At 34.7% G+C, this 72,089-nt stretch overlaps 4 protein-coding genes across 7 annotated transcripts; 2 read left to right on the forward strand and 2 right to left on the reverse strand.

The window, feature by feature from the left end:
• Nucleotides 1-31,214: 31,214 nt before the first annotated feature.
• LOC139853527 (uncharacterized) lies at nucleotides 31,215-31,985 on the forward strand. The gene has a single exon (XM_071842918.1). It carries the CDS (start codon nucleotides 31,215-31,217, stop codon nucleotides 31,983-31,985), a length of 771 nt encoding a protein of 256 aa, XP_071699019.1.
• A 5,340-nt stretch (nucleotides 31,986-37,325) lies between these two features.
• Nucleotides 37,326-41,091, forward strand: LOC139852252 (putative 4-hydroxy-4-methyl-2-oxoglutarate aldolase 3). 3 transcript variants are annotated; one of them, XM_071841492.1, is made up of 3 exons: nucleotides 37,345-37,481; nucleotides 38,956-39,012; nucleotides 40,465-41,091. In XM_071841492.1, exon 3 carries the CDS (start codon nucleotides 40,473-40,475, stop codon nucleotides 40,971-40,973), a length of 501 nt encoding a protein of 166 aa, XP_071697593.1. In that variant the 5' UTR covers nucleotides 37,345-37,481; nucleotides 38,956-39,012; nucleotides 40,465-40,472; the 3' UTR covers nucleotides 40,974-41,091. The 3 variants fall into 3 exon arrangements, with proteins under 3 accessions (XP_071697592.1, XP_071697593.1, XP_071697591.1); XM_071841491.1 differs by lacking the exon at nucleotides 38,956-39,012 and having other exon boundaries at nucleotides 37,326-37,481; XM_071841490.1 differs by lacking the exon at nucleotides 37,345-37,481 and having other exon boundaries at nucleotides 38,760-39,012.
• A 181-nt stretch (nucleotides 41,092-41,272) lies between these two features.
• LOC139851887 (glycerol-3-phosphate acyltransferase 9-like) lies at nucleotides 41,273-46,529 on the reverse strand. 2 transcript variants are annotated; one of them, XM_071841076.1, is made up of 13 exons: nucleotides 46,395-46,529; nucleotides 46,237-46,294; nucleotides 45,438-45,556; nucleotides 44,829-44,928; nucleotides 44,557-44,652; nucleotides 44,332-44,428; nucleotides 44,034-44,121; nucleotides 43,860-43,956; nucleotides 43,141-43,226; nucleotides 42,936-43,055; nucleotides 42,740-42,838; nucleotides 42,333-42,383; nucleotides 41,273-41,650 (listed from the first exon to the last, which is right to left on the reverse strand). In XM_071841076.1, the coding sequence occupies exons 1-12, from the start codon at nucleotides 46,499-46,501 to the stop codon at nucleotides 42,335-42,337; spliced, it is 1,116 nt and encodes a 371-aa protein (XP_071697177.1). In that variant the 5' UTR covers nucleotides 46,502-46,529; the 3' UTR covers nucleotides 41,273-41,650; nucleotides 42,333-42,334. The 2 variants fall into 2 exon arrangements, with proteins under 2 accessions (XP_071697177.1, XP_071697178.1); XM_071841077.1 differs by lacking the exons at nucleotides 41,273-41,650; nucleotides 42,333-42,383 and adding an exon at nucleotides 42,399-42,590.
• Nucleotides 46,530-69,132: 22,603 nt separating this feature from the next.
• LOC139852467 (cold-responsive protein kinase 1-like) lies at nucleotides 69,133-72,026 on the reverse strand. Its single transcript, XM_071841764.1, has 7 exons — nucleotides 71,896-72,026; nucleotides 71,248-71,391; nucleotides 71,040-71,155; nucleotides 70,699-70,909; nucleotides 70,369-70,606; nucleotides 70,123-70,273; nucleotides 69,133-69,838 (listed from the first exon to the last, which is right to left on the reverse strand). The coding sequence occupies exons 2-7, from the start codon at nucleotides 71,315-71,317 to the stop codon at nucleotides 69,428-69,430; spliced, it is 1,197 nt and encodes a 398-aa protein (XP_071697865.1). The 5' UTR covers nucleotides 71,318-71,391; nucleotides 71,896-72,026; the 3' UTR covers nucleotides 69,133-69,427.
• Between the last annotated feature and the right edge of the window lie 63 nt (nucleotides 72,027-72,089).

The raw sequence follows: 72,089 nt of genomic DNA on the forward strand, positions 1-72,089 counted from the left end.
TTATCCCACTTTAATCAATCAAATATTATTAAAAATATACGCCCCTCTTTTCGGTAAAGTAATTTCGGCTATATTACCTAGTTTTACTCCTGACGAATTTTTGAAATATTTTGAGTTGATTGATTAAAGATATTTATACCTTAAGAATAAACGGTAAATTTCGCAGTGATGTAATAAATTTTTGTATGATATCAATAATTTCGGTCGCAAAACCTAATTTTATTGAATACCAATTTAATACTTTATAGCGAACAATTTAGCGTTTAATATCAAAAGGTTAAAAGCAATAAAATAAAAATAAAACCTGTACATACTTACCTGTGAGATAGAATTCTCAGTGACCTGCTTTAGCCCACTCATAAGATAGTCGGACTAATTTGTTTTCCATAGCTACATAAGCGTAACCTCGAGCATTCAACGATTTTTCTTCAAAACATATGAACGGTCCTTCTCTACATAAAGTAACGAACTCGGTATTGGAATATGTCTGATTCGTCGAGCATTTTCCTTCGTGTGACCATTTTCCGCATTTGTGACATCTTTCAAGGTGTCGTGCTCTTCTTTTCGCTGCGGATTTTGATTTTTCTTTACCAAAATGTAACTTATTATGATCGTTTCTGAGTTCTTTTCTTACTCCGTCCAATTTGGCTCTTATTACTGATACCAGGTCACTCGGGAGTGTGTCATTATTACGTTTAGTGATCAAAGCGTGTAGCATTAGACCATGGTTTAGTTCACAGGAATTCTTCATCTCGTAAAACCTAAAAAGATAAAAATTCAGAATGGGGGAAGAAGACTAGTTCTTTAGGGTCTGCTAGGGAAAGACCATTCAGATTCCATTCTCGAGAACTACACGAAAACAGAAAATCTAACTCTAACAGAAATACATATTACCCTAAAAAGATTCGAACCTCCCCACACTTAGTTAGATGTGGTGTTGAAATTGTGATTGACTTCATTGTCAACTTCCATCGGATCATGTACGTAATGTTTAACTCTGTGACCATTAACTTTAAATTCAAACCCATTTGAATTTATTAACTCTATTGTTCCATATGGGAAAACTCTTTTGACTATAAATGGTCCAGACCATCTTGATTTCAATTTTCCAGGAAATAGCTTGAATCGTGAATTAAAAAGAAGAACTCTATCTCCTTCTTTAAATTCTTTTGAACTTCTGATTCTTTTATAGTGCCATTTCTTCGTTCTTTCTTTATAGATTAACGAATTTTCGTATGCTTAATGTCTCAATTCTTCTAATTCGTTTAATTGACTTAATCGTAGACGTCCGGCTTCAAGTAAATCAAGATTACATGTCTTCAAAGCCCAAAATGCTTTGTGTTCAATTTCTACCGGAAGATGACATGCTTTTCCGTAAACGAGTCTAAAAGGTGTGATTCCAATTGGAGTTTTGTAGGCTGTTCTAAAAGCCCAGAGTGCATCCTCCAATTTCATGGACCATTCCTTCGGATTTGATCCTACAGTTTTCTCTAGAATACGTTTTAAAGCTCGGTTGGTATTTTCAACTTGTCCATTTGTCTGTGGATGATAAGCAGTGGAGATTTTATGAGTTACTCCATATCTTTTGAGAACTTTCTCAAGTTGATTGTTACAAAAATGAGTACCCCGATCACTTATTAAAGCTTTCGGTGTTCCGAACCTTGCAAAAAGACGTTTTAAAAAGTTGACTACAACTCGTGCATTGTTAGTTGGGAGAGCTTGTGCTTCCGCCCATTTAGATACATAATCAATAGCAACGAGAATGTAGAGATTATTATGAGATTTTGGAAATGGACCCATAACGTCAATACCCCAAATGTCAAATACTTCACATACTTGAATGACATTCTGTGGAATTTCATCACGTTGACTTATTTTTCCGGCCCTTTGACAAGCATCACAGGATTTGCAAAGAAGATGTGCGTCTTTGAAAATTGTAGGCCAATAGAATCCAGCATCGTAAACTTTTCTTGCTGTGAGCTGAGGCCCATAATGCCCTCCTGTTGGTCATGTGTGACAATGGTTTAAGATTTGACTGGCTTCATCCCCGAATATGCATCGGCGTATTATTCCATCGGGATAACTTTTAAACAAATGTGGATCTTCCCAGAAATAGTGTTTTATATCGCTAAAGAATTTCTTTCGTTTTTGGTACGATAATCCTTTTTCAAGGAATCCACATACTAAGTAGTTTGCATAGTCTGCAAACCATGGAATTTCATTATAATCTATCTTCAATAGATATTCATCAGGAAAGTTGTCTTGTATTGCCGATTCATTCAGAACTTCTAATTCAGGATTTTCAAGAAGAGAAAAATGATCAGCGGCGAGATTTTCTGCTCCCTTTTTATCTCGAATTTCAATATCGAACTCTTGTAAGAGTAAGATCCAACGGATTAATCGTGGCTTGGCATCTTGTTTCGAAAATAGGTATCTAAGAGCAGAATGGTCAGTATAGACCACCGTTTTAGCTAGAATGAAATATGAACGAAATTTATCAAAAGCAAAGACAATAGCAAGGAGTTCTTTTTCAGTAGTTGTGTAATTTGTTTGTGCTCCTTGTAACGTCTTACTAGCATAATTGTAACAACCCAACCCGTAATCCATACGATAATTTTTTTTTTTATACAACACAATTACACCCAAACAAATATGTAACCCATGTCACGAGTTCCATTTAAAACGCACAACAATTAATTGTTTACAAAAGGCACGAGGGCCACGAATAAAGTTTAGTACAAGTTTGACCCATTACGAATGATAGTTTACAATCCAAACGACACTTCAAGCATGGTTTGGGACTAAACTACCCAAAACGTTAGGCCAACAACAAAACTCCAACAAAGCATCATCACGGAACACCTAATGTCCGATAACCCCCTTGCTCTTAACTGCGCCTGCATCTAAAAAGATAAACAACGAGAGGGTAAGCTAACGCTTAGTGAATGCAATAATTATACACATACATATATAACCTACTTACATGCAATCACATACACAATTACCTCATACACGCTAGCAATTTAAAAGACATACCAACGCAAGGCATAACGCTAAATCTCCAAGACCACAAGCTAGCACAACGATAACATATATAACTCGAATATTGTGAAAACACCACACAATAAACACATAACCATGGTTAACCAATAGTACAAGGAATGGTACTTCGAATTTCCCATTGGTGTTCCCAACAACCTTTAGTGCACAACAAATTATAACACTAACCCTGGAGTGGTATCGATCGCCCAAACTTTAAACCCACCTGTCACGTGTAATGTGGTATCGAACGCCCGAACTTTAAACCCACACTACATGCCCACACACATATATGACATGGCATCGAATGCCCGAACTTAAACCCATATCATATATTGACCCGATGTGGTATCGACCGCCCGAACTTAAACCCACATCGAATCTCGTACAAGTAAATACATTATATACACATATGCATAATCATTCCACTCACCTCAAGATTCTTGTGGAAGCTAACCGAGCTTGCAACCCTTCAATGTAACGTACCTATTACATTATGCATTTATTAACATACAATCTAGTTGAATTAAATGCCAACTTCTAACCCTTGAGCATTTAATGACCCGATTGCATTAAATGACTCAACTACCCCAAAACCGCCCATTAATGGCCACGCCTCATCATAGATCACTTAAGGCTAGTGATTAGGGTCTATTAACATCAACTAACATAAACTTGGTGTATTTCATAACCATTTCGCCCGATTAGGTCAACTAGTGCTCTTTTGACTCTTTGACTCACAAATCAAGTCAAACTTACACAATAACAACACTTTCATCATTTTAAAAGTGCATTAATGACTAACAACATCATTTAGCACTTACAACCTCAAATCACAAGACCAAACCCTAGATAATAGCTATTTAGGGTTTCCTTTCAACAATTCAACCCAAAACCCACCCATTTAACCCTCAAATGGGTCACACTAGTTCCATAAGAACCAAACCCTAGCTTAAAATAGTTAAACTCAAGACTTAGAGTTAGAACTTACCAAGACTATGAACGTGTAGCTAGAGATACGATGAACAACTTTAATTCTTGCTCCTAGGGTTGATTCACAACTCTTCACCTTCAAATCTTGAGTTTAATCTAAGTGGGTTTTAGGATTTGAGAGGAAGATGTGAAAGAAAATGGAAAAGAAATGAGAAATAAAGAATAAGTGGTTGATATTAAAAGCTCCAACCAGATCTATACGCAAAAAGACTAAATTGCCCCTAAACCCTATTTAATTTGAGTGGAATTCGGAGTCAGAACTGCAGAATTGCTGCGGCGCGGCACCTTTGTCGCGGCGCGACATAAAGAAGGAAAAACGACCCTTCTTAACTCAAGTTCTGATCTGGATTTGCTTTGTTTGCCGCGTCGCGGCCACATTCCTCGCGGCGCGGCATTGGCCTGTTCCTGGTCACTTCGACAACAAATCATAAAACGAAGGATCATACAACTAGCATACCTCGTTCACTATTCCTATGCACGTCTAAGCTTCGCCCTTAAGTCTCACACGACTCTACACCATCGCGACACATACACAAACACGTATACGCACGCATTCGCATATACCCATATATATATACACACATATACATATATGCACTTACACATAACTAACACTTTAGTTCATTTAATCACATAACGAGTAAGTTATAAGCGTACTATTGATTAAGTACGTACCTTTAGACGCGCACGGGAAAACGGGGTGTTACAACTCTCCCCCACTTAAATCAGAGCGCGTCCTCGCGATCCAAGCCGCATGACACGTGGGAAGATAAACCAACACAAATTCTTCGGGCTCCCAAGTAAACTCGGAACCTTTACTACGACGCCATTGGACCTTAAAGGTCCTCGCCTCCTTGTTACGCAACATTTTAACCTTCTCATCGAGTATAGCAATTGGCTCTTCAACGTATTATAACTTGTTGTTTAGCTCAATTTCGTCTAAAGTCATCCATGAAGAATCATCCGCAAGACACTTACGGAGGTGGGAAACATGATATGTGTTATGGATCCCCGCAAGTTCTTCGATTAATTCCAAACAATACGCAACTTCACCAACACGAGCTAAAACCTTAAACGGCCCAATAAACCGAGGAGCTAACTTTCCTCGTTTCCGAAACCGAATAATACCCTTCAATGGCGAAACCTTGAGCATCACCATATCACCTTCTTGTAATTCGATCAAACGTCTATGCTTATCGGCATAACACTTTTGCCTATCTTGCGCCTTTTTCAAATGTTCCCGAATCATAACGATTTTATCATTTGTCTCCAATACCAAGTCGGAGCTCCCGACTTCCCTTTGTCAAACTTCTCCCCAACAAATCGGGGTTCGACACCTTCTACCATATAACATCTCATACGGTGGCATTCCAATACTAGAGTGAAAACTATTATTGTACGAGAATTCTACAAAGGTAAATGTTCATCCCAACTACCACCGAAGTCAATGATACACGCACGTAACATATCCTCCAACGTTTGATTCGTATGTTCGATTTGACCGTCCGTTTGAGGATGGTACGCCATACTCATATTTACCCTCGTACCCATGTCTTCATGAAACTTCTTCCAAAATCGAGAAGTAAAACGCGTGTCCCGATCCGAAACAATAGACGCGGGAACACCATGTCTCGATATCACCTCTTTAATGAACATCTTCACGAGTGCCTCCGACGAAATTGCTTCTTTAATAGGAAGAAACAACGCACTCTTCATCAATCTATCGACAATCACCCAAATAGTGTCAAATTGGGTTCTTGCCGTTTTCGGCAACTTGGTAATAAAATCCATGGTAAAATGCTCCCACTTCCACATCAGAATTTCTAGCGGTTGCAACTTACCATACGGCTTTTGGTGTTCGGCTTTAACTTACAAACACGTGACGCATTGCTCAACATACTTAACAACGTCGCGTTTCATGCCCGGCCACCAATAATCTTTCTTCAAATCATGGTACATCTTTGTCGCACCCGGATGTATGGAATACTTAGACTTGTGCGCCTCATCAAGAAGCACCTTTCAGAATTCACCCATCCTAGGCACCCACACTCTTTCTTGAAAAGACAATAAACCACGCGAACCCATCGTAATGAATTCCGATTGCCCCACAATTCGTTCCGCATGTTTGTTGTGAACATAAGCCTCTATTTGAATCACACCAAGTTTTTCAAGAAAATCGTTAGTAATAATCATACGTAACAATCCCAATCGTAACGCCGGGTGGTGACTCTTTTGGCTTAACGCATCCGCGACCACATTCGCTTTGACCAGATGATAAAGTATCTTTCAATCATAATCCTTCACCACATCCATCCATCTACGTTGACGATAATTCAAATCCCGTTGATCAAAAAGATGTTTCAAACTCTTGTGATCCGAATAAATCGTATACTTGACACCATACAAGTAATGGCGCCAAATTTTCAAAGCATGGACCACCGCTGCTAATTCGATATCATGAGTCGGGTATCTCTTTTCATGTTCCTTTAATTGGCGAGAGGCGTAAGCGATGACTTTACCTCGTTGCATTAGAACACACCCGAGCCCATTCAAAGAGGCATCACAATAGACCATCATATCATCTACACCTTCCGGCAATACTAAGACCGGTGCTTTACACAATTTCTCTTTCAACAATTGAAAAGCGATTTCTTGCTCATTCTCCCAATTGAATCTCGTATTCTTCCTTGTCAACTTAGTTAATGGCAAAGCAATCTTGGAAAAGTCTTGGATAAATCGACGATAATAACCGGCCAATCCGAGAAAACTTCGGATTTCCGTAGGCGTAGTCGGTCGTCCCCAATCCTTCACCGTCTCTATCTTCCCCGGATCTACTTGAATACCATCCTTGTTCACAATATGGCCAAGGAATTGAACCTCCCTTAGCCAAAATTCACATTTTGAGAATTTAGCATACAACTTCTCTTTTCTCAACGTCTTCAATACTTTGCGCAAATGGTGTTCATGTTCCGTCATGCTCTTAGAATAGACAAGAATATCGTCGATGAACACAATTACCGACTTGTCCAACATAGGTTGGCACACTCGGTTCATAAGATCCACGAATGCCGTCGGTGCATTCGTAAGACTAAAAGGCATAACCACAAATTCAAAATGCCCGCAATGCGTTCGAAAGGCCGTTTTCTCAATATCTTCCTCACGGACCCGCATTTGGTGATAGCCGGACCGTAGGTCAATTTTTGAGAAATACGTCGCACCTTGGAGTTGTTCAAACAAATCGTCAATCCTAGGTAATGGATAACGATTCTTGATCGTCACTTTATTCAACTCCCGATAATCAATGCACATACGCATACTTCCATCCTTCTTTTTCACGAATAAAACCGGAGCACCCCATGGCGAAGCACTCGGTCGAATGAAACCCTTCTCAAGTAACTCTTGAATTTGACTCAACAATTCTTGCATTTCCGTCGGTGCTAAACGATAAGGAGTTTTAGCAATGGGAGTAGCTCCCAGAACCAACTCAATGCGAAATTCGACTTGTCTTTCCGCCAGAACACCCGGTAACTCATCCGGAAAAACATCTTCAAACTCACTTACCACCGGAATTTCACGAATGGGTGGTGGCTCATCACGAGTATCAACAACATGGGCAAGAAAAGCCATGCCACCACTAACAAGGAAACGACGTGCCCGTGCAAAAGTGCATATCGGCACAAGTCTTCTACGCTTATCGCCATGAATAATTAACTCTCACCCACTTGGGGCTTTTACAAGAATGAATTTATCATGGCATGCAATATCGACTCTATAACGATCGAGCCAATCCATACCAACAACAATATCGAAATCACCCAACGTCATCGGATTGAGATCAATATTAAAGTTCTCGGAACCAAACACAACATTACAATTCTTACACACATCAACCACTAGCACCGTCTTGCCATCCGCTATTTCGACTTCTACCAGACGACTTAACTTAGCTAACGGTTTATTAAGTTTAGGCACAAATTTTGGAGACACAAACGATAAATTTGCACCGCTATCAAATAGAATCCTTGCTGGATTAGAGTTAACCATGAAAGTACCTGAAACGACTTCATTGGATTGCTTGGCTTCGTCATTGGTCATCAAATAATTACGTTCCCTAACTGACCCCGCCGCCTTCTCCATTCTCTTAACTTGATCATTTCGGAGTTCAGGGCACTCCGCCTTTCGGTGCCCTTCTTGTTGACAATTAAAACATGTGATCACATTAGTACGCGGTTTTGGGCAATCACGAGAGTAGTGACCTTTTTGCCCACAATTGAAACAAGTGACCATGTGACCACTAGAAGCAGCCTTCTTCACGCTACCGACACTTTCGGATGCTCCCTTACCCTTCTTGTTCGAGAAATTAGAAGCTTCAAACTTTCGTTTACTTGACGCATAACTAACCGGACTCGGGGCTTGCACTTCAAACCCCTTCGCCACCGCCAAAAGCTTAGCAAAGGTCTCAACATGACCGATACTAATTTTACCCTTCAAATCATCCCTAAGGGTCGCATGAAAGTCTTCCATTAACAATTGATCATTCCCCACATACTCGGGCAAAAACGCGCCTTAGCGAGAAAGTTGGTTTTAAGAGTGTTTAGGTCCAAAGACCCTTGACGCATGTTCCTTAACTCGTTGCACAATTTGGAAAGATCCGCTTGCGTACGATAGTCAAGGAAAAACTCCTTCTTGAAATCCGCCCAAGATAACCCCACAAAAGCCGCATCACCCACCATATCAATCTTTCCATCGAGCCAATCTTTAGCATGGCCCCTTAACAAACTAGTAGCAAGCCTTGTTTTCTTTTCGGGAGGGCACTCAGTCGTGCGAAAACAACCTTCAACATCAGAAATCCAAGCCGCACTCTTCATGGGGTCGGGATCCCCGTGAAAGTGAGGAGGCTTAGTCTCCAAGAAGTTCTTGTAGCTAAACTCCAACTCGCCCACATTTTGAGGTCTAGGAAACCTCCTTTCAACTTCTTTTTTAACGGCATTAGTCATCCGTTCTTGAATCATGTCGACAATTTGTTCCGAAACCGACTCTTCGAATATTTGTTTAACCCTCCTTGAGAAAACCGAAACATAGTTTTATAAAGCGGTCTCAATCTTGGTAGTCATCTCATCTTCCTCCACATGAGAGGGACCACCATTGCCATTCGTATTCATTCCGTTTCTCGTCTTCATTCCAAAGATTAAAAATGGATTAGACATCACCAACAATTTAATACACATATATACCTATGCATATGACCGCACACACACCACATCTAGCTCGATACTTGTCGCACATCCTTGCTTGACTTGACTTGCAACCGTAATAGTGGTCGTGACTCACTATTACGCTCACATGCCGTGCCATGCTCAAACGTATCACAACCATCTTGTTCGATGTTCAAAACAATAACACACGATTAGTAACATTATAACATAGCATAGTTATCCACTTATGCATCAAAGAACTAATCAAACCCCGCACTGACCCGTAATCCTACAAGTCCCGCATATAATTCCACAACACAACAGTCTAAGTCTAGGCGCCTATCTCAAGTCACCTAAATCCCTTAGACCATACTCTGATACCACTTGTAACAACCCAACCCGTAATCCATACGATAATTTTTTTTTTATACAACACAATTACACCCAAACAAATATGTAACCCATGTCACGAGTTCCATTTAAAACGCACAACAATTAATTGTTTACAAAAGGCACGAGGGCCACGAATAAATTTTAGCACAAGTTTGACCCATTACGAATGATAGTTTACAATCCAAACGACACTTCGAGCATGGTTTGGGACTAAACTACCCAAAACGTTAGGCCAACAACAAAACTCCAACAAAGCATCATCACGGAACACCTAATGTCCGATAACCCCCTTGCCCTTAACTGCGCCTGCATCTAAAAAGATAAACAACGAGAGGGTAAGCTAACGCTTGGTGAATGCAATAATTATACACATACATATATAACCTACTTACATGCAATCACATACACAATTACCTCATACACGCTAGCAATTTAAATGACATACCAACGCAAGGCATAGCGCTAAATCTCCAAGACCACAAGCTAGCACAACGATAACATATATAACTCGAATATTGTGAAAACACCACACAACAAACACATAACCATGGTTAACCATGTAGTGACCCGAACTTTTCCATGTTTATATATATTAATTGAGATTGATATTTACATGATTAAATGTTTCCAACATGTTAAGCAATCAAACTTGTTAAGACTTGATTAATTGAAATATGTTTCATATAGACAATTGACCACCCAAGTTGACCGGTGATTCACGAACGTTAAAACTTGTAAAAACTATATGATGACATATATATGGATATATATATATAGTTAACATGATACTATGATAAGTAAACATATCATTAAGTATATTAACAATGAACTACATATGTAAAAACAAGACTACTAACTTAATGATTTTTAAACGAGACATATATGTAACGATTATCGTTGTAAAGACATTTAATGTATATATATCATATTAAGATATATTCATACATGATAATATCATGATAATATAATAATTTAAAATCTCATTTGATATTATAAACATTGGGTTAACAACATTTAACAAGATCGTTAACCTAAAGGTTTCAAAACAACACTTACATGTAACGACTAACGATGACTTAACGACTCAGTTAAAATGTATATACATGTAGTGTTTTAATATGTATTTATACACTTTTGAAAGACTTCAATACACTTATCAAAATACTTCTACTTAACAAAAATTCTTACAATTACATCCTCGTTCAGTTTCATCAAAATTCTACTCGTATGCACCCGTATTCGTACTCGTACAATACACAGCTTTTAGATGTATGTACTATTGGTATATACACTCTAATGATCAGCTCTTAGCAGCCCATGTGAGTCACCTAACACATGTGGGAACCATCATTTGGCATCTAGCATGAAATATCTCATAAAATTACAAAAATATGAGTAATCATTCATGACTTATTTACATGAAAACAAAATTACATATCCTTTATATCTAATCCATACACCAACGATCAAAAACACCTACAAAAACTTTCATTCTTCAATTTTCTTCATCTAATTGATCTCTCTCAAGTTCTATCTTCAAGTTCTAAGTGTTCTTCATATATTCTACAAGTTCTAGTTATATAAAATCAAGAATACTTTCAAGTTTGCTAGCTCACTTCCAATCTTGTAAGTTGATCATCCAACCTCAAGAAATCTTTGTTTCTTACATTAGGTTATCATTATAATACAAGGTAATAATCATATTCAAACTTTGGTTCAATTTCTATAACTATAACAATCTTATTTCAAGTGATGATCTTACTTGAACTTGTTTTCGTGTCATGATTCTGCTTCAAGAACTTCGAGCCATCCAAGGATCCGCTGAAGCTAGATCCATTTTTCTCTTTTCCAGTAAGTTTATCCAAGGAACTTAAGGTAGTAATGATGTTCATAACATCATTTGATTCATACATATAAAGCTATCTTATTCGAAGGTTTAAACTTGTAATCACTAGAACATAGTTTAGTTAATTCTAAACTTGTTCGCAAACAAAAGTTAATCCTTCTAACTTGACTTTTAAAATCAACTAAACACATGTTCTATATCTATATGATATGCTAACTTAATGATTTAAAACCTGAAAACACGAAAAACACCGTAAAACCGGATTTACGCCGTCGTAGTAACACCGCGGGCTGTTTTGGGTTAGTTAATTAAAAACTATGATAAACTTTGATTTAAAAGTTGTTATTCTGAGAAAATGATTTTTATTATGAACATGAAACTATATCCAAAAATTATGGTTAAACTCAAAGTGGAAGTATGTTTTCTAAAATGGTTATCTAGACGTCGTTCTTTCGACTGAAATGACTACCTTTACAAAAATGACTTGTAACTTATTTTTCTGACTATAAACCTATATATTTTCTTTTTAGATTCATAAAATAGAGTTCAATATGAAACCATAGCAATTTGATTCACTCAAAACGGATTTAAAATGAAGAAGTTATGGGTAAAACAAGATTGGATAATTTTTCTCATTTTAGCTACGTGAAAATTGGTAACAAATCTATTCCAACCATAACTTAATCAACTTGTATTATATATTATGTAATCTTGAGATACCATAGACACGTATACAATGTTTCGACCTATCATGTCGACACATCTATATATATTTCGGAACAACCATAGACACTCTATATGTGAATGTTGGAGTTAGCTATACAGGGTTGAGGTTGATTCCAAAATATATATAGTTTGAGTTGTGATCAATACTGAGATACGTATACACTGGGTCATGGATTGATTCAAGATAATATTTATCGATTTATTTCTGTACATCTAACTGTGGACAACTAGTTGTAGGTTACTAACGAGGACAGCTGACTTAATAAACTTAAAACATCAAAATATATTAAAAGTGTTGTAAATATATTTTGAACATACTTTGATATATATGTATATATTGTTATAGGTTCGTGAATCAACCAGTGGCCAAGTCTTACTTCCCGACGAAGTAAAAATCTGTGAAAGTGAGTTATAGTCCCACTTTTAAAATCTAATATTTTTGGGATGAGAATACATGCAGGTTTTATAAATGATTTACAAAATAGACACAAGTACGTGAAACTACATTCTATGGTTGAATTATCGAAATCGAATATGCCCCTTTTTATTAAGTCTGGTAATCTAAGAATTAGGGAACAGACACCCTAATTGACGCGAATCCTAAAGATAGATCTATTGGGCCTAACAAACCCCATCCAAAGTACTGGATGCTTTAGTACTTCGAAATTTATATCATATCCGAAGGGTGTCCCGGAATGATGGGGATATTCTTATATATGCATCTTGTTAATGTCGGTTACCAGGTGTTCACCATATGAATGATTTTTATCTCTATGTATGGGATGTGTATTGAAATATGAAATCTTGTGGTCTATTATTATGATTTGATATATATAGGTTAAACCTATAACTCACCAACATTTTTGTTGACGTTTTAAGCATGTTTATTCTCAGGTGATTATTAAGAGCTTCCGCTGTCGCATACTTAAATAAGGACGAGATTTGGAGTCCATGCTTGTATGATATTGTGTAAAAACTGCATTCAAGAAACTTATTTTGTTGTAACATATTTGTATTGTAAACCATTATGTAATGGTCGTGTGTAAACAGGATATTTTAGATTATCATTATTTGATAATCTACGTAAAGCTTTTTAAACCTTTATTGATGAAATAAAGGTTATGGTTTGTTTTAAAATGAATGCAGTCTTTGAAAAACGTCTCATATAGAGGTCAAAACCTCGCAACGAAATCAATTAATATGGAACGTGTTTAATCAATAAGAACGGGACATTTCAGTTGGTATCCGAGCGTTGGTCTTAGAGAACCAGAATTTTGCATTAGTGTGTCTTATCGAGTTTGTTAGGATGCATTAGTGAGTCTGGACTTCGACCGTGTTTACTTGAAAAATGATTGCTTAACAAATTTTGTTGGAAACTATATATTTTTAACATGTGAATATTATGTGATATATTAATCTCTTAACGCGTTTGATATTATGTGATAGATGTCTACCTCTAGAACAAGTCCCATTGACTCACCTAATAATAATGAAGAGTCAAATGTAAATTGGAATGATTCGTGGACTGATTCACAAGTTCCCGAAGAGGAACCGGAAGAAGAGTCGGAACCAGAAGAAGAATCGGAACCGGAAGAAGAATCGGAACCGGATGAAGAAATAGAACCGGTGGGGGAAATAATAAAAAGGTTAAGTAAAAGAAAATCCTCAACCAATCGACCAAGGTTAATTATGGTCAATGGTGTTTCCGCCAAGGAAGCAAAATATTGGGAGGATTACCAATTCTCCGATGAATCGGATTCCGACGAGAATTCCGATGATGTTATAGAAATTACCCCAACTGAATTTAAAAAGGCAAAAGAAAATAATAAGGGAAAGGGCATAAAAATAGAGAAATCTAATTCCAACCCCGATGAACTTTATATGTATCGTCAACCCCCGAAGTCCTTAAGTTGTAACAATGACCCGGGAACCTCTAAACCACCAGGTTTTTCTAAACCAATGTGGAAAACGACGGCTCGTATTAGGGGAACATCATATATCCCTAGAAACTTGGCAAAACGAACCAAAACCGAAGAAGAAGAAACAAGCGAGTCGAAATAAGATAGTTGTATTCGTGTGGTATAATATATGTAATATAGTGTGCTTATGCTTTATGATATATGTAAAAATTACTTGTATTAATAAGTATTTTTTTTTATGAATCTAACTCTTGTCTATTTTACAGTATAAAAACACAAAATGGATAGACAACCCAATATTTTAAGAGACCAACCCGGAGACATGATTGATGAAATCTTGTCTAGAGTCGGTCAGAATTCTTCGGCACAACTATTTAAGGCGAGATCAGTTTGTAAGACATTCGAAGAACGTTCCAAGAATGCCTTGGTTTATAAAAGGCTTTCGTTCGAAAGATGGGGGATATCACATTGGGAAATCCATAAGTTACGATGTGTTTACTTTGACGCATATATTGCGGGGAACCCAAATGCTATTTTACGCAATGGGTTAAGAAATTATTTTGACTCAATATATCCGAATATTGGACTTCGTGATTTAGAAAAAGCGGCTAACATGCAACATAAAGAAGCATGTTATGCTTACGGATTAATAATGTTCGCTTCTCACCAAAGTGAGAACAAGAACATCGGGCTACAACTATTAAACAAAACGTTTCCACAAGTGACGGAGTCGGTAATTGGGGTAAGAAATGAGGTTTTTAGATTGTTACGGGACTGTTGGACATTACGTAACCCTCGTCCCTTTGACGACGTTACAACACGATGTCTTATCAACGGCCATAACGGTTATATTCCACAAGACCAAGGATGGGAAGTAATCCTAGTAAAACTAGAATGCATGACTTGTTTCTGGACGTATGAATTACGTGTCTTTATTGCCTTTGCTGAACGACTTGTGTACTAGCTAGAATTATCTTCACAACCATCTTGTATCAAATTTATTGTGTGCTATATTTCATGCTATATGTAAAATAAGCGGTATTGTAAGTTTGTAAAATATTGTGTAAAAGTTTGAACGCGAAATATTATTATAATCAGTTTTTCATATAGAATTATAGTAGTTGAATTGTATATTAGCTACTAAGTATGAACTTAACGGGTAGCTACTAAGTTTAAACTTATAAAACGCTAATATGAAGAAAAAGCTTTTATAAATGATTTCATATTATGCTACGAAATACTATTAATTACTCTTAATATTCTGTATGATTAACTTGTTCCATTTGACTATTTTGAAGGAAATGGCACCGACTACTCGACACACCATGAATATGAATGAAGAGGAATTCCGTACTTTTCTAGCTTCAAACATAGCCGCAGTACAGGCTGCGCTACATACCAACAATAACCTTGGATCTAGCAGTACAGGAAATCGTGTAGGATGCACCTACAAAGAATTCACTGCCTGCAAACCTTTGGAATTTGATGGAACCGAAGGACCGATCGGATTGAAACGGTGGACCGAGAAGGTCGAATCGGTGTTTGCCATAAGTAAGTGTACTGAAGAGGACAAAGTGAAGTACGCTACGCATACCTTCACAGGTTCTGCGTTAACATGGTGGAATACCTATCTAGAGCAAGTGGGACAAGACGATGCGTATGCACTACCGTGGTCAGCATTCAAGCACTTGATGAACGAGAAGTACCGTCCCAGAACCGAGGTCAATAAGCTCAAGACAGAACTTAGAGGGTTACGAACCCAAGGATTTGATATTACCACGTACGAAAGACGATTCACAGAATTGTGCCTATTGTGTCCGGGAGCATTCGAAGATGAGGAAGAGAAGATCGACGCGTTTGTGAAAGGATTACCGGAAAGAATCCAAGAAGATATAAGTTCACACGAGCCCGCCTCCATACAGGAGGCATGTAAAATGGCTCACAAACTAGTGAACCAGATTGAAGAAAGAATTAAAGAACAGGCTGCTGAAGAGGCCAATGTGAAGTAAGTCAAAAGAAAGTAGGAGGAAAACGGTGATAAGAATCACCAATACAACAGCAACAGCAATTACAACAATAATCGCAACAATTATCCCAACAATCGCAACATCAATCGCAACTACAACAAACGGCCCAACAACAACAACAACAACAACAACAACAACAACAACAGCAACTACAACAATTATCCCAACAACAATAATAACTGCAACAACAACAACAATCAGAAGCAGCTATGCCAAAGGTGTGAAAAGTATCACTCGGGGTTCTGCACCAAATTTTGCAACAAGTGTAAAAGAAATGGTCATAGCGCAGCGAAGTGTGAGGTCTACGGACCAGGGGTTAATAGAACGAAAGGAACAAATGGTGTCGGAACGAGTAATGGCGGAGCAAGTAGTGTCGAAGCAAGTTATGCCAATGTAGTTTGTTATAAATGTGGAAAACCGGGCCACATTATTAGAAATTGCCCGAACCAGGAGAACACGAATGGACAAGGCCGCGGAAGAGTTTTCAATATTAATGCGGCAGAGGCACAGGAAGACCCGGAGCTTGTTACGGGTACGTTTCTTATTGACAATAAATCTGCTTACGTTTTATTTGATTCGGGTGCGGATAGAAGCTATATGAGTAGAGATTTTTGTGCTAAATTAAGTTGTCCATTGACGCCTTTGGATAGTAAATTTTTACTCGAATTAGCAAATGGTAAATTAATTTCAGCAGATAATATATGTCGGAATCGAGAAATTAAACTGGTTAGCGAAACACATACGCCAGTTTTTAGGACTAGCTGGTTACTACAGAAGGTTCATCCAAGACTTTTCCAAAATAGCAAAACCCTTGACTGCATTAACGCATAAAGGGAAGAAATTTGAATGGAATGATGAACAAGAGAAAGCGTTTCAGTTATTGAAGAAAAAGCTAACTACGGCACCTATATTGTCATTGCCTGAAGGGAATGATGATTTTGTGATTTATTGTGACGCATCAAAGCAAGGTCTCGGTTGTGTATTAATGCAACGAACGAAGGTGATTGCTTATGCGTCTAGACAATTGAAGATTCACGAACAAAATTATACGACGCATGATTTGGAATTAGGCGCGGTTGTTTTTGCATTAAAGACTTGGAGGCACTACTTATATGGGGTCAAAAGTATTATATATACCGACCACAAAAGCCTTCAACATATATTTAATCAGAAACAACTGAATATGAGGCAGCGTAGGTGGATTGAATTATTGAATGATTACGACTTTGAGATTCGTTACCACCCGGGGAAGGCAAATGTGGTAGCCGATGCCTTGAGCAGGAAGGACAGAGAACCCATTCGAGTAAAATCTATGAATATAATGATTCATAATAACCTTACTACTCAAATAAAGGAGGCGCAACAAGGAGTTTTAAAAGAGGGAAATTTAAAGGATGAAATACCCAAAGGATCGGAGAAGCATCTTAATATTCGGGAAGACGGAACCCGGTATAGGACTGAAAGGATTTGGGTACCAAAATTTGGAGATATGAGAGAAATGGTACTTAGAGAAGCTCATAAAACCAGATACTCAATACATCCTGGAACGGGGAAGATTTACAAGGATCTCAAGAAACATTTTTGGTGGCCGGGTATGAAAGCCGATGTTGCTAAATACGTAGGAGAATGTTTGACGTGTTCTAAGGTCAAAGCTGAGCATCAGAAACCATCATGTCTACTTCAACAACCTGAAATCCCGGAATGGAAATGGGAAAACATTACCATGGATTTCATCACTAAATTGCCAAGGACTGCAAGTGGTTTTGATACTATTTGGGTAATAGTTGATCGTCTCACCAAATCAGCACACTTCCTGCCAATAAGAGAAGATGACAAGATGGAGAAGTTAGCACGACTGTATTTGAGGGAAGTCGTCTCCAGACATGGAATACCAATCTCTATTATCTCTGATAGGGATGGCAGATTTATTTCAAGATTCTGGCAGACATTACAGCAAGCATTAGGAACTCGTCTAGACATGAGTACTGCCTATCATCCACAAACTGATGGGCAGAGCGAAAGGACGATACAAACGCTTGAAGACATGCTACGAGCATGTGTTATTGATTTCGGAAACAGTTGGGATCGACATCTACCGTTAGCAGAATTTTCCTACAACAACGGCTACCATTCAAGCATTGAGATGGCGCCGTTTGAAGCACTTTATGGTAGAAAGTGCAGGTCTCCGATTTGTTGGAGTGAAGTGGGGGATAGACAGATTACGGGTCCATAGATTATACAAGAAACTACCGAGAAGATCATCCAAATTCAACAAAGGTTGAAAACCGCCCAAAGTCGACAAAAGAGCTACGCTGACATTAAAAGAAAAGATATAGAATTTGAAATTGGAGAGATGGTCATGCTTAAAGTTGCACCTTGGAAAGGCGTTGTTCGATTTGGTAAACGAGGGAAATTAAATCCAAGGTATATTGGACCATTCAAGATTATTGATCGTGTCGGACCAGTAGCTTATCGACTTGAGTTACCTCAACAACTCGCGGCTGTACATAACACTTTCCATGTCTCGAATTTGAAGAAATGTTTTGCTAAAGAAGATCTCACTATTCCGTTAGATGAAATCCAAATCAATGAAAAACTTCAATTCATCGAAGAACCAGTCGAAATAATGGATCGTGAGGTTAAAAGACTTAAGCAAAACAAGATACCAATTGTTAAGGTTCGATGGAATGCTCGTAGAGGAGCCGAGTTCACCTGGGAGTGTGAAGACCAGATGAAGAAGAAATACCCGCATCTATTTCCAGAAGATTCGTCAACACCTTCAACAGCTTAAAATTTCGGGACGAAATTTATTTAACGGGTATGTACTGTAGTGACCCGAACTTTTCCATGTTTATATATATTAATTGAGATTGATATTTATATGATTAAATGTTTCTAACATGTTAAACAATCAAACTTGTTAAGACTTGATTAATTGAAATATGTTTCATATAGACAATTGACCACCCAAGTTGACCGGTGATTCACGAACGTTAAAACTTGTAAAAACTATATGATGACATATATATGGATATATATATATATAGTTAACATGATACTATGATAAGTAAATATATCATTAAGTATATTAACAATGAACTACATATGTAAAAACAAAACTACTAACTTAATGATTTTTAAACGAGACATATATGTAACGATTATCGTTGTAAAGACATTTAATGTATATATATATCATATTAAGAGATATTCATACATGATAATATAATAATTTAAAATCTCATTTGATATTATAAACATTGGGTTAACAACATTTAACAAGATCGTTAACCTAAAGGTTTCAAAACAACACTTACATGTAACGACTAACGATGACTTAACGACTCAGTTAAAATGTATATACATGTAGTGTTTTAATATGTATTTATACACTTTTGAAAGACTTCAATACACTTATCAAAATACTTCTACTTAACAAAAATGCTTACAATTACATCCTCGTTCAGTTTCATCAACAATTCTACTCGTATGCACCCGTATTCGTACTCGTACAATACACAGCTTTTAGATGTATGTACTATTGGTATATACACTCCAATGATCAGCTCTTAGCAGCCCATGTGAGTCACCTAACACATGTGGGAACCATCATTTGGAAACTAGCATGAAATATCTCATAAAATTACAAAAATATGAGTAATCATTCATGACTTATTTACATGAAAACAAAATTACATATCCTTTATATCTAATCCATACACCAATGACCAAAAACACCTACAAACACTTTCATTCTTCAATTTTCTTCATCTAATTGATCTCTCTCAAGTTCTATCTTCAAGTTCTAAGTGTTCTTCATATATTCTACAAGTTCTAGTTACATAAAATCAAGAATACTTTCAAGTTTGCTAGCTCACTTCCAATCTTGTAAGTTGATCATCCAACCTCAAGAAATCTTTATTTCTTACAGTAGGTTATCATTCTAATACAAGGTAATAATCATATTCAAACTTTGGTTCAATTTCTATAACTATAACAATCTTATTTCAAGTGATGATCTTACTTGAACTTGTTTTCGTGTCATGATTCTGCTTCAAGAACTTCGAGCCATCCAAGGATCCGTTGAAGCTAGATCCATTTTTCTCTTTTCCAGTAGGTTTATCCAAGGAACTTAAGGTAGTAATGATATTCATAACATCATTCGATTCATACATATAAAGCTATCTTATTCGAAGGTTTAAACTTGTAATCACTAGAACATAGTTTAGTTAATTCTAAACTTGTTCGCAAACAAAAGTTAATCCTTCTAACTTGACTTTTAAAATCAACTAAACACATGTTCTATATCTATATGATATGCTAACTTAATGATTTAAAACCTGGAAACACGAAAAAACACCGTAAAACCGGATTTACGCCGTCGTAGTAACACCGCGGGCTGTTTTGGGTTAGTTAATTAAAAACTATGATAAACTTTGATTTAAAAGTTGTTATTCTGAGAAAATGATTTTTATTATGAACATGAAAATATATCCAAAAATTATGGTTAAACTCAAAGTGGAAGTATGTTTTCTAAAATGGTCATCTAGACGTCGTTCTTTCGACTGAAATGACTACCTTTACAAAAATGACTTGTAACTTATTTTTCCGACTATAAACCTATAAATTTTCTGTTTAGATTCATAAAATAGAGTTCAATATGAAACCATAGCAATTTGATTCACTCAAAACGGATTTAAAATGAAGAAGTTATGGGTAAAACAAGATTGGATAATTTTTCTCATTTTAGCTACGTGAAAATTGGTAACAAATCTATTCCAACCATAACTTAATCAACTTGTATTGTATATTATGTAATCTTGAGATACCATAGACACGTATACAATGTTTCGACCTATCATGTCGACACATCTATATATATTTCGGAACAACCATAGACACTCTATATGTGAATGTTGGAGTTAGCTATACAGGGTTGAGGTTGATTCCAAAATATATATAGTTTGAGTTGTGATCAATACTGAGATACGTATACACTGGGTCGTGGATTGATTCAAGATAATATTTATCGATTTATTTCTGTACATCTAACTGTGGACAACTAGTTGTAGGTTACTAACGAGGACAGCTGGCTTAATAAACTTAAAACATCAAAATATATTAAAAGTGTTGTAAATATATTTTGAACATACTTTGATATATATGTATATATTGTTATAGGTTCGTGAATCAACCAGTGGCCAAGTCTTACTTCCCGACGAAGTAAAAAATCTGTGAAAGTGAGTTATAGTCCCACTTTTAAAATCTAATATTTTTGGGATGAGAATACATGCAGGTTTTATAAATGATTTACAAAATAGACACAAGTACGTGAAACTACATTCTATGGTTGAATTATCGAAATCGAATATGCCCCTTTTTATTAAGTCTGGTAATCTAAGAATTAGGGAACAGACACCCTAATTGACGCGAATCCTAAAGATAGATCTATTGGGCCTAACAAACCCCATCCAAAGTACCGGATGCTTTAGTACTTCGAAATTTATATCATATCCGAAGGGTGTCCCGGAATGATGGGGATATTCTTATATATGCATCTTGTTAATGTCGGTTACCAGGTGTTCACCATATGAATGATTTTTATCTCTATGTATGGGATGTGTATTGAAATATGAAATCTTGTGGTCTATTATTATGATTTGATATATATAGGTTAAACCTATAACTCACCAACATTTTTGTTGACGTTTTAAGCATGTTTATTCTCAGGTGATTATTAAGAGCTTCCGCTGTCGCATACTTAAATAAGGACGAGATTTGGAGTCCATGCTTGTATGATATTTTGTAAAAACTGCATTCAAGAAACTTATTTTGTTGTAACATATTTGTATTGTAAACCATTATGTAATGGTCGTGTGTAAACAGGATATTTTAGATTATCATTATTTGATAATCTACGTAAAGCTTTTTAAACCTTTATTGATGAAATAAAGGTTATGGTTTGTTTTAAAATGAATGCAGTCTTTGAAAAACGTCTCATATAGAGGTCAAAACCTCGCAACGAAATCAATTAATATGGAACGTTTTTAATCAATAAGAACGGGACATTTCAAACCAATAGTACAAGGAATGGTACTTCGAATTTCCCATTGGTGTTCCCAACAACCGTTAGTGCACAACAAATTATAACACTAACCCTGGAGTGGTATCGATCGCCTGAACTTTAAACCCACCCGTCACGTGTAATGTGGTATCGAACGCCCGAACTTTAAACCCACACTACATGCCCACACACATATATGACATAGCATCTAACGCTCGAACTTAAACCCATATCATATATTGACCCGATGTGGTATCGACCGCCCGAACTTAAACCCACATCGAATCTCGTACAAGTAAATACATTATATACACATATGCATAATCATTCCACTCACCTCAAGATTCTTGTGGAAGCTAACCGAGATTGCAACCCTTCAATGTAACGTACCTATTACATTATGCATTTATTAACATACAATCTAGTTGAATTAAATGCCAACTTCTAACCCTTGAGCATTTAATGACCCGATTGCATTAAATGACTCAACTACCCTAAAACCGCCCATTAATGGCCACGCCTCGTCATAGATCACTTAAGGCTAGTGATTAGGGTCTATTAACATCAACTAACATAAACTTGGTGTATTTCATAACCATTTCGCCCGATTAGGTCAACTAGTGCTCTTTTGACTCTTTGACTCACAAATCAAGTCAAACTTACACAATAACAACTCTTTCATCATTTTAAAAGTGCATTAATGACTAACAACATCATTTAGCACTTACAACCTCAAATCACAAGACCAAACCCTAGATAATAGCTATTTAGGATTTCCTTTCAACAATTCAACCCAAAACCCACCCATTTAACCCTCAAATGGGTCACACTAGTTCCATAAGAACCAAACCCTAGCTTAAACTAGTTAAACTCAAGACTTAGAGTTAGAACTTACCAAGACTATGAATGTGTAGCTAGAGATACGATGAACAACTTTAATTCTTGCTCCTAGGGTTGATTCACAACTCTTCACCTTCAAATCTTGAGTTTAATCTAAGTGGGTTTTAGGATTTGAGAGGAAGATGTGAAAGAAAATGGAAAAGAAATGAGAAATAAATAATAAGTGGTTGATATTAAAAGCTCCAACCAGATCTATACGCAAAAAGACCAAATTGCCCCTAAACCCTATTTAATTTGAGTGGAATTCGGAGTCAGAACTGCAGAATTGCCGCGGCGCGGCACCTTTGTCGTGGTGTAACATAAAGAAGGAAAAACGACCCTTCTTAACTCAAGTTCTGATCTGGAATTTGTTTGTTTGCCGCGTCGCGGCCCCATTCCTCGCGGCGCGGCATTGGCCTGTTCCTGGTTACTTCGACAACAAATCATAAAACGAAGGTTCATACAACTAGCACACCTCGTTCACTATTCCTATGCACATCTAAGCTTCGCCCTTAAGTCTCACACGACTCAACACCATCGCGACACATACACAAACACGTATACGCACGCATTCGCATATACCCATATATATATATATATATATATATATATATATATATATATATATATATATATATATATATATATATATATATATATATATATATATATATATATATACACACACACATATACATATATGCACTTACACCTAACTAACACTTTAGTTCATTTAATCACATAACGAGTAAGTTATAAGCGTACTATTGATTAAGTACGTACCTTTAGACGCGCACGGGAAAATGGGGTGTTACAATAATAAATAGGTTGAAATAGTTTTTCAATCCTTTGTCCTAAAACGGCTCCCATTGCAAAATCACTTGCATCGCACATAAGTTCAAACGGTAGATTCCAATTTGGAGTTATCATGATCGGCGCATTAGTGAGTTTTTCTTTAAGAATATTAAAAGATTTGATGCATTCCTTTGAAAAGATGAATGGAGCATCCTTTTCTAGGAGTTTATTCATAGGAGTGACAATTTTAGAAAAATCTTTTATGAAATGTCGGTAAAAACCGGCATGCCCTAGAAAACTCCTAACTCCTCTAACATTGGTGGGATGTGGAATTTTAGCAATTACATCTACTTTAGCTCTATCCACTTCAATTCCTTCCTTTGAAATTTTATGACCAAGAACGATGCCTTCTTTAACCATGAAATGGCATTTTTCCCAATTAAGAACTAGGTTTGATTGTTCGCATCTAATAAGCATTCGTTCAAGATTAACTAAACATGATTCAAACGTATCACCGAAGACTGAAAAGTCATCTATGAAAACTTCCATGCATTCTTCTATCATGTCGTGAAAAATTGCCATCATGCACCTTTGAAAGGTTGCAGGGGCGTTGCAAAGTCCAAATGACATGCGTTTGTAAGCAAAAGTACCATAAGGGCACGTGAACGTGGTTTTCTCTTGGTCCTCGGGTGCGATTGGAATTTGAAAATATCCGGAGAAACCATCAAGCAAACAATAGTAACTATTTTCAGCTAATCTTTCCAACATTTGATCAATAAAAGGTAAGGAAAAGTGATCTTTTCTGGTGACGTCATTTAATTTTCTATAATCAATACAAACACGCCATCCTGTTACAGTCCTAGTAGGAATAAGCTCATTTTTTTCATTTGTGATGACAGTCATGCCACCCTTCTTAGATACGCATTGAACTGGGCTTACCCATGGACTATCAGAGATTGGATAAATTAAACCTGCATCTAGCAGTTTAATAATTTCTTTCTTAACAACATCTTGCATGTTTAGATTTAGTCTTCGTTGGCGTTGCACATACGTTTTATGACCTTCTTCCATAAGGATTTTATGTGTGCAATACGAAGGACTTATTCCTTTAATATCATGAATTTTTCATGCAATAGCTGGTTTATGAGCTTTTAGCACAGAAATGAGTTGAGATTTTTCATTTTTCGTAAGAGAAGACGATATTATTACAGGTAATTCAGTTTCACCATGTAAATAAGCATATTCCAAATGATTTGGAAGTGGCTTTAACTCTAATGTCGGTGGTTCTTCTATCGATGATTTATATCGATATCTGTCTTCTTCTTTTAGCATTTGAATTTCTTCTGTTGTTGGTTCATATCCATTAGCCATAAGTGTAGCTAACATTTCAGTTTCATCAATTGGTTCAGTTCCTTCTCCTAAAGAACATTCTCATGTTCCTTGTAATTCTGGAAATTCTTCTAACAATTCTGCATGTGAATCTATAGTTTGAATATAATAACATGTATCATTTGGAGATTGCGGTTGTTGCATGGCTCTATCAACAGAAAAGGTAACACTCTCGTCCTCTATACTTAAGGTCAGTTTCTTACCGAACACGTCTATTATTGCTTTAGCCGTGTTTAAGAATGGTCTTCCTAATATGAGAGGAACTCGAGAATCTTCTTCCATGTCCAGAATAACAAAATCTACTGGAAATACTAAAGTACCAATTTTAACTAGCAGGTTCTCCATTATCTCTTAGGATATTTTACTGATCGATCGGCTAATTGTATGCTTATTCGTGTTGGTTTCAATTCTCCAAGGTTTAGTTTAGCGTATAGTGAATACGACATTAGATTTATACTAGCACCTAAGTCTGCCAATGCTTCTATTGAACTAAGACTACCCAGAAAACATGGAATCGTGAAACTTCCTGGATCTGATAATTTTTCTGGTATCTTATTCAATAGTACTGTAGAGCAATTAGCATTCATAGTAACAGCCGAGAGTTCTTCCATTTTCTTTCTATTTGTGATTAGATCTTTTAGAAATTTAGCATATCTAGGCATTCCTGAAATCACATCAATGAAAGGAAGATTGACATTTATTTGTTTAAACATATCCAAGAATTTGGATTGCTCGGCTTCAAGTCTCTCTTTTCTCATTTTACTCAGATAAGGAAGTGGTGGTTGGTATGGTTTAACATAAGGTTTAGCCTTAACTGTGTTATCTTCATTAAACTTTTCAACTACTGGTTCTTTTTCCTTATCTTGCTCAGGTTGTGGTTCTTGTGGAGTAGAAATAGCTTCATCAGAAATTACAGGCATTTCAGGTGGTTTAAGTGTGATACCACTTCTTGTGGAAATGGCTTTAGCTGTTTCATTTCGGGGGTTAGCATTTGTATCACTAGGTAAACTTCCCGATTTTCTTTCACCTATTAACCTTGCTAGGTTGCTCACTTCTTGTTCCAAATTTTGAATAGAAGCTTGTTGATTTCTAAATGCTTGAGCATTTTGTTCATTGGTTTGTTTCTGAGATGTGAAAAACTGAGTTTGAGATTCAACTAGCTTTGACATCATGTCTTCTAAATTTGGCTTTTTATCATCCATTTGTGGTGGTTTGTTTTGAAAAATAGGTCTTTGCTGATTGTAAGTATTGTTAGATATTTGTTGATTGCTAGGACCTTGTTGGTTGTTATATGGAACATTTCAGTTATAATTCTAGTTTTGATTGTAGATTGGTCTTGGAGGTTGATAATTATTCTGATAATTATTTCCAGGCCTTTGGTTTATGTATGAAACATTCTCTCTTTGTTCCATTGTTAGTTCAATACTGAGAAAATCTTTTTTCAAATGTGGTCCTCCACACTGCTCACAACTAATTCGTATTGAGTGTATATCCTTAGTCATCTTTTCCATTCGTCTCTCGACAGCATCTATCTTTGCAGAAATGGAATCAAAGTCATGGCTAGAATCGGCTCTAGCTGCTTTAGATGATCTAATGATATCTTTTTCTTGGTGCCACTCATGTGAGTGGGAAGCAGTGTTATCAATAATTTTGTAAGCGTCAGTTGCGGTTTTCTTCATAATGGAACCACCAGCTGCTATATCGATGTCTTTTCTTGTAGTGATGTCTCATCCTTGGTAGAATTTTGTACTATTTGACAAGTGTTTAAACCATGTTGCGGACATCCTCTCAATAACTTTCCAAATCTTGTCCACGCTTCATATAGAGTTTCATTTGGCTTTTGCGTGAACGTAACAATTTCTCCTTGAAGTCTTACGGCTTTAGATGCCGGAAAGAATTGTTTAAGAAAATTTTCAACTAAAACGTCCCATGTATCAATCGCCCCTTCAGGTAACGATTCTAACCAATCTTTGGCTTCTCCCTTTAAAGTCCAGGGAAATAACATGAGATATATCTGTTCATCCTCCACTTCTCGAATTTTAAATAGTGTACAGATCCTATTAAAGGTTCGAAGATGTTCATTTGGATCTTCCTTCGGCGCACCACTAAATTGGCATTGATTAGTTACCATGTGTAGGATTTGTCCTTTGATTTCATAATCTGGCTCATTAATGTCAGGTTGAGTAATTGCGTGACCTTGGCCAGTGCGTTTAGCTCTCATTCGGTCTTCCATACTTAGAGGTTCCAGATTCTCCATAATTGAATTTGTTGAATCTGAATCACTATAGGATTCTGATTTAATGGGTTGTTCCTCGACAATCTCTGTTTGAATGATTGGTGGTTCTGGAGGAAAGATTAGTGGTTCAGGATCTATGAATTGTCCCTGAATATTCTCCGGATTCTCAATTATGAGGTTGGGTTCAAAAAATGGATTATCGGAAATTTGAATTGGAGTACTTGGTCGACTGGATGACGATTCTAAAGAAAAATCAACGGCGACAATATTGGCTAGATGTCTTGATCGAGTTACAGGTGGTGAACGTATAAAAGGTGGTGAACGTTTTGCTCGGTGCATTCACTGAATATCCTATTAGTTATAAAAGATAAAAAATTATATAAGTTATCAAAATAATAGACTTTTCTGCTTTTGCCCACGTTTCGAATAGCCAATAGATGCAGCAGGGAGCCAGAACCCTTTAAATCGGAAGCTCACAACTCAGCCACTAACAAATTCAACTATTACTACGAAACAGAAAATTTGGATGTCTATCAATTTAACCACTTAAAATAATTTTTCGTTGAAATTTAAAGAAATTTTAGAGAAGAAATAGAAAAAAAAATTTAAGTCCTAAAAACTAGAGCAGCGAAAAATAAGAAAGAAAAAGAGCGCGTCGAAAAAACGTCGAAAAATAAAAGGTCGAAAAATAAAAATAAGAAAGTAGCGCGTCGAAACTAAAAAGGAATTAAAAACTAAGAATTAAAAGTTGCGTCTAAAAATATTAAAGCTTAAAAGAAATACTATATCCAAAACGGCAAAAACTTAAAACGGTACTAAAATATAAAAACGGCGTCGCAAAATTCTAAAGCACCTAAATCTTAGTCTAAAGAAAAAGCACTTAAGGGATTTTACGGCAAAGCCTAAAAATCTAGAAATAAAAATAACTACGGCAAAAACTATGACTTAAAACTAAATACGAGCGAAAAATACAAATATTACGCTAAAACAAATAAAAAGATACAAAATATAAAAATAAACTTAAAGTTGTAAAAAGTACAATTTTTATAAAAATATTATTTTTATATTATTTATTTTATAAAACTATTAATTTTATATATTTATAAAACTAATTAAACTAAATATACAAATTAAATACTAAAAACTAAAACTAATTAATTTAAAATTAAACCCTAATTAGGGTTTTAATAATAATAATAATATACTCCGTAATTATTGCATTAATCAGTCAACGGTGGCGTGTCAGAACCAGTCATGCGATCGCATGAATTTTTGCCTTCGGGTTCATGCGATCGCATGGAGTAGGGTTTCGGGCCAGAGTTGGGCTGCTACACTACCGGGCCTCGTGGTTTTATATTTTTTTTTCTGTTTTAATTTTCTGTTTTAAAATTTATAAAAAGTATTTATATAAATTAAATAAAACTTATATTTTTACAAACTAAAAATAGAAATAGAAATATTTTATATTTTTATATGTTTTTGAACAACTCTTAAATATATATATATATATATATATATATATATATATATATATATATATATATATATATATGTATATATATTTTGTTTTTCTTTTTATATTTTTGTATTTTTAATATTTAAAACATATATATTTTTATACAAAGAACTTAATAAAAAATCTTTTTTTTTTAGATAGCTTTTCGCTTCCGGCGTTTAAGCTCTCCCCGGCAGCGGCGCCAAAAATACTTGATGTGTGCGAGGTGGTGTATAAAATAGTTATAATTTTTACAAGGAAATACTATTAAATACGATACAATTTTAACAAGATATTTATTTATTTATAGAATGGATATACCTAAACCTTGCTACAACACTTATAGGCAGTGTACCTAATCGTACAGTAGTGTAGTTTTTAGTAAGTCCGGTTCGTTTCACAGGGATCTTTTTAAACAAGCTTAACGCTATATTTTTAAAAACTATATTTGTAAAAATACAAAAATATATAAGTAATATTATTATTATAAAAAGGGGGTTTTTACCGTTTAATGACCGGTTTGTCGATTTTTAAAACTTTAGTCGCATTTAAAACCTAATGTAAAATATTAAAAATAAATATAACTTAATTTTAAGCGTAAAGTAAATAACGATAATGAAATTGCGATAAATAAAAATACGATAAAATAAAATTGCGATAATTAAAGAGTACGATAATTAAAAATGCAATTAAATAAAATGACAATAAATAAAAGTGCGATAATTAAAAGTGCAATTAAATATGAAATAAAGGAATTATGCTTATTTAAACTTCCGTAATCATGATGTTCGACGTGTTGTTTTTAATTTATTCCCATGGGTTAATTGTCCTTTGTCCTGGATTATTCAATATGTCCATACGGATTTTTCCATAATAGTCCATCAGTCATAATCATAAAGTGCGAAAGTCTTCGTCAAATTATTCTTATTCCCGAAGTCAAATATTTCAACTAATTAGGGATTCGAATTGTAACAAGGTCTTAATACTTTGTTTAATGAATATACCAGGTTATCGACTGCGTGTAGTCCAAGTTTTACTACTTTGTTAACAATTACACCAATTACCCTTGAATGTAATCCACCCCTGTTTCAACAAGTCTATTAACTATTAATCCAGTTTCGTGTCCGGTAAAATGAACAATTATTGGTATTTATAGATATCCCGCCCACCGTACCCAGTCAAGCGTATGTGGTTATATATAAATACGTCAAATTATAAGTCTATATATTAAATCAACGAGGTATCATTTAGTTAATATAAAACCCATTAATAGCCCATAGTCTAATTTCCACAAGTGTCGTTCTTTTGTCCAAACCCCAATTATGGTACAAAGCCCAATTACCCAATTTTAATATTTAGCCCAACATCACGATTACTTCAGCATTAAATAAGCATAATAATAACTTAACTACGAGACATTAAATTAAAAAGGTTGAACATAACTTACAATGATTAAAAATAGCGTAGCGTTACACGGACAGAATTTCGACTTACACCCTTACAACATTCTCTAACATACCCTTATTATTAGAATTTAAAATTAAAATTAAAATTAAAATTAAAATTAAATATATATATATATATATATATATATATATATATATATATATATATATATATATATATATATATATATATACACGTTTGAGTAGGAAGAAGAAAAAGATGTTGTAAAGGTTGCTCAAAACTGCGAAATTTATAGGCATGTGGCCACAAAAAGTGGCCCATGCGATCGCATGGAAAACAAGCCTACAGGCCATGCGATCGCATGGAGGTAGGTACCAGCTCACATATTTTTGTTTTCAAGCTTGTCGACGTTTTAATAAATAAATATAATATATAAATAATTTTAAGAATTATTTAAATATTATATTATATTTATGTGCATAGTTGACTTGTAATTTTTAGTCCGTTGCGTCGAGCGTTGAGAGTTGACTCTGGTCCCGGTTCCGGATTTTCGAACGTCCTTGCGTACAATTTAATATCTTGTATTTTGCGTTTTGCTTCTTGTACTCTTGTAATTTTGAGACGTTTCTCAGCAATAATTTGAACCACTTTGATTGTACTTTGTACTTTTAAGCTTTTTGGTCGTTTGCGTCTTCAATTCGTCGAATCTGTCTTTTGTCTTCACCTTCTATTATTTAAACGAATATTACTTGTAAATAGAACAATTGCAACTAAAAGCTTGTCTTTCTTGAGGGATAATGCTATGAAATATATGTTCGTTTTTAGCATTATCAGAGACATATATAATGCAAGAATACAGGATAATATCACCATTGCTGAGTATAGTCAAATTCATGGCAATGCATGGCCTGAAGAGTGGAGGGCTAAATATAATGCACTTAATCATATTCGGGTTCCAGTGTTACTTAATAAGGAGGATGAGGTAAAATGGGTAACATGTAAGGGTGATAAGGTTAACTATTCAACTAGGCAGGTGTGGTGTGATGTTAGATGTAATTACACCATAAAAGATTGGCATCATATTGTATGGTTCAATCAGATGGTTCCAAAACATGCATTTATTCTATGGCTTGCCATTTGGAATAGACTGCCCACTCAGGACATGTTGAGTAAATGGAATGTGTGTACTTCATATAGCTGTCCATTGTGTGATGAGATGCCTGATTCTGTTGAACATTTGTTCTTTGAATGTTCATATTCTAGAAATGTGTGGGAAACAATGAAGTCTTTGCTGCTGTTCAAAGGGTTACCTTACAGGATTAGTTTCATTGTTGAAGTAATGGGGAAATATCCATTTCAAAAGAAGATTTGGAGTGTAATTACTAGAATTGTGATTGCAGCCACTGTTTATAATATATGGCAGGAAAGAAATACGCGTATATTCAAAGGTATAAAAAGGAATGGGCAGGTATTGAGTGTACAGATACAAGAGTTTGTTAGAATAAAGTTGTTGACTTTAAAAGTCAAAGACTCTAAAAGTGTGCAGCAGGCTGGAAAGATTTGGCAAGTAAGTTGGAAGTGATTTGTATATGGTTGGTGTTTGCTCCTTAGTGTTAGCGTGTCATGTAAGATGGGACAGCTTGATCTAGGGTAGTTTGGCGTTTTGCTGGTGCCTTAATGGGTTTAGGGTGCTTCTGTTTGGTAGTTGCTTGGTTGATGTATCTTTTTCTTGTTTTGGGTTAGATATATGCTCTGCCATGTGTATTGTTTTGTTATTTGTTAATATAATTCACTTTTCACCAATATATATATATATATATATATATATATATATATATATATATATATATATATACTGGTAGGATTACTGGAGAAGTAACCAGTTGGGGGAAAACGGGGGGGAAGAAAAAAAAAAATTTTATTCGTTTTTTGAAAAAACTTTGTTCACATTATAGATTGGATGAAAATATGAACATTTAAAAAAAACACTTTATGATAAATATTTTTATTTTAGCGGGAAAACGCTCAGAAAAATAATATATAACAATTATAGTGTTTTTCGAGCGTATTTTGATGGTTTAGAAATTAGAGTTTAAAAATTTAGGGTTTAGGGTTTAGATTTCGGATTTAGATTGATTTTTTAACACGAATGATTTAGAGTTTAGGGTTTTGGGTTTTGAATTTAGGAACTAAACAATAACAAAATAATACGGAATATATAGTTAAAATACAACTCTTATCTAAAAACGATCACCTTATTTGTGTTTACATTATTAATTAAATATTTGTTAAATTCGATATATAAAAAAGATGGGATCAACGGGATCAACGAATACATACTTGCGTTAAAAGGAAAAAAAAAAAAAAAAAAACATAATGAAAAAGAAACATAGTGTTAAAAAATGGAAGAGAAATTGTTACTCTCTGTTGATTGGTTATATATTCACCTAGCCTACAAGTTAACATACACTAAAACTATCCAAATTTGACACAAAATTTATTGAACAAACTACTCGGTTATAATTATGCATCTTTATCTTTATTAATTATGATTTACAATTTTTTCTATGAACTTTTTTTTTTTTAACGGCGATTTTTTTTGCATAGTAGATCATTTCTTTCAACGACCCTCATTATTTGCACGTAACACACACGTTCGGGCAGAAACCTGAACCCGATCGACGGTACCCGGGAACACATCCATTCGGGCAGTGGTTCTGGGTAGGGGTCCGTGAACGAATCCGGTAAAACCTCCCTATAGGGTCAATATATACCACAATTATTGGTGTTCAATTGGTTTAAAGAAAATCATGTCATCCCTAAGGATCGAACTCATGATCTCTCCCTATCACATGACACAAAGTATAGGAGGAACCGTTGGGCTATGGCCGCAATTTCTTTTCTATGAACTTTAACTTCAACGATTGATATAATTGTGCTCTAAATGCTTTTTATTTTTTATTTTTTGGTAATAGGCAGAAATTATGTTTTCGTTTTTCTTTTTTAATATTTAGATGTAATCTAATTTCGCAAGGAAATCTTTTTAAAAGTAAAAGGAATGAAAAACTTGATTTGTACGTTAAAAGACAAAAATGATGAGTGTTGTTGGACGAGGGGCTGATTTTGGAGAATCTTCTCTTTTTATTTAAAATAGATACCACTTTTTCTATTACAATTATTCAGATTATTATTAAATAGTAAGTGTTTATGTTTACTTTCGTATTATAAATGAAAATATCAAATCCAAACATGTGTAAAAATTTTAATTTTTTCGTGAGGAGTATAATTACTTGACATATCTAAAAAACTGTATGAGTCGTTAGATTGAAAACTTTGATAGAAACGAAAGATAAAGAATTACACCTATTTAAAATTTTTTAATTGTTAATCATAATTAAAATTAAATAATATTATTGAAGGCGAGATTTCCGCAAAGAAACAAGGATAATTGTTTAGTGGACCCCAGCTTTCCTTTTTGTCAAATTCATTACCTTTACAAATATTCTCAATTTGCCAATTAATTTTTCCTAATCACTTCGTTTACAAATACTTGCAATACGTAAGCTACCAATAATCTATCTCTAGGTTGATTACGTATTTACGTATTACTTTATTTTATCTTCGATAACAAAGGCGTTTATCATTTAAAAACAAATCATAATCATACGGAGTATTGAAATTTCAAATTCATTTTTTTTTCTTGACAATGCTTCTGCATTTTCATGTATCATTTATTTGTATAGTTTGTGCCAATTGCGACTTGAGTGACCTATTATATGTTTGTATATGTAAATAAAATTGTGGAATTTCATTGTTGGGTTAAAAGAGTCCAGATTTTAGTAAATTGGGCCTGGCCCATATTTTACCAGTAGTCCAACTTTAATCTTTTTATAATTTTAAAGAGGAAAAATAACAGACGCGATGTGCATTGGTGAAAACTAAAGAGTTATTGATAGTAGGTAACTTTTAAATTCTATATAGAAATTTTCTAATGATTAATGATAGCTTTAAGGGCTCTCGTTAAGAAATTCAGATACACATTCTTTATTTGTACATTTAATTTGTTAGAAACAGGGTATGTAAACAGATAATCCGGATATTTCTAGAATCGTGAAACACTTTTCTAATTGAATATTCCGACTTCCTTGTCTCGGGTTACACGAAATTTCAATTGGGATAAGACTAGAAATGCAAATCGTTTCTAGACAAGAAGAACGCGATTTATGTGTATAGTTTTGTGTGTTCGTTCTGTGTGAAATTGAATGAGGATGAAAGCAGTTTTCCAAAACTGATTATATAAAAAACAGTTTAGGCGGTTAACAAATGAATGGTTATGACGGTTGAAAAAGGAGCAGGAAAAAACGTTTCATTTAAACGTTTCATTAAAACGTATCACTCAAAACGTTTTTGTTTCGGGGCCCTGCCCCCTCGACCCCCGCCCGCTCATCTGGGAGCGGGGCCCCAGCCAGGGGCTTCGCCCCTTGGACCCCGACAGGGGCGCTGACCCTTGGACCCCGCAAGGGGGAGCAGCCCCCTTTACCCCCGCCATTATCATGCGCCAGTGTCTAGTTCACTCTTATGGGCGTGCACTCAGCACTCACCGAACCCATGTTAAGTATCACTAGTTAACTCCTGCTTTCTAGTAAATCACAATCAGCTAAAATGATAGTTGGATGACACTAAAATCACCAACATAATCGATCACTTCTTAGAAAATAACTGCAATCAACCAACAAATATATTACCGTTATTGTATTAATTTATTTAAAAAAAAAAAAAAAAAAAACAACCTTAAGACTTGTGATGAGAAATTTCCTTGTTTATATACGTCCACTTTCAACCAATAACATATACATACATAACTATACAAAATTACAAATACTTGCACACGTATGTGTATAAAAATTTCGTTGATAACGAAATAACGTAACATGGTTATGATTTCAGTTACTTGAAATTTTTTATAACATCTTAAATGTATTAATATACGGGACGGATGATAATTAAATTTAGTTTTTTAAGGGCAATTATAAGGGCTTTGATATCGAGATTGATGCAATTGCGGATTTAAGTGGGACTTCCAAAAACGTTTCCTCGTCCTCTAACTCTGTGTCGTTGCGGGTAGCCAATGCTATGTCAGATGTAGGTGGTGGAGATGCGTGGAATAAAGGGGTGTCTTCGTCGAATGGAGTTATAAAGTAATTTTCTTTCTCGTCTCGTTTAGGTAAATCGGTTCATTTTTAGCAAGTGGAGGGGAATTAATCAAGCCGGGTTCAAAGAGCAAGAAGGCTACCTTTTCCGCGAAGACGTTAGGTTTTTTCATGAATGGGGTCGATGGTGTTGACGGTTCCTTAGGTTAATGTAGTGATGGCGCTCACGAGTAACGGGCACGGGTTCTATATACTCGCGACCCGCCCGTCGGATTTCTTTTTTGCACGTTGAGACCCCTTACCCGCCCACCGGTAAAAATTTTTTTGCCCATGCTTGTTACCCGCGGATATCCGTGACCCGCGGGTAACAATAATATACAACTTTTTATTAGAAAATCCAAATAATGAAATAATTTTATTAATTATATAACCATATGTATAAAATATATGTATAATAACGTGAAAATTAAATTGTTGACTTGTATATAATATTATATTGTTAAATATTATTCAAATACTAGTAAAATAGCTTTTAAATTTAATAATTGTAAGTATTAATTCGTGTGTAAATTTAGAAAAAGTCTCATGTATTCACGGGTCGGGTTTTATCCGCGACGGGTAGTATATACTCGCAACCCGTCGGCAGGTATAAATTTTTACCCTTACCCGTGTCCGCGGGTAAGATTTAATGATTTTACCCGTCAATCGCAGACCGGATACCCGCGGGTCTCGGTTTTTTCTCGGCCATTGCCATCCCTAGGTTAATGGTCATCTCTCGGTGTCTTGGGTGGTAATGTTAGTTGCTTTTAGTGTGTAGTTGTGGAGTTGTTAGGTTTGTTTTAGTTTGCTCGGAGTCTTTTAGTAAGGGGATTTCTTCTTAGCTGTTTGCTTTTCATCCATATTTTAGTTTAGTTTATATTATTTTCAAAATGAAAATTTCCTCTCTTGTATTATATGTATACGTTTGTTTTCCGGTAAAAGTAAAAGAGCTAAAGCAAAGGCCGAAGTTTAGTGTGGGCATTGAGGGGTTTTGACCCCTCTAACAAAAATAACAAAAAAATGAAATTTGCAAGTCTTTGAGTTACGGGTGTCTGAGCTTTTGAATCAACTAAATCGGAGTCTGTATGAAGAATATATGACGAAGACGTTTAATTGTCATAGTTTTTTCATACGGACTCTGATTTAGTTGATTAAATAGTCAAAACCATTTATAACTTAGTGCTTTTATACTCGTATAATGTTTTTTTAAAAGAAGTTAACTAAATATAATAGTAACCCACAAATAACAAGTTCAACATCTAATTATATGATATAGTGATCCGACTCTCCAAATAAACAAGTTTAAAATACGTCACTGGCTAAAACGTTGTGATTTCAGTAGATAAAAGTTTTGTACGTAGCAATTATACAGTATATATATTAAATTTGAAGTAGTGGTTGTGGAACATTAGCGAGTCTACATATATAGGAGTGGGGTCTATGTTCCACTAATTTGGTATAAAGTTTAACATATGTTTTTCTAATTATGTAGGAATTTAGGATACTATACTATTAAATTCAACTACAAAATTTTATATATTTTTAAAATTTATATGGAGTATTTTTTGTAAGTAACAACCATTAAAGTAACTTCAATATAATTAACTTTGAAGATTCTTAAGATACCTTTCAATTTTCATTCTTAAATTTACACTTGTGGATTGAAGAATAATTTCGTTAAAAAATCTGAAACTTTTTATGCTCACTTAAAAAAGTCAACTAAAATGGTCAAAGAAATATGTGGCATCACTGGGGGTACCTAATTGTTGACTAGGTTTTATTCCTGTCAGTTTGAGGGATCACTATTCAAAGAAGGTGTGGTTGTGGGTATCTTGCATTCACCAGAAAACAGAGGACACAAAACAGAGAATTTAATCTTCTTATCTAAGGTAATTAATACTCCATCTTTTAATCTCTTTCAGCTTGTTTAGATTCTTTCCAAGTAACTTCAATCATTTTATTTTAATTATCATTTTATTTTAATTATAGTATAATATTATAGTATAATATATAATATAATATAATATAATAATATACGTAGTAATAGAGCAATATGAGTATTACTACAATACTACGTATTTGTTAACCCATTTAGATGATGCAAGTGAAACTATACTCTAATAAACAAGTTCAAAAATTTAGTGGATATCGTGTAAAAGGAAGTTGCATGCAAGCAGTTAAAATGGAATCTGGTTACCAACTTACCAAACCCTGTTTATCTTTATAAATTTGAGAAAATAAAAAATGTCAAGATTTTTAAATAGATCTCATCCTAATATTTGTTAGGTAACTTAATTATTTAGTCTGTTTATGTGTTTTGAGAAAAAGCTGATAAAAATTTTAAGGTGTCCCAAGAATATATATTGTTAAAGAAAAATTATAAGAATGTTTAATGTTTACTTAAAATTGTTTTGGGTCTAGAAAAATGAAAAGAGGATAATATTCTAAGTGAAGATGTCAACATTATATTATATTATATCTATATAACTAAAAGATATAGTGGAAGTGAATAGTAAAAAGGGTTATTTTCGACTTCTCACCTTTTTTTTTGGAATTATTTAAATTTCGTTTCACCAACAAAGATCCCTAGACTTTTTCAAAAAATTCAAATCGACTCTCCAAACAGGGGGTAAAGTGTCAAATGATCATTTTCATAAAAAATCTTAAATAAGCTCCCTCAAATCTTCAACGGGTCATATCTTCTCGCTCGCAACGAGTTAAATTTTTTCGACACCATCGTTATACTCGAAATAATTTTAGGAACACAATGTCACTAACTATACGCAAAACGGACGCTTTTTAAAAAACGCTAAACATTTGGGGTACTTTTCATACACGTTGATTTTGCGTTAAATTTTTAAAAGTCAGACAATTCCATAGCGAAATACGGAAATGTACATATATTGTTAATTTAACATAACATTTAAATCTTTCACGAGCTATACCTTTTAGTTCGACTCGAGTTGCACTTCAACGACATCATCGTTAGCCACGAAATAATTTTACAAACTAAACGCAATAAAAGACATTGTAAACCGAACTCTCGACGCGAAGCGAGGGTTCGAAACCTGGTTGTGATCAAGAAAGTAAAAGAAAAAAATGTAGGAGTTTTATAAATATTAACTAACAGTAGTAATATATTCTGAAAGATAATCACAATGCACATATTCCAAAAAGATAAAGGTTGTGTGTACCCACCCATTTATGATGTTATCAACTACCCATCATTCCATATATCATCTTCATCCTTAGAGATCACCAAGAAAGGATTTTTACATATGATCTCAGTTTTTCCTTTTTTGACTTTTGATCATCAAAAAATAATGCTCTAATCAAATCATCAATCTCCATCTTTCTTTATAGGGTCAAATCTATTTCACACCCCTTTGGTTCACTACTGCTTAACTTTACTTTCTAAAGGTAAAATAAAGCCACTTTTTAATTTCAATTAATCATGAGCATATTATAATGTTCGTGATTTGCTTATATGTGTTCAAAAAATTACAATGATATATTGTTTTGCCTAATTGCATAGAATTGTAGATATGATGCCTTTACTATTTGGTGTAATGGTGTTACTGTTAGTCTCTCAAATTTGGGTAAAATAAAATACTCATTGTTTGTGGGCATGTATCGTGAAAATCGTTACATGTTCGAATCCTTGGGGAGGTTTTTTCCAGGGTTCTGTTGTGGTGACAAGGTGCATGCCGTAAGCCACTCGGTTTAACCCAAAGCACACCGAGTACGCATTGCGCGATGGTGTGTGAGGAGCTTCCTTTTAATATGTGAGTGAGTGGCATATGATCGCGAATGTGTTGAAGTCCCCTATGAGTGATGCCAATACTGTCGTTCTAAAAAAAATACTTCATTCATATCCCGAAAAACATAAATATAATGTGGGGAACAATGGGGCACTTTGTGACCATCCTTTAATAGAGCATAAACATCAATATTGAAAGGTTAAAGGCATAATAAGAGGGGTAAGACCACCGAAGCTTGGCTTGAATGGTATAGGGGCGGGATCTAACTTGGGTTACTGCCAACCCATGTTTGATTCTCACTCCAAGCAGGGAGTTTCCAACCTTTGATATTACTGCCAACATCTAGACGATTTGGGAAGGTCTCTGGGGTTTTTTCCCCAACCTTTGATGGTACTGCCAACATCGTCGCGAAATAGATTTCCTCCTAACGCGTGTGTGGGTGACAAATGAGAGCATTCGATTTCGATATCTCCGTTCAAAAACATAAAAAATAATAAGAGGGGTTAAACAAATGTGTGTATGATTATATGAATAGTGTGAAAAAGTACTTTTCAACTTGTGTTTAGCTTTCTTATACTAGAACTGTAATTATGGTGTTGTTAGATTTGTCCTATATTGTAATTGTCATTATCATTAAATGGTGGTTTACTAATAAGGATGATAAAGTCTTGGTTTTTTTTATGTGTGTTTGGTATAATTTTGGAGGCCGTAGAAGCGGGTTTGTATGGTATATACCATCCTAGATATAGGTGACAATTTTAACCAGTTCACCCGTAAACGAGTCCATTTGGATTATATTTTCTTTCTAACGGGTCTAATGGGTTAAAACTTGTACAATTTTCTAGTGATAGTGGTTATTTAAGTTGAATATTCATCAGATGTGTATTTTAAATTCAAGGAAACATCCTAGATGATTTTGTCATAGTATAGCAAGTTAGTTTGATTTGTTTCTGAAACTATAGTTTTTGTGATCATATTTTGCTCATTACTGTATTGATGTTCAAAATTCTGAAGATTGGCAAAACATCTCAAGTGGGTTGACCCGACCTTTTGACCCGTTTCCGAGATTGACGAATCTGCCCTTTAAATAATCTGTTTGTATTTATGGCAGGGTAAGTTATGTCTTCATTTGCCACTGCTGAAGTTTGTGATGCAAATGCACCCCAGTTAGCAAGTGGTGATCTCAGAGCCCTGGCTCCCGTGTTCAAGATTTACGGACAATGTCGAGCTTTCTCGGGGCCCATAGTCACACTCAAGGTGTTCGAGGACAACGTGTTAGTTAGGGACCATCTCGAGAGCAAAGGTGAAGGCAGGGTCCTAGTCATCGATGGTGGAGGAAGCATGAGATGTGCACTTGTTGGTGGCAATTTGGGCCAGTTGGCTCAGAACAATGGGTGGGCTGGGATAGTGGTCAATGGTTGTATTCGAGATGTTGATGAGATCAACGGGAGTGATATTGGGGTTCGAGCATTGGCTTCTCATCCTCAAAAGTCATTCAAACGAGGCGTTGGTGAAAAGAATGTGCCGGTTCACATTGGAGGAACCTTGATTCACGATGGCGAATGGTTGTATGCGGATAGCGATGGTATTCTTGTGTCTACAACAGAGATATCTTTATAGATAAAAGAACTGTTTGCTAATGTTTATTTATTTACAATCCTTTTCAAATTCGCAAGTGTTCAGTGATCTGTTTTTGTACTTTTACCGATGTTATAATAATAAGACCAACTGTTTGACAGAGTTGCTTGTTTGTTTCGATATCCTGTTTTTGCACTGCCATTGTCGAAAAGATTTTGTTGAGAACTTGAGAACCACACACAACCCCCCACCCCTAGACGACTCCCTGTATATTTTTGGTACACTTCTTGTTTAATTTTGGTACTTAAGATAATAAGGTAGTATGTTTTGGATGATTGGTGAAATATGGTACTACTTCTGATTAACGAAACATATTAATGTAACATAACTCATAGTAGTGTAATGTAGATTAGCAGCTCGTAAAAGAACTGGTAATCAAACGTTTGCAGATTTGAAAGTCTATACTACTCTACGAATCAGTGCGTATAGCATTACAAACTACTCGCGCGCTAAACAAATGAAGTCAATATAAAGCACCAGTTGATCAAACAAAAGTGGTTGTGTGCCCACTTATAGCAGCCATGACCAGTGGGATCATTAAGCACACGCAAGTCTCAACAAAATACATACTCGAACGGAGTTTGGCATGAAGCCAGCATTCTTGATTGTTCATACTACATTGACATCTATCTTTGCAGCTATGCATGACAATCTATGATCTGAAGAGAAAGAAAAATCGATCGAAACCGTATTAAAATATTAGAAATATCTGTAACTAATCAAACAGTCTCCTAGAATAGGCAGCAAATAATTTAACAAGATATCCACATGCAAAAGGAAGGTAAATTTTGACAAACTACTAACATGTGTATCATTTATATGATTTGTTAATTTACATTTTACCACGAGATCCATTACAAGCATAATCCATCACTCGGATAAATGGAATACTAGTTCAACACAATTGCAAAAGAGGTTTCAGGTTCAAATCTTGTGGTGGCCACATAGGGGTTGGAAACGGTTACGGATTAATCCGGTTAGACCACGTACACCAAAGTAAAAATACTTGGGCTCAAACAGGGAAAACCTCATTACTTTAGTTTCAGATGACCATATCTTATCCTCCAAAGTTGAAATTGCTAAAAGAAGCCTAATACTAAAAATTAAAACAAGATAAAAACAGAAGTGAACTCAAAAAATTGCAGCCTAAGAGATGTCTTTGATTAAAAGATAATATATTTAAGAAAAAACTTAAAAGAAGAGCATAAAACGTGTTCCAACAAACAAAAGCCAGGCTTCATATCTATCTAGTATTGGGATCAGCTTGAGATGCATATGTAAGCAAACGGGAAAGGTGAACAGAAAACTACGATCTAGAGTCTAGTGGTCTACATTACAAACCTCTATTTTTCTTCCAACCTGCGCAGCACTGATTCCGCAAAACTTTGTTGCCTGCCACACATCAAATAACAAATTGGAACAAAGTGCATAAGATCTAACTATAATCACAATTCAAATATGGATAACAAAGTAATGTTCCAATTAAAATGGCTCCTAGTGGTCATGTCAATGCCACAGCAGCAACCACGTGATTATTTTGGGAGTTGAGAATATATTTGATCATGACTTGCAGAAGATACTTTTTAGTTCCCGGTACTTCTGGGCATAAAAATGTTGGTTATAAAGTATTAGTAATTATACCAAAGTTGGTCATCTTTATCGGATTTTAGCCTTAATATACACATTAGGCTACATGTAAATATTTATCACGATCTTATGCATTAATATGTCATAAAAGTTCAACTTACTTGCGTTCCCTATGTTTTGGGCTAGGGCGAGAATACTTCAAGTACCCATCCCACGGGACCATCTTAAGACCTGCACGAACGGAGATAATGTGCCTGATCCTGCAATGGAGCACAATAAAGACAAAAAAGAGAATTAAATTAAGAGTAATTATGGTATTGTCTCCAAACAGTTCAACTTAAGAGGAAGCTGACAAACCTCTCTGCAAACTCAATAGCTGTTTCTCCAGGCTTTATTTTTTGGGGTTCAAGGTACCAAACATCACAAACCACGGCCCATGATGTCATCAGCTGCAACAGATGGGTTGTGAACGATTGTCTGCAAAATGAAATTACTCATTTTGAGCAAATCCAACCAAGAAATAAAAAACGAAATAAAGACCAATTTAAAGAAAGTTTCTTACTTTTTGCTATTCCAAAAGGCATCAACAAAGATTTTGTTGTACTTGATTGCAATTGGGCAAACAGTGGCCCCAAGTTCAAATGCACCCTAAAAAAAAGATTACCAACATGTACAACGTATACACAAACCAATGAAGTAAAATATAGCAAGAGAACAGAACAAAATTTGTACTTATTTTTTAAACCAGAAGACTAAAGTTATGGCGCTGTATGATAAAAGGCATATGCTTTTCTACTAAAAGAAAGTTTTGCACAACTTTATATACGAATCAAAAAATGCACCGAGCAGAACATATCATTGAAATCACAAAACAAGGTGGAAAAACTTGCTATTTGGGGAGTACTAAGTCGGAATTTTGGAGGGAGTAATCGGCAACTCGGGGATCAATCGGATTGGGTTTTTATACATTTAAATAATAAATTTCAAAATTATATGGGTAAATATAGATGAAAACCATAAACATAGAATTTAACATAATTCTTTAGAAACATAATCGTTCCTTTGTTCAAAAACTCTATAATTGACCAACTAGATCTGATTTTGTCCCGTTAACCGATTAATTAAATGGATATCCGAAAATCGGATCAGGCTGTAATTAAAAAGGAGTAATCAGGAATTTTTAAAACAATGGCACTATATATGACTTCTTTCTAAGAAAGACGTTGTATACATGGTCGAATTTTTACATCCAATTGCTACAACATGAATCAACAAACGTACCTTTTTGAACATAACAGTGTAATTATTGTTTACACAAGTTCCTTCAGGGAATATAAGAAGAGGATTGTTGTCAACTCCTTCAACATGTTCCCTTAACCTGAATTGCAAGCTCATATCACGATATTTATATATTCAACAAATAAATGAAAAGAAAAAATCTTGAATTAAACATACTTTCTTGCAACAATTTCACGATCCTTCGCCTCTGAACGATTGAACCATATACACCCCACACTTTCCAAAATAGTGCTTTGTAGAAGCCCTACACACACAAAAAACATAAATGAATAAACAAATAATCATTTTATGGGAACTATTTTACTGATTATTTTTTCATTCTCCATTGGCTTTTTCATATATAAGTTCCTCACAATCAAGGGTGACACCCACATGGTCATGTTTTTGTACAACGTCAACCATTTGTATCTTACTGCAATATATTAAGACATGCAAATTAAACATGTTCACTTACCAACCCATCCAGGGTGTTTCTGCATTATAACAGCAAATGCAGTCATCTGCTCTAAAACAATGAAATCGATCATCGATGTATGGTTAGCCACAAATACCTGTTCATTCAACAATTGGGTACTCAGATATACTGTCTATCGTGATAGCTTGAATACATAATTCACCGGTAAAAATTAAATTTAGATTCATTATAATACAAGAAAATGCAGGTACTTGAATGTTTTACCTGCTTAGGCCTTGCACATGGCCGAGGGCCATGATACTTGACAACCCCTGTCCATGATGCAACAAAGAAGCTACAAATTAACTCCACCAGCCCCCTCTGTTAACCATAGAGAGGTGTATTAGATTAACCATGGCCAAACAAACTGACGCAAGTATTCAAAGTTGGATCACAATATCAAATATGGGATCCATCTAGCACTAGTACTAAGACTACGTGCATCTTTTAACGGTAGTTGATGTAGATCTTAAAAGATGCCAGAAATGCAGTCATACCTCTAACCTTTTCCTCAATTTATCATGCCCTTTCAATAGCAAATGCACAGGAATGTAACATGAAAGGAATATTATCCATCCTAACGTCAGAATAAAAACCCTGCAGTATGAATAAAAGAAAAACAAATTTGAAATGAATAATTAGATTAATATAAACTGATACCAACAGGAGGCACTCAGACAGTCTTAACACATGGTTAAGGGATTAGGAGATTATCAAAATCTCTACAAAATTCACATATTTCAAACAAATGGATTGTTCCACAAAGGGGGAAAGGTTAGGAGCCTACAAAAATTTAAATGGTAATTAACATCCTCAAAGAGATATGATCTAATTCTTAAAATACCATACACGAAACTCCATTTTACTTTTTTTAGACAACTAACAAACTTGCAAGCATTCTGAAAGCAATTGAGCTGGAACGATCGTGTGTTGTTTGAAATGAAGTTTCGAAAACAATAGTACAAAACTACAAGATGGTAAGTAACTACATTCAGAGAAACTGAACTCCTATACTAGCATGTGAGAACTTATTCCGGCATCAGTGTTTTGTTATTCTTTATGTTTGATAGGTCATAACGTGATGTAAATTCAAATACGATGCTTACCTCCCTGGGAAAAGAATCCCATATCTAACTAAAACTCCCAAACACCACAATGGGAATAAATATATGTTCCAATTCCAAGGTTCTGGAGGATTCGACTTGAAACATCGCGTGAAAGAATCCTGTTCATGCACCACAAATATATGGCAGAGGATTACATAACTATTTTTAATACACCATGTAAACTGACAACAAGGAATATGAATTAATTTCACAACATACATGCAGATGAAGAAGATCAGAACAAAAGATTTATGAGAACTATTCCCTTTAGAGGTCTCGGTATCCATTCGTCGATTCCAGCATTGAAATGGACATAGCTCAAGAATTGGACACCATCCCACCGTCTCTTATAGTCAATGTCGATTTCGTTGGCCACTGTCTCAACACCGACGGTGGTTTTAACCTTTTTTTTTGTTTTTTTTTTCTTTTTTAATTATATTCTATTTTCTTATTGGTACACGATCAAAATAGACCCCGAAATGGACACCGAACGACACCTCACTTTAATCAATTTCAAGGTCAATTTTCGACACCGAAATGGACCTTGACAAATGGACACGGACACCTTGTGCTCTTACAAAATAAGGCATCTATCCTAAAACCTAATTCTGATTTCTAACTTACATGCTCCATGCTCAATTCTCCAATCATAAATGAAAACACAATTGATAAAATTACAATCCTAATTGAGGTTCATGATCATTAACAATTAACTAATACTGTATAAAAGGTATATCTAAATATCTAATTCACAAATCAAATAGAAAACATATCGAAATTACAGAACCGTGAAACTTACATCAACAATAGCGCCAGCTGCTTCCGTTAACGTAGGCGATATATCCAATAAATCGCGCCTAAACAAAATTAACAGTCGATTAATGAAATTTTTTGAAATTAGATAACTAATCTAATCTATTGATATATTGATATAGAAAAAGGGAATGGAGTAGTTACAAACGAAGTTTAGTGTGAGGTTGTTGAATTGAATCGGTGGGTAAGTAATCTTCGATGTTAGGGCGATCTAGGTCTAGCTCGGAGCTTGATGATATTAGCTTGCTCATCTTTTCGGTGCCACGTTTTTTTTTTTTTGTTTTTCTTTTTTTCTTTTTGGGGGATTTTATTTAAGAAAATTAATAAGGGGAATTAGTAAGCGACTGTTGACCACGTAATTATGTCATAGCAGCGAAACCCAATTTCATCTGAATCGATGTTCGCGAGCACAAAAATTAGCATATTCGGAGACCAAGAAAATACATCAACTTTTTTAAATACATTAACTTTTTTAAATTATAATTGGTTGGGATTTAGGAGTATAAAACATTTTTAATATTATGATTTAGATTTGGATTTTTATAAACATTGTTAAGGTGAATTTCATAAATATAATGATATTTGCAGCAAAATGATATAAATTGCAACTCAAAGTGCTTAGAATTAGTGATTCGAATAAACTTCAAGGTGTGACTTAGTCGTTGAATACTTGAGAATCTTTAAAGAATACTCAAGTTTAATCCCCACTCACTATTCTTTGACGCTTGTTTAAAAAGAAAAAAAAAATAGTGATTGGAATACTTGACTAACGGTTGTAGGCTGCGCAAGGGCTTAAACCCGTAACCTTATGGTATTTTTGATAAAACTGTCTCACTTTTTTGGGCTGAAAATAGCGAATACATTAAAAGAAAGAACCTAAAACCCATACAATTTTAACAGAAACGATAAGGCTCGAGAGAAGTAAACAAACCCTAGACCAACCTAAGAGCTACGCTAACTCAAACCGAGCCATACTAGGGCAAAAACCAAACCTCAAACCATTGAGACAAGAAAAGTAAACAGACAAACAACCTAAAACAACACAAAAACGCGAACACCGACCAAGAGAAAGAGAAGTCCAAAAAATCATCAAAACTAGCCAAACTAAAGCAAGCCAAATTAATTGGCTTTGGAAGGTCCTTTCCGGTTTCTTTAATCCGGTCGAGACACCTTCTCATCGACTTTATTGACGAGGACCTCCTTTCCTCTCCGAGATGTAACTGAATAAGAAAGCACATTGGACAACTTGCTTCCAATGAGAGTAACTAAAGGTGGAGGTAACACTCACCGGTCCATGAAACCTTTTATTATTACCTTCCGAAGTACAATCCCCGTCTTCATCCCGTAAAACAAAATACCCATCATCATCCTCCCCATCTTCTTTTTATTCTTTTTCGAAGTCCTATTATCACCAAGGGCGCATACACCACCAAATAGAAAGATCGACTGAGGTTCATCAAACACAATAGAAGCCGAAACAGAAACATCCTTGGAAGTCTCGCGAGGGTCCCAACACGAAACTTCATCTACTATGAAAGGACCCGTTCATATACATTATAAACGATTCACAATAGTTGATTACATCGCGAGGTATTTGACCTCTATATGATACATTTTACAAACATTGCATTCGTTTTTAAAAGACAAACTTTCTTTACAACGAAAATTGACGGCATGCACACCATTTCATAATACATCCAACTATAATTGGCTTAATAATAATCTTGATGAACTCAATAACTCGAATGCAACGTCTTTCAAAATATGCCATGAATGACTCCAAGTAATATCCTTAAAATGAGCTAATGCACAGCGAAAGATTTCTTTAATACCTGAGAATAAACATGCTTTAAAGTGTCAACCAAAAGGTTGGTGAGTTCATAGGTTTATCATAACAATTATTTCAATATATTAATAGACCACAAGATTTCCGTTTATAAATATACGTACACTCGCAAGTGTATAAAAGTATTCTATAAGTTGTAGGCACCCGGTAACAAGCCTTAACGTTCATGTTTTACCCTCTGAAGTACACCAGATCAGGTGTGTTTAAAATAATCTCGAAGTACTAAAGCATCCCATAGTCAGGATGGGGTTTGTCAGACCCAATAGATCTATCTTTAGGATTCGCGCCTACCGTACATAGACAAGTAGTTTAATGTTACCAAGCTAAGGGTATATTTCTGGTTTAAACCCACATAGAATTAGTTTTAGTACGTGTGCCTATTTCGTAAAACATTTATAAATCAGCGCATGTATTCTCAGCCCAAAAATATATATAAAAAGGGAGCAAATGAAACTCACCATACTGTATTTCGTAGTAAAAATACATATAACGTCATTTAACAAGTGTAAGGTTGGCCTCGGATTCACGAACGTATCAATATTGAGATTCAATATTGCAGGAAAGTACGTAGACGCAACGGAGATGATAAACACTAGATTGACCTCACGAGCATACCCATGAACCATACCCATCACCTCCATAGCTATAACCCATAATTTCCTTAGCTTCGACTCATTCAAAAAAACTATTTTGAAATCACTCGGACAGCACTCCGTCGTAATATTTTATGTATACTAATAATATCTTGAAATAATACAGAGCAAATATATATATATATATATATATATATATATATATATATATATATATATATATATATATATATATATATATATATAAATCGATTGAGAGAGTTTAGATAAATATATTTTCAAGTTTCTATGAAATAATGAAACCTATTGAATTCTATTTATAATAGATTTTTGAATTATTAAAGTGAATTATTAAAGTATGAATTATTAAAGTGAATTATTAAAGTATGAATTATTAAAGTGAATTATTAAAGTATGAATTATTAAAGTGAATTATTAAAGTATGAATTATTAAAGTGAATTATTAAAGTGTGAATTATTAAAGTGAATTATTAAAGTATGAATTATTAAAGTATGAATTATTAAAGTGAATTATTAAAGTTAAAGTAAAGTAAAAGTAAAGTAAAGGTAAAGTTAAAGTATAGTAAAAGTATAAAAACTATATATATATAATACGCGTATAAATATATATAATATTAATTTAAATCGTTATATATATTTAATGAAATAAAATATAAATATCGTTATATTTATTATACTGGTTAAGTGATGAGTTGTCAAAAGTGATTTTAGATATTTATAAAAGTTATATACGTTTTAATAATAAAGTTCTTTTTAAACTGAAAACGTCTTTGTACGTTTGAAAATAGATTAATAGAATATTATGGAAACCAATTCTCCACTAACTTTTGTCTAACTTTCGTAAATAGCTTTACAAATTATTCTGAATATCGTTAAGAGGAATAGCTTTTCTCAAATCATAGTGGACCTCTCAACAGAGACTTGTAATCATAATTCAATGTTTCTGATAATTCAATCATTTAATATATATATTTTTTTAATTTCGTCAAAAATCATATTGAAACAAATACGTTCGTGTAAAGTATTATACATTTAATACTTTATTAATATTCTCAAGTTATAATATATATATATATACATATACATATCTATTTATATATAACGGTTCGTGAATCGTCGGAATTTGGTCGAGGTTATAATGAATGTATGAACACAGTTTAAAATTCTATAGATTTAACTTAACAAACTTTGCTTATCGTGTCGGAATAATATAAGGATTAAAGTTTAAATTTGGTCGGAAATTTCCGGGTCGTCACAGTACCTACCCGTTAAAGAAATTTCGTCCCCGAAATTTGATAGAGGTCGTCATGACTAACAATGAGAATGTTATTATAACGATTATAGAGTTTTATCATGTTCAAGAAGCATGGATAAAATAATTCGATTACTAGAAGCGTGTGAGTGAAGTTATCGTAAATGAATGAAATAAGATAATAGTGATTCGTCGTATCTTTTGACGTCATCATGATTGATCTCCGAAAAGAAAATCTTTGTAATCTATATTGGATTTGATTATTCGGCGATTAAGAAAATGATGATCCTCTTCGAATTAATGCGATAATCCATTTTGATTTCTCTGTCGGATATTTCACTATAAATCCACCTCATTTGTTTTCTTACAACTCACACCTTCTCAACTCATATTTTAAAGTATTTGTCAATATGCTTCATCCAGTGCTGATTCTTGATATACTCCTCACTTTCATATCTGTAGCTCTTCTTTTTTATCTGCCTCCGGAAGAATCTATTTACTTCTACTATACTCTTGGTTTTATAGTGTTTTTAGTTCTCCCGTGTCTTTATATTGCTATATGCATTGATATATACGGTTTGTGATTTCTGGGTTGTTGTTGGGTTTTATATCTTCCCTTATATTTCAAAGTCCTTGCTTCTTCTATAATCATTGTTATCCACAGTTAATGCTCTCTTCTATTTGATATGATTTATACTCTCATTTCTAGTTCGGAGCTTTGGACTTTCGTTTCTTCTTCTTGCGATTAAGCACCGCTTGTAATGGTCCAGAATTCGCAGATATAAATTTCGAAATGAACATTGTTAATGTTCTAGGAAGGAAATTGTAATGGCACGATCTTGACTTGTCAAATTATCAGAATACCTCGGAAAAGGCCGAATAATCAAGAAATATTTTCTTGATATTTAGAGATCAAAGAGAATACAAGAGTCGTGTAACATAGCACATGATGACGTTATGATCTGTGAATCATCATGTTCTATTTAGAAACTCAGCATGAATTACTGTAATATAATCACATTGATCAAGTGTCATTATATTATACTAACTCATGCTTCAGCTCCCAACACTTCTTCAAGAATATTCCTATTTTAAACTCGAATGTTTCAGAATTTAGAAACTAAAATAGTTTCTTTTATGATATAATAAAGATAGCGCGAAGAGGTAAATGATTTCAGATAAGAATAATTATAAAAATATCTTCAGAAGTATGGATGATATTTATAATGAAAGATACGATGATATCTTAGAATGTCTAATATCAGAGGATGATGAAGGATATTGTCCGCAGGGGTTTAGAGTTAGGAGCAAGATATTCGTTAATGACTTCAGCAAGTACTGAATCCTTTGGATTCTTTGAAGGCAGGTTCAGCCTTTGTGATTTGTCCACAGCCTCCTTCATACTTTGCTCAATCCGTTTTCCAGTTCCAAAGCTTCTCTTTTTCCGAGCTTTGCCAATATACTATCCTTTATCATCCAACTTTTTACTGTTAAGGTCGTTTACAGTTTTTGTTGCTTCATCAGCATTTTTCAAAATTTCGAGAACTGGTTCGCAGTTTAGGGTGTTTTTTCAGAAATTTCTCATTCAAAGAATGTAAGTCTTGGAGGTAGACGTTGTGTGTATATGTAATTGTTGATGTAGACATGCTGCGAGGTTTCAAAATACTGATTGCTGATTCTCAATAATTGGTATGGCAATTCTTGTTATAAGGTACGAATGAATATATGATAGGGTTTCGATAATTATAATGATTTTTTTTGGAAAGTCAAAGATCAGTGAAGTTGTTGGTAAGTTTATTGCTAATGTGGTGAATATAAACGATTCCCCGGTAATGTTGGCGAAAGGGAAACGTATCTATCGAGGTTATAATAAGACTGTTTTGATTGAGAAGTCGAAGTTGACTTGCTGGAGCTGTGACAAAACTGTCTATTTTGAAACGGAATTGAAAAGTTATTTTAGCTAGTAAATGCCAAAGGGTCTAACACGGATATGTATCGAACTATGACTTGGGTTTTGAGAGTTTTTCAGGTGTATAACTGTGGGTAACATGTGGTTGGATCATCATCTCGATTGTTCCTTAGTTGAAGTGTCTTCAGGAATTTCGAAGGGTTTGAGCACATATTGTAATCGTTAATACATATGATGTTCTAACACAGTTTTGAAGTCAAAGTATAGCTTTGAAAGATATAGGAATCTAAGAGTGATGATACTGGTTATGTTTTGAATTGAATTATGCGATTTCAAAATCAAAATATGTAATTGAATTTGAATGAGTATGATTGTTTTGATTTATATGAAAGAATGTATATTGTTGTGAAAGTAGGGAGTATAGTTGATGATTGCTGAATCAGTTTCGAAAAATTTAATATATTAATTGTGAATTTATATATCTCTCGGGTATTACCTACCCGTTAAATTTTTTTTTCACAATTAATATTTTGTACAAAAGAAGTTTATTACAGTCTTTATGAAAATATATGTGTATATTTTCTTTAGATGTAATATAGATTTAATGAGTTAATATTAAATTAAACTCATTTGTTTTATGGTTGGAACTAGAATTGAGTAATCCCTAAAACTTTATAAATTGCATAAGTATTTCTTCAATAATATTGAAATTATGAATCATTACTTTGTTATTTGTTGGTTTTCGTGAAACTCTTGTGAACTTCGCAAGGTACGAATGATGTTATTTGAAAAGTTTCGAGTACATCGATGATGAAAGTGTAAAATCAAACATATATTCGAATAATACACTTGATTTATTATGAATTGGAATTTTATTGAATTGAGACAGAGATTGTAATTAACGATGGTTAAGTTGCGGACGAAGGACGTACATCATTGCATATTTGTAATATGAATTAACTGAGTAGTTAAGATTCACACATAATAGCTTAGTACGGGAAGATTTATTATGGTTTAAAAATTTATACATATAAAATATACATATAAATCTTTCGATTGGAAATGAGTTAATACTTCATAACTCGTTGATACAATATATTTGTTGTTGATTCGTAATGATGTCCACAATGATTCTTGAACTGACAGAGTTTGTGATGTTACAGGTGCTGTTGATTCTGACGATACTGACGGCACTGACTGTGTTGATGATGCTACGGTCCTGTTGATGCTGTTGGTAAAACAATTCTAGCTTGTAAATCGTACACCATTTTCGATCAAAGTTTCTACTCTACATCTCCATTCACTCATCCGATTTACTGTCAGAATTAAATATTCTCTAAGATTTTGGAGATTACATAACTGTCGCAGAGATATCTCTTCAATGAAGTTTATGAATTAATACTTCATCGTTTGTTGTTGTTGATATTCCTGGATATTTACAGGGCGTATGACGTTGATGTTTGAGATACAGATTGTGATGTTGTGGTGTGGGATGTGGATGTTGTTGTTGGTGGTGGTGATGGTACTGTTGGTGTTGCTGATGGTGGTACTGTTTATGCTGCTGGTGCTGCTGCTGGTGTTTGTAACCTTTGCACCATATTCTCCAAAGCCACTACCCGAGCGCGAAGCTCGTTGACTTCTTCTATTACACCGGGGTGATTGTCGGTTCGGACGAGCGGATAAATAAAATCTAGAATTTGGTGTAGTATGTAATCGTGACGAGATACTCTAGAAATAAGAGAGAAAATGGTGTTTCGGATAGGTTCGCCGGTAAGTGCTTCAGGTTCTTCGCCAAGAGGACAATGTGGTGGATGGAAGGGATCACCTTCTTCTTGTCTCCAATGATTAAGGAGGCTACGAACCCATCCCCAATTCATCCAGAATAGATGATGACTAATTGGTTGATCCATTCCGGTCACACTGCTTTCGGAACTTGAGTGGGATTCTGTCATAACCCGTCCTTAACCATAAGAACGTGTTAGATAACGTATGATTTCATTGCGAGGTATTGACCTCTATATGCGACATTTTTAAAAGAGAAACTGCATATATTATACATTACAAACCATAACCATTATTTTTGTTACAAACTTTAGACAATAAAAAGATGATTATCGTTTAGCGATAATCTTCGACTTACAAACTTTACATATAATGATAACAACACGATTTCGAGCATATTTTACAACACAAATCCTTGGGTATGCAGTTTTATTTTTGACACAAATATGCGTACGCAAGATCCTGCTCAAATTCAACATAATGCAGCGGAAACTTCTAATTATCACCTGAGAATAAACATGTTTAAAACGTCAACATAAAGTTGGTGAGATATAGGTTTAGTGCCGGCAGCAATATATATATAGACCACAAGATTTCGTATATAAACAGTTTAATAAAAATATTCTAGGTGGTTGAGCACTTGGTAACCATACTTAACATTTAATCACGTCGCATATTCCCTTTATTATGAAATCTTACTACACCGTACCAAGTGTAGTCACGAAACGAAGTACTGTGCAACCGTTGAATACTGGTCGTCCAGTCCGGTTGGGGTTGTCAGGCCCGATAGATCTATCAACAGGATTCGCGTTTACAATACCGCTGTAAATAACAGTTACCAAGCTACAGGGAAGTATGCCAGTGGTACAACTCAACGTAGAATATATTTTTCAGTTACTTGTGTCCATAAGGTAAAACATAAAATACATGTATTCTCATCCCGAAATACTTAGAGTTTAAAAATGGGACTATATACTCACTTTCGTCTTGAAGATATGTAATTTCGACTTGGTCTCCGATTGATATCACGAACCTATCCATATATAGTTTATCAATATATTTCTATTTTAAACAATCGTCACATATATATACTTTTTATACTTTTAATAGTTTTAATAATTTCTTAGTCCGTAGTTAGCAGTCCGATGTTAGTAATTCAATTTTAATGGTTCATTTTTAGGTGTTTAATAAACCCCCAATGAAATAAATAAAAACCCCCATCGTATATGTATTGGTCGAGATTAATCTTGACCCATGGTACCGGTGTTGTCAAATGACGTGTTGCGTACATAAAGTACCGGTGTTGTCAAATGACGTGTTGCGTACAATCATGGGATCTTATGATTAATCTTCTCGTATTGTTTACGGGTGATCCTGAACCATATAAAATTAAATTATGAGTACATATATATAAAATATCATGTTATTTTAAAAAGATGTGATTTATTTAATTTTCTCCAATTATTTTCGTAGCCAAACTAGTCTTAGATATCCGATCTCGTTTTGGTCATACTTTCTTCGTTACAACTCCGTTTTCGTTGATTCAACTTGCCACTTCCTTGGATCGAGTCCCTCTTTAAGACTATGAACTGTAAATACCTTAGTTTGTATTCGAAATCACAGGTCATAGGTCAAACTTTAGTGAAACTTATGAAGTTAATCATTTTCCATCATGTAAACAACCTTAAATGATTATTTTTCTAAAAATACTTATACTTTGAGTTAAATCATGAAATTTTTATGTGTTATCATATTCATAGTAAAAATCATTTTTCCAGAAAATAAACCTCCAATTCAAAGTTTAAGATGGTTTTTAATTATCCAACCCAAAACAGCCCCCGGTTGCACTCCGACGTCATAAAAACAGTTTTTAAGGTGTTCTTTGAAAAACCAAGTTATACCTTGTTAAATTAGCATATTTTTAAGTTATATTACAGGTCTTGAAGTATTTTAAAAGTTAAGTTAGAAGGATCTATTTAGTTTGCGAACAAGTTTGAAATCATTCAAACTATGTTCTAGTTTATAAACTCTTATATATATAGCTATAAATATATGAATTGAAAAAGAGTTGAAGTAGAGTTTTTACCTCAAGTTTAAAATGTAAAGTTGCTGGAAAGAAGTAGTAAAATAAAAGTTGAGAGAGTTCTTGCAAGTGTGTGTGAAAATTGGAAGTAAAATTTGGAAAATGAATGTGTAAAAATGAGTTAGAAATGGTGCTTATTTATAGGCTTGAAAATTTGGTTTTTAGTGAAAATATCTAAGATAAGTTAAAATTTATTATGTCATGAATGACATATTATTCCAATAATTGAAGATTTCTATTGGTATATACCAATAGTAAATACTTCTAGAAGCTGTGTATAGTACCCTAGATATACGTATAGGATTATTGAGGAAACGGAACGAGAATTCAAATATAACTATCTTTTGTAAATATACTTATATTGTTTTATGTATAAAAGCCCTTTAAAAATGATTAAATACATTACTTATACGATATATGTATAAACATTATAAATCATCAGTATTTATGTCAAATAACGTTACGTATGGTTATTGTTTTGAAAACTTAAGTTAGTAGTTTCAAAATATACTTATGACTTTTTGTTATTAATACAAAATGAGATATTAAAACATCCTTAGATCATGTTAAATATGTATGTATAATTATCATATATTGTATAGTTCGTGATATCATCGGTCAAACTAGACGGTCAAACGTTGTGTAAAACTCTTTTCAAAAACATAAATCTTAACAATTTGGATTGCTTATCATGTTGGTAAGGTTTAATTTATATAAATATTAATCTTATAAGTATAGAACGATCGAAAAAGTGCGGGTCATTACAGTACCTACCCGTTAAATAAATTTCGTCCCGAAATTTTAAAATTGTACCTATTTTGCGTCATCGGAAAACAAGTGTGGATATTTTTGTTTCATTTGATCCTCTCGTTCCCAAGTAAACTCGGGACCCCTTCGAGCATTCCAACGAACCTTAACGATCGGTATGTTGCTCTGCTTGAGCCGTTTAACTTCACGATCCATGATTTCGATTGGTTCTTCGATGAATTGTAGTTTCTCGTCGACATGGATTTCTTCAAGAGGAATGGTGAGGTCTTCCTTTGCAAGACACTTCTTAAGGTTTGAGACGTGAAAGGTATTATGTACTCCGGCGAGTTGTTGTGGTAACTCGAGTCGATAAGCTACCGGTCCAATGCGTTCGATGATCTTGAACGGGCCTACATATCTTGGGTTCAGTTTACCTCTTTTACCGAAACGTATTACACCTTTCCAAGGTGACACCTTTAGCATAACCATGTCCCCAATCTGAAACTCTAATGGTTTCCTTCGGACATCAGCGTAGCTCTTTTGGCGACTTCGGGCTGTTTTCAATCTCTCCTTGATTTGTACTATCTTCTCAGTCGTTTCGTGTATGATCTCGGGACCAGTTAATTGTCGATCTCCTACTTCATTCCAACAGATAGGAGATCTACACTTCCTTCCATACAATGCTTCGAATGGTGCAGCTTTAATGCTTGCATGATAACTATTATTATACGAAAATTCTGCTAACGGTAGATACTTATCCCATCCGTTTCCAAAATCGATCACACATGCCCTGAGCATGTCTTCAAGAGTCTGAATCGTTCTTTCACTCTGCCCGTCGGTTTGCGGATGATATGCGGTACTCATATCTAAACGAGTTCCTAGTGCCTCCTGCAGTGATTGCCAGAACTTTGAGGTAAATCTACTATCACGATCGGATATAATGGAAATAGGTATTCCATGCCTTGAAACAATTTCCTTTATATACAATCGTAATAGTTTCTCCATTCTATCCGTTTCCTTTATAGGCAAGAAATGGGCAGATTTGGTAAGACGATCAACAATCACCCAAATGGTGTCGTATCCCCAGGCAGTCTTTGGTAACTTCGTGGTGAAATCCATGGTAATACCATCCCATTTCCATTCTGGGATTTCTGGTTGTTGAAGTAACCCTGATGGTTTCTGGTGTTCTGCCTTGACCTTGGAACAAGTTAAACACTCCCCAACATATGTTGCAACGTCTGTCTTTAAGTTAGGCCACCAATAATGTGTCTTAAGATCTTGGTACATCTTTCCAACTCCAGGATGTATCGAGTATCTTGTCTTATGTGCCTCATTTAATATCAACTTCCTTAATCCACCCAACTTCGGTACCCAAATACGATTTGCAAAATATCGAATTCCATCTTCCCGCATAACGAGTTGCTTCTCATACTTCTTCATTATTTCATTTCCTATATTTTCTTTAGTAAGTGCTTCTCGTTGAACTTCTTTGATTTGTGAGTTGAGATTCATGCGAATTTTTATGTTCATCGCTCGTACTCGAATTGGTTCTCGTTCCTTTCTGCTTAGTGCATCAGCCACCACATTCGCTTTCCCGGGATGATAACGAATTTCACAATCATAGTCGTTTATTAACTCGACCCACCTACGTTGTCTCATGTTCAGCTGTTTCTGATCAAAAATATGTTGAAGGCTTTTATGATCAGTAAACACAGTGCATTTAACCCCATACAAGTAGTGTCTCCATATCTTCAATGCAAACACGACTGCTCCCAGTTCTAGATCATGCGTCGTATAATTCCGCTCGTGAATCTTCAATTGTCGGGATGCGTATGCAATAACTTTCTTCCGTTGCATAAGAACGCAACCAAAACCTTGTCGCGTAGCGTCACAATATATTTCGAAATCATCGTTCCCTTCTGGTAACGATAAAATAGGCGCCGTAGTCAACTTCTTTTTCAGTAATTGAAATGCACTCTCCTGCTCAGAAGTCCATTCATATTTCTTCCCTTTTTGCGTTAACGCTGTCAACGGCTTAGCTATTCGGGAAAAATCTTGAATAAACCTTCTATAATAACCGGCTAAACCCAAAAATTGGCGTATCTGCATTGGTGTCTTAGGAGTCTCCCATTTTTCAATGGCTTCAATTTTTGCTGGATCAACCTGAATTCCTTTGCTACTAACAACGTGGCCAAGAAATTGCACTTCTTTCAACCAGAAAGCACACTTAGAAAATTTAGCGTATAGCTGTTCTTTTCTCAACAACTCTAATATTAAACTTAAATGCTGCTCATGCTCTTGCTCACTCTTGGAATAGATAAGAATGTCATCAATGAAAACAATAACAAACTTATCTAAATATGGACTACAAACTCGATTCATGAGGTCCATGAATACAGCTGGCGCATTTGTCAACCCAAACGGCATGACCAAAAATTCGTAATGACCGTAGCGTGTCCGAAAAGCAGTTTTCGGTATATCTTCTTCTTTGACACGTAATTGATGATAGCCCGATCTTAGGTCAATTTTCGAGTACACACATGATCCTTGGAGTTGATCAAATAAGTCGTCAATTCTCGGTAGTGGATACCGATTCTTGATAGTTAACTTATTTAATTCACGATAATCTATACACATTCGGAAAGATCCGTCTTTCTTCTTGACGAATAAAATTGGAGCTCCCCACGGTGAAGTACTTGGTCGTATGAATCCACGATCCAGTAATTCTTTTAACTGACTCTGAAGTTCTTTTAACTCGGACGGTGCAAGTCTATATGGAGCACGGGCAACCGGTGCAGCTCCTGGTACAAGATCTATTTGAAATTCTACAGATCTAAATGGAGGTAATCCTGGCAACTCTTCCGGAAAAACTTCAGGATAATCTCTTGCCACAGGCACGTCATTGATGCACTTCTCTTTTTCTTTCTTTTCGACTTTATTAACATGTGCTAGAATAGCATAACATCCCTTTTCTAAACACTTCTTGGCTTTCAAATAGCTAATGAGTTTTAACTTTGAGTTACCCTTCTCTCCATAAATCATCACCGGCATTTTATCCTTACAAGGAATGCGAATTGCCTTCTTGGCACACACAACTTCAGCTCCTACTTTGGACATCCAGTCCATGCCGACTATTACATCAAAACTTCCTAATTCTACGGGTATTAAGTCAATTTTAAATGTTTCTCCGGCTAAATTTATTTTACAATCACGGCAAATTTTATCGGCTTTAATTAGTTTACCATTAGCTAACTCAATCATGTACTTAGCATCTAGAGGTAATGATGAACAATTCAATTTAGCGTAAAAGCCTCTACTCACGTAACTTCTATCGGCACCAGTATCAAATATAATAGATGCGGATAAGTTATTAATGGTAAACGTACCCGTAACAAGCTCCGGGTCTTCACACGCCTCTCTAGCATTAATAACAAATGCTCTTCCACGTGCAGGTCCGATATTCTTCTCTGGATTCAGGCACTGGCTCTTATAGTGGCCTTGTTTTCCACACCCAAAACAAGTAATGGTAGCCAAAGCAGTTCTATTTGCGTTGGTGGCAGGAGTCTTGGCACCATTTGTATTCGTAACGAGAGCCCTACAATCTTCAGCAAGATGACCCTGTCGATTACATTTGTTGCATACCACACTACAGTAACCAAAGTGATGTTTGTGACATCGGTTGCATAAAGGACTTTGTCCTTTGTAACCAAAACCTGAACCACTACCCGCACCTTTCGGGGTTTCTTGTTTCTTAAAAGTTTGTTGTTGATTTCCTCGATCATAGCTTCCATTCCACTTTCTCTTGTTACCTGATACCTTCACATCAGTATTGAATGCTTTCTTATCCAAAATGACCTGATCCATTAGCTCGTTTGCCATGGTTATAGCTTCATGAATTGTCTTAGGTTTCGATGCAGTAACATTTGCCTTGACCTTTTTGGGCAAACCATCTTTGTACATTTCAATCTTCCGTTCTTCGGTTGGAACCAATTCAGGACATAGCAAAACTAATTCCATGAATCGCTGATTGTAGTTGGTGATTTCAGTACCAATAACCTTCAGACTTCGTAACTCATCTTCCAACTTCCTAACCTCGTTCCTTGGACAATATTCATTGATTAACATTGTTTTGAATTCTTCCCACGGAGTATCATAAGCTACATCTCCTCCTACAGCCTTCACATAATTTTTCCACCACGTGAGTGCACTATCTTGTAAAGTGCACGATGCGTATTTGGTCATGTCCTTTTCAACACAACCACTGATTTTGAACACAGTTTCCATCTTTTCTATCCACCGGGTTAAACCGATCGGTCCTTCTGTTCCACTGAATGATGAGGGCTTGCAAGCTTGAAAAGTTTTGTAAGTGCACCCCACACGAGGATTTGGGTTAACTGCAGCACCTCTTGCAGCCTCGACCCATAACATTCTGTTGTTCACTCGCTGATTGATGAGTTCCTGGATTTCTTGTTCTGTCATTCGGTTCAATCGCGCCATATTGTTCTATACGAATGAAAAGAAAATAATTATTCACATGGAATATTATAGATGTAGTGTATATTTACAGTACATTATAGCTTATTAATAATATGAACCAGGTATTATTATAAAAGCCTTTTCTTCTTATTAGCGTTTTATAATTATATCTAGGGTAGTACCTACCCGTTAATGTCCATACTTAATAGCTTAGTACAGAATCAATTACTACCATCTAAATAATACTTAACCATGGAAAATTATTGCATTTCACACTTCACTATTTTACATATGCTTATCTTACATCGAACATTAAGCAAACCACACTAATAATATTATACAAAACATTATATGATCCCATGGTTTAATACGGCAGTGCATCGTTTGGTCTATTTTCTAGGACGTTTAGGTTCAAAGAATCGCTTAACGCTTATCCTGGCTGTCTGCCTATATTTTGGCTGTGGGACTGAAGAACTGGATGCCGGGATAGAACGAATAGGAATAGTGGGAATAGGGGTGGTAGTGTCTAGTGGAGTTGGTGCCACATCATCCTTATTAAACTCAGGATTTGAATTTTCTAATTCATTAGCCTTTCGTTTCTTTCCTAGTTCGAACTCTTCTTTTGTAATTTCCTGTATTTCTTCCTCGGGTTCACTTTCCTCCTCGGGTTCACTTTCCTCCTCGGGTTCACTTTCCGGGTTCTCTATAGTCGGTTCATCCGGAATTTGTGAGTCTTCCCCAAAGATATTATTTTCGTCATCGGATAGGTTAATGACTGGAACACCATCTGAAGATTCTGGTTCGGAGTCGCTGAATGTGATAACAAGTTTTGAGCCCGACATCTATCACACAACAACTAACCCATTAGTACTACATAATATTTACATATAAATTTTAACCAACAATGATAAGCAATGGTTTTTAAATCAGACCCGGTCAAAGTCCAGACTTACTAATGTATCCTAACGACTTATCAGTTAGACACACTAATGCAAACCTGGTTCGCTAAGACCACCGCTCTGATACCACATGTCATAACCCGTCCTTAACCATAAGAACGTGTTAGATAACGTATGATTTCATTGCGAGGTATTGACCTCTATATGCGACATTTTTAAAAGAGAAACTGCATATATTATACATTACAAACCATAACCATTATTTTTGTTACAAACTTTAGACAATAAAAAGATGATTATCGTTTAGCGATAATCTTCGACTTACAAACTTTACATATAATGATAACAACACGATTTCGAGCATATTTTACAACACAAATCCTTGGGTATGCAGTTTTATTTTTGACACAAATATGCGTACGCAAGATCCTGCTCAAATTCAACATAATGCAGCGGAAACTTCTAATTATCACCTGAGAATAAACATGTTTAAAACGTCAACATAAAGTTGGTGAGATATAGGTTTAGTGCCGGCAGCAATATATATATAGACCACAAGATTTCGTATATAAACAGTTTAATAAAAATATTCTAGGTGGTTGAGCACTTGGTAACCATACTTAACATTTAATCACGTCGCATATTCCCTTTATTATGAAATCTTACTACACCGTACCAAGTGTAGTCACGAAACGAAGTACTGTGCAACCGTTGAATACTGGTCGTCCAGTCCGGTTGGGGTTGTCAGGCCCGATAGATCTATCAACAGGATTCGCGTTTACAATACCGCTGTAAATAACAGTTACCAAGCTACAGGGAAGTATGCCAGTGGTACAACTCAACGTAGAATATATTTTTCAGTTACTTGTGTCCATAAGGTAAAACATAAAATACATGTATTCTCATCCCGAAATACTTAGAGTTTAAAAATGGGACTATATACTCACTTTCGTCTTGAAGATATGTAATTTCGACTTGGTCTCCGATTGATATCACGAACCTATCCATATATAGTTTATCAATATATTTCTATTTTAAACAATCGTCACATATATATACTTTTTATACTTTTAATACTTTTAATAATTTCTTAGTCCGTAGTTAGCAGTCCGATGTTAGTAATTCAATTTTAATGGTTCATTTTTAGGTGTTTAATAAACCCCCAATGAAATAAATAAAAACCCCCATCGTATATGTATTGGTCGAGATTAATCTTGACCCATGGTACCGGTGTTGTCAAATGACGTGTTGCGTACATAAAGTACCGGTGTTGTCAAATGACGTGTTGCGTACAATCATGGGATCTTATGATTAATCTTCTCGTATTGTTTACGGGTGATCCTGAACCATATAAAATTAAATTATGAGTACATATATATAAAATATCATGTTATTTTAAAAAGATGTGATTTATTTAATTTTCTCCAATTATTTTCGTAGCCAAACTAGTCTTAGATATCCGATCTCGTTTTGGTCATAGTTTCTTCGTTACAACTCCGTTTTCGTTGATTCAACTTGCCACTTCCTTGGATCGAGTCCCTCTTTAAGACTATGAACTGTAAATACCTTAGTTTGTATTCGAAATCACAGGTCATAGGTCAAACTTTAGTGAAACTTATGAAGTTAATCATTTTCCATCATGTAAACAACCTTAAATGATTATTTTTCTAAAAATACTTATACTTTGAGTTAAATCATGAAATTTTTATGTGTTATCATATTCATAGTAAAAATCATTTTTCCAGAAAATAAACCTCCAATTCAAAGTTTAAGATGGTTTTTAATTATCCAACCCAAAACAGCCCCCGGTTGTACTCCGACGTCATAAAAACAGTTTTTAAGGTGTTCTTTGAAAAACCAAGTTATACCTTGTTAAATTAGCATATTTTTAAGTTATATTACAGGTCTTGAAGTATTTTAAAAGTTAAGTTAGAAGGATCTATTTAGTTTGCGAACAAGTTTGAAATCATTCAAACTATGTTCTAGTTTATAAACTCTTATATATATAGCTATAAATATATGAATTGAAAAAGAGTTGAAGTAGAGTTTTTACCTCAAGTTTAAAATGTAAAGTTGCTGGAAAGAAGTAGTAAAATAAAAGTTGAGAGAGTTCTTGCAAGTGTGTGTGAAAATTGGAAGTAAAATTTGGAAAATGAATGTGTAAAAATGAGTTAGAAATGGTGCTTATTTATAGGCTTGAAAATTTGGTTTTTAGTGAAAATATCTAAGATAAGTTAAAATTTATTATGTCATGAATGACATATTATTCCAATAATTGAAGATTTCTATTGGTATATACCAATAGTAAATACTTCTAGAAGCTGTGTATAGTACCCTAGATATACGTATAGGATTATTGAGGAAACGGAACGAGAATTCAAATATAACTATCTTTTGTAAATATACTTATATTGTTTTATGTATAAAAGCCCTTTAAAAATGATTAAATACATTACTTATACGATATATGTATAAACATTATAAATCATCAGTATTTATGTCAAATAACGTTACGTATGGTTATTGTTTTGAAAACTTAAGTTAGTAGTTTCAAAATATACTTATGACTTTTTGTTATTAATACAAAATGAGATATTAAAACATCCTTAGATCATGTTAAATATGTATGTATAATTATCATATATTGTATAGTTCGTGATATCATCGGTCAAACTAGACGGTCAAACGTTGTGTAAAACTCTTTTCAAAAACATAAATCTTAACAATTTGGATTGCTTATCATGTTGGTAAGGTTTAATTTATATAAATATTAATCTTATAAGTATAGAACGATCGAAAAAGTGCGGGTCATTACAGATTCCATTTCGGAATCTGAGGGACTTGAACTAATGACAAATTCCATTTCGTATGATTGAATAAAGAATTTTTCGATATGAAATGATTTTTCAGCTATCGGGTGGTATTCTAATTATATAGAGCAAAAGGTTTCGTAGATTACGGAGGAATTTACGAAATATGTCAGGCAAAGTTTACAGTAACAGATACGCTAAGATATGAATTTTGTCTATACACTATTCATGCAATCATTGCAATAAGATGTGTCTAGACTAAGAATGATAAGCAGGTAATTTTCGACAAAAATGATGAGCAAAACTTTTGACATGCAGACACGGTCGAAGTCCAGACTCACTAATGCATCCTAACGACTATCAGTTAGACACACTAATGCAGACCTGGTTCGCTAAGACCACCGCTCTGATACCAACTGAAAGGACCCGTTCATATACATTATAAACGATTCACAATAGTTGATTACATCGCGAGATATTTGACCTCTATATGATACATTTTACAAACATTGCATTCGTTTTTAAAAGACAAACTTTCTTTACAACGAAAGTTGACGGCATGCACACCATTTCATAATACATCCAACTATAATTGGCTTAATAATAATCTTGATGAACTCAATAACTCGAATGCAACGTCTTTCAAAATATGCCATGAATGACTCCAAGTAATATCCTTAAAATGAGCTAATGCACAGCGGAAGATTTCTTTAATACCTGAGAATAAACATGCTTTAAAGTGTCAACCAAAAGGTTGGTGAGTTCATAGGTTTATCATAACAATTATTTCAATATATTAATAGACCACAAGATTTCCGTTTATAAATATATGTACACTCGCAAGTGTATAAAAGTATTCTATAAGTTGTAGGCACCCGGTAACAAGCCTTAACGTTCATGTTTTACCCTCTGAAGTACACCAGATCAGGTGTGTTTAAAATAACCTCGAAGTACTAAAGCATCCCATAGTCAGGATGGGGTTTGTCAGACCCAATAGATCTATCTTTAGGATTCGCACCTACCGTACATAGACAAGTAGTTTAATGTTACCAAGCTAAGGGTATATTTCTGGTTTAAACCCACATAGAATTAGTTTTAGTACTTGTGCCTATTTCGTAAAACATTTATAAATCAGCGCATGTATTCTCAGCCCAAAAATATATATAAAAAGGGAGCAAATGAAACTCACCATACTGTATTTCGTAGTAAAAATACATATAACGTCATTTAACAAGTGTAAGGTTGGCCTCGGATTCACGAACGTATCAATATTGAGATTCAATATTGCAGAAAAGTACGTAGACGCAACGGAGATGATAAACACTAGATTGACCTCACGAGCATACCCATGAACCATACCCATCACCTCCATAGCTATAACCCATAATTTCCTTAGCTTCGACTCATTCAAAAAAACTATTTTGAAATCACTCGGACAGCACTCCGTCGTAATATTTTATGTATACTAATAATATCTTGAAATAATACAGAGCAAATATATATATATATATATATATATATATATATATATATATATATATATATATATATATATATATATATATATATATATATATATATATATATATATCGATTGAGAGAGTTTAGATAAATATATTTTCAAGTTTCTATGAAATAATGAAACCTATTGAATTCTATTTATAATAGATTTTTGAATTATTAAAGTGAATTATTAAAGTATGAATTATTAAAGTGAATTATTAAAGTATGAATTATTAAAGTGAATTATTAAAGTATGAATTATTAAAGTGAATTATTAAAGTGTGAATTATTAAAGTGAATTATTAAAGTGAATTATTAAAGTATGAATTATTAAAGTGAATTATTAAAGTTAAAGTAAAGTAAAAGTAAAGTAAAGGTAAAGTTAAAGTATAGTAAAAGTATAAAAACTATATATATATAATACGCGTATAAATATATATAATATTAATTTAAATCGTTATATATATTTAATGAAATAAAATATAAATATCGTTATATTTATTATACTGGTTAAGTGATGAGTTGTCAAAAGTGATTTTAGATATTTATAAAAGTTATATACGTTTTAATAATAAAGTTCTTTTTAAACTGAAAACGTCTTTGTACGTTTGAAAATAGATTAATAGAATATTATGGAAACCAATTCTCCACTAACTTTTGTCTAACTTTCGTAAATAGCTTTACAAATTATTCTGAATATCGTTAAGAGGAATAGCTTTTCTCAAATCATAGTGGACCTCTCAACAGAGACTTGTAATCATAATTCAATGTTTCTGATAATTCAATCATTTAATATATATATTTTTTTAATTTCGTCAAAAATCATATTGAAACAAATACGTTCGTGTAAAGTATTATACATTTAATACTTTATTAATATTCTCAAGTTATAATATATATATATATATATATATATATATATATATATATATATATATATATATATATATATATATATATATATATATATATACATATACATATCTATTTATATATAACGGTTCGTGAATCGTCGGAATTTGGTCGAGGTTATAATGAATGTATGAACACAGTTTAAAATTCTATAGATTTAACTTAACAAACTTTGCTTATCGTGTCGGAATAATATAAGGATTAAAGTTTAAATTTGGTCAGAAATTTCCGGGTCGTCACATACTAGCAACTCAACTACACTTAAATTAATGTTTACTGAAAGCGATTAATATAATTTTGAAGATAACATAAAATAAATATAAACTCTTTCAAAAAAAATACGCTCCCCTCTTTCAAAAAAAACTTTCCGGTAACTCTCCTCCTCCGGCCACCGGCAGCCGCCGGTGGTCCGGCTTCCTTTTTTACTCCTTTTTGTTCTTTCCTTAGGCTTGTTCTGCTACGTTCTTCTTCGAGTTTCTGGCTCACGACGGCAGGCTCCATCTTCCGCCATCTGCAGGCGGCGACTACCGTGATACTCTCCGGTAGTCTGTGGATCTGGTGGTATGGATGGTTGTTTGGGCGGTTGCGGGGTTGGTACTCGTCGGAGATGGGCTGAACGAACGATTTTTTGTCCTTGATTTTGGCCGTCATCACTAACTCTGGTTTTCCGGCGGTCATTTCCAGCGAGTTTTCACGTGGTGGATCCTTGTGCTTCTGCCGTGCTTCTCCGGCTCTTTTCCTTACAGACCTTCCTTCTCTGCTTCCTGTTTTCTACCTTGGTACAGGTTTGTGTGGCTCAAAGATGCGTGTCATCCCTACTTTTGTGGGTTTCCTGTCTCCGGCGCCGGTACATTTCTCTTCACCTCGGTTGGTCACGATGTGGAGTTTGATTGCTTGTTTTTATGAGTTGAATGGGTGATTCCGTGCTGTGTATTAGTTTCGGTTTGGGGTGGATCTAACGCGGGTTTCATGGTTTCTCCTGGTTTTGGTTGTTCGTGGGAAATGGTGTTCGTGGTTTGTTTGATGTTTCAGTATTTGTGTGTTTTGGTTTGGTTTTCCGGTGATGGGGTCGCCGGAGTGGTGTTTCTTCGGGGTTTGATGGTCCCGGTTGGCGGATCTGTTGATTGCAGCTTCATGGTTTGTCCCCGTTCGCTTATCCTTCGATGCCTTTCGCGTCTCGTTTTCATTTTTCTCCAGACATTTATCCCTGTGCCGCTACTCTCCCGCTCGTTCACCACTTGTTTGTGAGTTGAATACGTGGTTTGGGTGATTCCGTGTTCGGGTTGGGGTGGTTTGCGGTGGATTTTGGTGCTCTTGGTTTCGATTTCAGGTCATCAGATTGGCCTTCGAAGTGAGTTTGGTGAACCTCATTGGAGCGTTTCATATTCTCCACCGCCGACAGGTTCGATTTTTGTGGGTTTCGTGGTTGTGGATTTCGATTCGTGGATTTGTGGTAATTTTCGTGGGATTATGGTATTCGGTAATCGTAAGTGTGAGTTGATTCGTGGTTGCCAATATGTGATTGTTGATTGGTTTCATTTCTGGATCGTGGTCATCGGTGGTTGATCGTGGTGGTTGCCGAGAAGACTTGAAGTCGTGATTGTTGATTCGTGGTTTCCGATTTGTGATTGTCGATTGGTTTCGTTCGATTGGTTTCGTTTGTGGATCATGGTTATCGGTTGTTGATTCGAGTGTGTTGTTTTAGTCGTGTGTTTCGAGTGTATTGAAGTCGTGAGTTTTAGAATCGTGATGGTGTAGGTTGCCAATTAATCGTGTATTGTTTTAGTCGTCTCGTGTTACATTGTAGAATGATAAGTCGGAAGTCGGGTTATGTATTCGAGTTATGTAATCCCTAGCATCTTGCTAGTTTTATAATTTTAATAATATAATTATTGCCTTTCGAAAAAAAAAACATAAAATAAATATAAATAAATTCATACAAATATATTTTATTTCCTAAACGTACACGAAAACGATTCTTTTGGTTGGTCCAACTAAAAGAACAGCACCCTAAACCAGATTGAAAATTTTGCGTATATTCTAGTCAATAATTAACAACTTGTCACACAAAGACATCCAAAAACAAAACCTACCACCACAAAAACATCATATTCCAACTTGTACAATATAAAAATCCCCCTTGCCATAACACACCATTTTTTGACCCTACCATGACTAAGACACCTTTAATATACAATTTGAAGCTTTACAATAATTCATCTCTGCAACTCATCATAGAATGAAAAATTTACATATTTACATCAAGTATATACCTCCATCCTCTACCTAATCTAAGAACGATCCAAGTTATAGTAAAAAAATTGACAGTATACTGATGCTTGCATTACCTAGGTTGATCCCAAGCGTCTGAAAATGTGAAGGTCGATTGTGAAGTGGTGTTACTATTGGATGATAATAATGAATGTTCTCCATTATCAGAACTGGATGAGACAGTAGTGAACGTGTTCTGCTTTTCAACATTTTTGGCAGGAGCGGTTTTATTTGGGTTGCTTCTAACCTTTAGATCCATGAAATCTGAAATGAGGCCTGGTTTTGTGATCTTGTCATCGTCGATTTTTATCTCACCGGATAACATCTTGACCACAGTTGACATCACGGGTCGAAGCTTTGGATTATCTTGGGTGCATAAAAGACCAATCTTTAAGTATCTACAAGCCTCTTCTGCATCAAAATCGCCATACATGGCTGTATCTACAAGCTCCACCAATTCGTTTCTTTCATAAAGATACCACGTCTGTTGCAAAAATAACACATTTGAACTAGATTTAGAAATAGCTTATAATCAAAAAGACACATTCTGACTTAAAGTCAAACCAACCAACTGCTTAACAGATTCAAGATTTAGAAGGTTTACAATATGATTATACAGAAATTAAAAACAGAGTATCACAACGAGTTGCAATAATCAGATAATCATTTCAAACGCAAATCCAAACACCCCTTAAAGTGTATGCAGTAAAGGTTGTTACTTTAATCTTAAAGTTTAAAAATATGGGTAAGGAATTAAAAATTACTTACCCTTTCAAGAATAAATTGTTCATCAAAAGGCAATAGTGAATTGGTGTTGCATCTCCCACTAACAATTTCCACAAGTAGTACACCGAAACTATAAACATCGGCTCTACGTGTCAACTGGCCTCCAATTGCATATTCGGGAGCCAAATAACCACTGGTACAAGAAAAGCAATAGAACTTTAACAAATCGAATAGACAAAAGAAAAAGAGCTTCTACACACAATGAGAAATAAAAGATGCGGGTCTTACATTGTTCCGGCCACTCGTGTGCTGACATGTGTCATATTTGCAGGTATCAATTTTGCCAGACCAAAATCCGAAATCTTGGGTGTTAAATCTTTATCAAGAAGAATATTGCTTGCTTTAATATCGCGGTGAATTATATGTGGACGAACTTCCTCGTGAAGAAAAGCAAGCCCACGCGCAATTCCTGTACAAATTTTAGTTCTTGTTCGCCAGCTGAATTGTATTGAACTGTGACCTTTACCTAAAAGAGTAACATTATATTAGTAAACACCAAAACATGATTTATATAACACCAAAGGTTTAAACTTTAACGTATGAATTTGTGAAAATTACCAAGAAGGGTTTGAGCCAAGCTGTTATTCTCAATGTAATCGTATACCAATATTCTATGATCCCCTTCAACGCAACATCCACAAAGTTTTGCTAAGTTTTCGTGTTCTATCTGTGAAATCACTTTAATTTCTGTCAAAAACTCTCTTGCTCCTTGTTTTGATTCAGCAGAAAGAACCTTAATAGCAGCATCTTCCCCATGTCTTAACCTTCCCTAAAAAATGACAATAATGTTACACATTAAGAACAATATATAAAGAAGTGGTTAAATTATCAAAGTACAGATATATATATATATATATATATATATATATATATATATATATATATATATATATATATACCCTATAAACGGGACCGAATCCACCTTCCCCAATCTTGTTGGCGGGGCTAAAATCATCGGTAGCATATTTGAGCTCCTTGTAGGAGTAAAGTTTAAGGTTCTGAACCTCAGATAATTCTGCATATGATTAACCGGTAATAATGATTAGGATATATATGCATTACCTAGCTAATGAAAATAATAATCAATAACTGTTGCAGGGTTTATACCATCTTCGAATTCAGGAAACCCCTTCGGCGGGTGTGCTCCCCTACGAAAACAAAAAGAAAAACAACCCATAATCTTCCAAGTAACCAATCGCCGATGTTGGTTCAACGTTCAAGAATGGTTGGTTGATGGTCAATATTTACTCTCTATCATAGTAAACATTACAAACATGAATAAATTATAAATTATCTTACTGATAATGAAACCAACATCACATATAAACTTATAAACCTAAAAACCTCATTAGCAAATTAAGCCAATTGCTCTTTATCAAAGAGAGAAGCTAAAAAATACAACCAACTTGATTAGACTAAAAACACACTACTCTTGATTAGACTAGAAGCACACTATTCTTCATTAGCAATTTCAACATAGGGATTCAAATCTCAGATTAATATTTTACATTCAAATTAAAGACCCCAACAGAAGATTTAATACACAGTGTAAAACTAATGATAAAAATGATATCTTTTCCAAAAAATTGTAAGCTTAAATATCCAATTTCTATATAAACCAGTAATTAAAATGTAATTAGCAACAACAACAAAAAAAAAAAAAAAACCCATAAAACCCTTTTGATATTAGATTAAAAAGCAGTTACCTTTATGAAATTAACACTAAGATGAAGAAAACCAAGAATTGGGAATTACCTCAAAAAACAATTGATTCAGCTATTGCATTTCATATGGTACTTTATTGTCGGCGTATGTGATGATGATGATGATGATGATGATGATGATGATGTTGAGGAGGTGATTGTGGGAAGAAATGGGAGTAAGGTGACCTTATGGGGGTGTAGTATAAAAAACGGGAGTCAGTAAAAGTCAGCCTAGTAATGCGTTGG

This window comes from Rutidosis leptorrhynchoides, chromosome 6 (assembly GCF_046630445.1).
Source record: "Rutidosis leptorrhynchoides isolate AG116_Rl617_1_P2 chromosome 6, CSIRO_AGI_Rlap_v1, whole genome shotgun sequence".
Lineage (NCBI taxonomy): Eukaryota > Viridiplantae > Streptophyta > Magnoliopsida > Asterales > Asteraceae > Rutidosis > Rutidosis leptorrhynchoides.

Excerpts from the sequence above, each read along its gene's own strand:
- LOC139853527 (XM_071842918.1), top strand. The coding sequence starts at position 31,215 with ATGTTCGTTTTTAGCATTATCAGAGACATATATAATGCAAGAATACAG.
- LOC139852252 (XM_071841491.1), top strand. The coding sequence starts at position 40,473 with ATGTCTTCATTTGCCACTGCTGAAGTTTGTGATGCAAATGCACCCCAG.
- LOC139851887 (XM_071841076.1), bottom strand. The coding sequence starts at position 46,501 with ATGAGCAAGCTAATATCATCAAGCTCCGAGCTAGACCTAGATCGCCCT. Across the intron at positions 44,653-44,828 it reads AATTGAGGAAAAGGTTAGAG|AGGGGGCTGGTGGAGTTAAT; the intron begins GTATGACTGCAT and ends TATGGTTAACAG. Across the intron at positions 42,839-42,935 it reads GCTATTGAGTTTGCAGAGAG|GATCAGGCACATTATCTCCG; the intron begins GTTTGTCAGCTT and ends GCTCCATTGCAG.
- LOC139852467 (XM_071841764.1), bottom strand. The coding sequence starts at position 71,317 with ATGGGTTGTTTTTCTTTTTGTTTTCGTAGGGGAGCACACCCGCCGAAG. Across the intron at positions 70,910-71,039 it reads GATTCGGTCCCGTTTATAGG|GGAAGGTTAAGACATGGGGA; the intron begins GTATATATATAT and ends GTCATTTTTTAG. Across the intron at positions 70,274-70,368 it reads ACACGAGTGGCCGGAACAAT|TGGTTATTTGGCTCCCGAAT; the intron begins GTAAGACCCGCA and ends TTCTTGTACCAG.